This window comes from Lissotriton helveticus, chromosome 5_1 (assembly GCF_964261635.1).
Source record: "Lissotriton helveticus chromosome 5_1, aLisHel1.1, whole genome shotgun sequence".
NCBI classification, from domain to species: domain Eukaryota; kingdom Metazoa; phylum Chordata; class Amphibia; order Caudata; family Salamandridae; genus Lissotriton; species Lissotriton helveticus.
Window position 1 is genome coordinate 2,025,036,486 of NC_136065.1, and position 72,089 is coordinate 2,025,108,574.

Below are 72,089 nucleotides of genomic sequence, written 5' to 3' on the forward strand. Positions count from 1 at the left end.
AAAGAAAACAGATAGTATGAAGAGAGAGTGTCAAACATGTAGTGGAGCTCAAACATTAGCTGAAAAGTAAACGGCAATAATACATAGAAATTATGGAGCAGAGATTGGAACACTAGCAGGAAACATAAATGACAAGCATTGAAAATGCTATCGGTCTCGCCCTCGTTTAAGTTAAAGCAATCCTGTTTGTAATTAGGTGGCTTTTTAGCTTTGCTTTTATTAGTGTTTTTCAAACTTTCATGTACATAACATGCATATGTATGCATATATGTATATGTATGCATGCATTTATATTTGTATTTATGCAGATTTATATATATATGTATATGTATATATATACATAAATGATGTATATGTATATATATACATAAATGCATATATATATATATATTCACTGAAAAAACCATAGGTTTCACACCAGTTATAGTCAGCTGGAAATTTTACTGACCTAAAACCATTGAAATTCCCACGTTATAGATAGTTGGACTCACTATAACTCGCGCGCCCGCAATGCACTGCTGATGATGTCACATATTACATCATTCATGACATGGTTAGTGACATCACTGATGACATCACTGATGACATCTCAAATGACATCACTGATGACATCTCAAATGACATCACTTAAGACATCTCAATTGACATCACTGATGACATCATCCAGTGTCTGCGTGTTTCTGTAAAGTTAAAATGTTTTACATATTGAAGAGTGAGTGTATGTATGAGTGTCTGGATGAAGGATTTAGTAGGTGCGTGACTGACTGTATGAGTGAGTGATTAAATGTGTCTTAGTGAATGCATGGGTTAGTGACTAAACTGTCTGAATGTGTACATCATTATGTTTGTTGTTGTGTAAGCTGCTGCATGTGAGAGTTGTCATATTTAAATGACTATATACAACAGCCTGTGATTTTATAAGTGACTGTATCTATCAATATGTACTTGTATCAGTGATTGTAAAAGACAGTAAGTATGTGTTAGTTTATGTTTAAATAAACAAGGTTTTGTGTGTATAACTGTATAGTTGTGGAAATGGGAGTGTGATTGATTCTTTACATGACTGACTAGGTGTATGAGTAACTCCATGGATGAGTGGCAGTGTGTGAGTCTCTGTATAGGTGTTTGAGTGCATATGTTGGTCTTGTATTGATGAGTGACTATGTATGAAAGATTGTATGGGTGAATGCGTGGATGTGTGTGTAGACCTAGAAATCAGTGTGGTAAGTGGTTTTACTGTGTCAATGGTTTCAGGAATGGTAGTTTGTATTTAACACTAGGTGTATCATGTGTTAGATTAGAGTGTGAGGAGGTGTATTGTATTATCACATGGATGATGTCATCAGTGCTGTCATCAGTGATGTCATCAGTGATGTCATTTGAGATGTCATCAGTGATGTCATCAGTGATGTCACTAACCATGTCATGAATGATGTAATATGTGACATCATCAGCAGTGCATTGCGGGCGTGCGAGTTATAGTGAGTCCAACTAACTATAACGTGGGAATTTCAATGGTTTTATGTCAGTAAAATTTCCAGCTAACTATAACTGGTGTGAAACCTATGGTTTTTTCAGTGAATTTCATAGGTTTTTTAAATGCTAATTCCTAACTATAACTGGTGTGAAACCTATGTTTTTTTCAGTGAATTTTATAGGTTTTTTAAATGCTAATTCCTAACTATAACTGGTGTGAAACCTATGGTTTTTTCAGTGAATATCATAGGTTTTGTAAATGCTAATTCCGAACTATATATAGGGCCTCAAACCTATGTTTTTTCAGTGAATTTCAAAGGTTTTTTAATAGCAAATCTCTATAGCTATGAAATATAATATTTCTTATAATGAATTTGATATTGTATATTTATATAATACTATTTTTTATGTATATTTTTCCCTTTTTTTTTTTTTTTTTTTTTTGCCCTGGTGCGCTTCCGGTGCGCGTACCGGTATGCGCAGTTGCGGCGCGCCCCGGTGCGCGTACCGGTGAGCATCCCGTTAGCACTATTGCCGTGAACGAAAATATCGTCGTGACGTATCGCGTAGCCGCGTGATGCGTCTTATGACGCACGACGTAAGCGCACCCGGAAGCGCCCAAGCGCATACGATCATGCAACGTAAGCGCCCCCGGGCGCGACCCGACGTGCTTACGCTACACTCCCCCGGGCGCGTAGCGTAAGCGCGTCGGGTCATGTGACCTGAAAATAACACTTTTCATTGGTTCAGAACAGTTTTGGTTTCTAAATGATGAAAGCCCGGGTCATGTGACCTGAAAATAACACTTTTCATTGGTTCAGAACAGTTTTGTTTTCCAAATGATGAAAGCCCCCACCTTTTTTCCTCATTCTCACTTTGTTCTTTGAGTGAGGAAGACCTGCTTCTATTCATTGAGAAATGGCTACAGTAACAGCAGCAGCAGGAGCATCTGCACCACCACCACAAGGACCACCACACACCACATTGGTGGTGAAGAAGAAGAGGAGGAGGAGGAGGAGAGGCAGTTCCTGCCTGAAGACAATCCCCCATATAAACCTAAGGAGCACTTTGTGTGGGAGTTTTTTAAAATCCCAAGGGGTGCAAAGAAAGTAAATGCTGTAAAGGTGACCTGTCTCATCTGTGGCGCTGTATTTTCCAGGGGGAACCCTGCAAAAAAAATATTCATTTGGGAACCATACAATGCTTCGCCACATGCAACGCAAGCACCCCAACAACTATGCTGCGGCAGAGGTCAGAGAACTGACCAGAAACCCTCCCCAATCTTCTCCGAGCACCTCCAAACAACCCACTCCTTCGGGTCCAGAGACAAGGGAGATGGTCCCAAACATCCAGCGCCAGTTTGGAGATTACAAAATTGTTTGTATATTTTGCGGGACCACAATTTCTTATGGTGAGCAAAGCATCAAACTGTGCTGGAGACAACCACAACTGCCGAAAGAAGCCTTAATTTTTTCCTGATTTTTTTTGCTCCAGTTGAGCCGTTTACAATTCCCTGTTTTTTGTTTGTCCCCATAAAAACTACAAAAAAATATAAAATTGTTCATAAAAGCCCAAAAAAGTTAAAAATGTTCAAAAAAAAATAAAAAAATATAAAACAACAAAAAGAATAAAAAAACAGTTCTTTTTAGAACTACCTCCAATTTATAAAAAAAATGCTACATTTTTTAAAAACTCTGTCATTCTTTTTTCTCCAGGGTACGCGTACCGGTACGCGCACCGGGGCGCGCACCTAAAGAAAAAGAAAAAAAATAATGAAGGACTGAGCATGAGGGAAGGGGACAGAGAGAGTGATGTTAAGAGAAAGAGAGCTAGAGGGAGCAACACAAAGGGACTGTGTAATAGATAGTAAGACAGAGAGAAGGTGTAAGAGGGTGTAAGTGAGAAAAGGAAAATGAATAAGGGAGCGAAAGAAGGGAAGAGAGAGGAAGAAGACTAAAGCAGAGGTACTGGGAGGATGTGAGTGGGTGTTGAAAGTAAAGGGAAGGACAGTAAAGGATGGGGAATGAGGGGTAGTGACGGAACCGGAGTAAAGGAACAGCGGTGAGGGAGGGTGAGAAAAGAGAAGTGAGTGTAAGTAAAGAGGGGTGAAAGAGGGTGGATAAAAGTGAATAAGGGTAAGATATGGGAGTGACAGAGAGAAAGGAGAGAGAGAGTAAAGGAAGGAGTGACTGAAAGGGACTGAGTGAAGCAGCAAAGAAAGGTAAGTGAGGGAGTGTGGGTGAGTTATAGGGAGTGAGCATGACGAAAGAGTAGTGACAGAGTGAGGGGACAGAGACAGTGAGAGTAAGAGAGACAGAGTGAGGGAACTGGAGTGAGGAACTGTGAGGACAGACTGACTGAGAGAAGGAGTGAGAGGAGTGGAGTAAGTGAGTAAGGGAAAGGGAATGAGTGAGGGAGCAAAGGAAGGGAACAGAGGGTAAGGGAAGTAAAGCAGGGTGACAGAAAGAAGTTGAATGTGGTAGGAGAGTAAGGGAAAGAGGAGTAAACATGGAGGATAAGAATAAGTGAGGGAAGCAGAGTAAGGAAACAGGAGTGAGGTAGGGTGAGAGAATAGTAGTGAGGTTAAAGCAAAGGATGATGACAAACTACATTTTTTTGTCACACTTACCATATAAATAATGTAAATTTAATTCCATGTTTTTACTACACTTTGTATCTGTGAAAGAGAGAAGAAAACATAAGTTATAATTAGTAAAATATATATTTTAAAATAGAAGAGACAGGTCAAGAGGTTAAAAATCATAAAAGTGTACTAAGAAATAAAGTAAGAGTGAAGGACACAGAAAGGGAAATAAACTAATGTAGAAGGACAAAAAATGGGAAAAAGAAATAGGAGAGCAAATTACTAAGAGTAAGGCAGATACATTCAGTGACAGAGAGGAAGAGAAGAAGAGAGAAATGAACTGAAGGTAAGAAAGATACTAAAAGAATGTGAGTTAGCAAAACTAAATCAGGAAAGAGGAGTAAGTAAAAAGGGAATGACTGAGAGGGAAAGGAGTCTGATTGAGAATGCATTTACAAGAATGAGGAATGGAAGATGACTGAGAGTGAGTGAGGGGGAGTCACAGAGTGAAGGGATGAAGGGAGTGGGGATAATATAGAAAGATTGAGGGAAAAGGAGTGAGGAAGTTAGTAGACAGAGGAACTAAGGGAAGGACTGAGTGAAGTGGATTACAATGAGTGAGGAAAGGAAAATGAATAAGGGAGCAAAAGAAGGAAAGAGAGGGGAAGAGGACCAAAGCAGTGGAACAGAGAAAATGTGATTCGGTGATGAAAGTAAAGAGAATGACACTAAAAAATAGGAAATGAGGGGTAGTAATGGAACCAGAGTAAAAGAAATGGGATGAAGAACGATGAGAGCGGAGCAGTGAAGTTGTTGTAACAGAAATTATGGAAGGTAGATAAACACAAGTGAGCATAACACAAGGAGAGTGAGGGACTGAGGACATAGAGGTAGTGAGTGAAAAACAGAGAGAAGAGGACAAAAGAAAAGAGCAAAGAAAGATAAGTGAGGGAGAGTGGGTGAGTTATAGTGACAGAGTGCAACAAAAGACATGAGTGAGTAAAGAAGAATTACTAAAAGAGCAAAGGAGGAAAAGATGGAAAAGGGAAATAAAGCGGAGAGACTGAAAGCTGAAAAGTGATGCAAGGGAGAGAGGGGATGCAGACAGTTGAAATGGGAATGAGGGGTTGTGAAAGAAGTGGAGTAAAGGAACGGGGGTGAAAGAGAGTGAGAGAAAGACATTGTGAGTGAGTAAAGAGAGCTGAAAGAGGGTGGAAAAAGGAAAGTGAGTGTGAGACAATGGGAATACAATTTAAATTACACAATACAAACTATAGAATAACTTGTACAACATGTAAGATAGTTTATTTTTGCTGTTCTCAGAATATATTGAATTTCACTAAAAACAGTGAGTTCAAACTACTCATCATATGACAGCGGGGGAAAAAACACAATCTAAAAGATTGTGTTTAAAAAAAACATTTAAACTTAAAAATCACATATGTACACTAATCTTTGATTCACTTACTTTTCTTTTAAGCCAAATAGTACATCATGAAGATCCTTTTCGTTGGAAAATACTCTGCTGTTCTCTAAAACTTCCATTTCATCGACTTTCTATAAGAAAAGCTCCAAGAACATCTGAAATATTTTTCAATGTTTTCATTTCCTCCTTGTGTTCAGCCATGACTCTTTGCTCAATCCTTCACTTTTCCTTAAGGCCAAATAGTCTCAGATGTATCAGTATGTTTTCAAATTACTCAAAACAAACTCTGAAATTACAGTTTTCCCGACGTTCTGAAAGAAAAGCTCATAGAACATTTTCACAATGTTTAAATATTCATATTTCCATCTCTGGCTCACTCATATTCAACATTTCCCATAATACTGATATCACTTACTAAGAGATCCACTTACAGTACCTATATGACAAATCGAATTTTTATATTATCTTGATCACTTTTACTCAGAACATAATTTTAAACAGCAAACTAACTTTTATTAACTGCTCCCGTCTTCATAGGCCAATTACCTTTACTTAAATTTTGGTTCTAAAAACACTAGGTATGAATTTTGTAAGTCAAAAGGCAAACGTTGTTTGAAAGTCAAATGAGTATCATTACACAGCTTCCACCCTTTTTGACATTTTAAATAGCATGTGTAATGCCCTGATGTTGTCGAAGGACCGTCATGATAAATAATAGCTACAGTTGCAAAGGTTCTTCCTGAAATTGATAACTGAGAAGCCACGAAATTTTTAATAGAAGTTGTCAATTTAGTTCCATCAGGTCTACATCGTTGGAACATTAAAATGACATACTGACCATAATTTTGTATAAATAATGTGGACAGCATTGCACACTTACATTGGTACACACCATATTGTGATCAGCTGCTTTAACTAGATTATTAAAAGACACTGATTTGCAGTCTGGTAAAGTCAAATATATAAATCTTTCAGTGTCTATTCTAGTACTACTTGATAAACTACAATTGTCACAGTCATGCTGCCATTGATAAGAAAGGCCAAAAAGATTTTCTACATCTACACCTTCATCTTCCAATACACCAAACATATAAATTAAAAATTCCTGACAATCCTGCTGAATATTCTGTGAAAATTGATTTTGACCAGAACATATGTCTAAAAGATTTCGAATTTCTGAAACACTTTCTATTTTTGCTCTATCACTGCTACATTTCTCAAACACAGAATTCAATAAACAGCAGAATCTTTGATCCCGATTTTCAACAATCTGTTCTTGTAAAGTTTGAAGAAAAAAAACATTAACCACTACATTTGCATAGCAGTTGACACCAGAACTGTTTTCAAACTGAAATCCAACAACATCTTCAACAGAATCCTTTTTCTTTCTGCTTACAATTACAGTTTCATCTACTTTTTGTCTTTTTGCTACTACCTCACTGCAATTATTCTCATTTCTTCTTTTTCGGCCTACTACACGTTTTTCAAACAGGATATTGAGGCAAATGGGGAGCATACTCTCTTCTTAACCTATTGTATTTTTTAACCCAATATAGATCAGCACAAATCTTTGTCTCATCACACTCAATCAAGTACAATCCTGATAAAGTTCTGACTCATGATAATGCCACATATGCCATACCCTCTTTAAACACAGAACTTCCAATGTTCACCAAAGCACTATCTACACTTAAACCTTGAGATTTATGAATTGTCACCGCATATGCCAAACAAACAGGAAACTGTTTTCGGCGAACATATAAGTCTTTTACAAGCAAAAATTTAGCAGAACAACGATTGATTTGTTGTACTTCCTCAATGCCATCAAATTAAATTTTTAAAAATTCAATTCCATCTCTATTTCTGTAATTCAGAAATTCAACAACATGACCCATTGCTCCATTTACTAGACCTCTATCAACATTTAAATTCCTTCTCAAAATGATACGACAATTTAAACACTCTTTCAGAGTCTTTTCAAAACCAGCAGTTTTAGATATACTCTTCTCTAATGAATCCAATTTTGATTTCAAATTTTCTGACAAAATAATTGTTGCTCCCATATGCTCTATTTTATCTATAGCTTCCAGTTTCACAATCTCTTCATTTTCTAACTTTAACATTTTGTTGTTGAAGATGGAACATTCTTGCAGAGTTGGCATCAAACATATCCCAGATTTGTTCTCAGTAATTTTCTTAAAAATATTCTCTGGAAGAATGTTTTCATTTGGATACAAATTTGAAATTAATCGTGCATGTAATGCTTCTTTCCCATGCTCACTTACTTTTCCGATTCTTACATCTTGTAGAATATTTTTATAATCTTCATCCTTTGCCTGTCGCATATTTTGAAGTAGTTCTGCATATTTGAAATTTAACCATATATTAACGTTTCCAATGCTTCCTAGGCACTTCTTGGTATCTTCATGCGTGAGCATTTTAAACACTGGTTGTCCTTTCACTGGAGTCAACTGCAGTAGATCTCCAAAAACAATAATGTGTTTCCCTCCAAATAACACATCATACTCTGTTCTAAGGATTTCTTGCATTCTCAAATGCACAAAAGCAAGCATTAGATTTGAGACCATGCTTACTTCATCAATGATAAGAAGTTTCATTTTCTTCAGGACTCTGGAAACTTCAGAAGACGCATCTCCAGAAAGCTTGTGGTATTGCAATTTATTATCATGCTCAACTGGTAGCATCAGTAAACGATGTAAAGTAATCCCTTTAATGTTATGTGCTGCCAGCCCAGTTGGAGCGGTAACAACACAAGACAGCGGTGATTCAGTCCTTTTCTGCAGATAAGTTGCAATTGCTTTAATTAGAAAACTTTTTCCAGTTCCCGCTTCTCCACTCACGTACAGTCGGACAGGCTTAAATGATGTACATGAGCACTCTTTTTTCTCATGACTGAATCCATGTTCAACCTGTTCTGTGGCTTCGTCATATATCTGTTTCTGCTCAACGTTTAGTTGTTTCACCAAATCTTCTAAGTTAACTACATCCTCTTGAGCTTGTTCCATAGCTCTTTCCACCTCATCCATGGCAGTGGCAGCTTCATTTTGAATAATTGGTCCTCCAAGTGGATCCTGACTCAATGAAGCAGAACTCTGACTGTCTTGAGAACTGTCTCTAGCAATCTCTACAGCAATTGTGGCTTCTTGCTCTATTTCTTCGTTCAACATTTGCAGATAATTTGGAAAAACAGGACATTCTATGGTATCCTTGGTTGCATTAAAAGAATCTTCGTAACAGAGAAAATCTCCAAGTAGTTCCTCTTCTGTACGCCATGGCTTAAAGAGTTGCAAAAGAGCTAAATAGTAAAATTCCCTTTTGTCTGAAAATTCGCAACTCAATTTTCGATGATTAATCAAATGGCCTTTTCTCTGCTTCACTAGACATCCTTCACACCCAATGACAGCATATATTCCATTATTGATATCTTCTGTGATGTTCCTCTTATAACTATAGTTTTGCAGAACTTCATACAAACAACTGTTCTCAAGATGACTACTTCTATTTGGATAGTATGTATCCAACATGTTTGTCTTCAAAATATCTGTACTGTCTGGTTCTTTCTCCGCCAAATACTCAATTTCTTGTACAGATTTCAAAACTCGGTTTCGTGTTGCAGGAAGACCTAGACTCGCCCAAATAATTGTTCGAGATTTGGCATAGAGACTTGCTGATGATAACCGATCAGAACATTCATATGCTCCAATTTCTCGATGCGACAACATCTTCAGACTGAAACTGTATAATTTTTTACTTATACTCTTTTCATGTGAAATGTCCTCCCACATTTCCTTCAGTTCTGTCTTTTCTTTTTTTGTTATGTAAGACGTCACATATCGAGCCACAGCAATAGAGTTGTCAGCAACGAACTGAATATCCATGTTAGCATTCCACATGGACAAAATCACTGGGTTGTAGTCGTTGATGTACTTGAACTCTTCGTTTCATTTTAAATTGTATGTATTTTTTGGTGATTTCCTCGTCAGAGTATGTCGCAGAGAAGACATCAAATTATTTACTCTTCCTTTAGAAATCACTGGTCGTGGAAACCCGAAACGACATTTTGTGTAGAACTTGTCCTTGATCTGAATTTTCGACGACAGTACTTTCCACAACGATGGGATTGAAAGCGTAAAACTTTTTGCCTTAAACTGTTTTCTTCGGTAGTTTTCGGAACAGCACATGTTGAATACTCTTCAATGAAACTCATCACTGTGTCATCCGAATCTGTTTCAAATTTGGGTGCATCTTTAATCCATAACAACATATGTATGTGAGGAGCACCTCTCGCTTGATACTCTTTTCTCCAAAAGAAATCCAAAACCTCTCCAAGGGGAGGATTTTTTTGTTGGTAATAAGACATCATAGCTTCAAATCTATGATTGAAATATCTGCATACATTCACTGGATCCAAAGAACACAGTTCTCCAGGTGTTTTGAATTCTAAATTTTGTATGTTTGCGTTTGCCTCTTGTAGAAATTGAAGTAAGTCGTCCCATGCATACTCAGCACAGCTAAGAGTGAGGAACCATGTAGGAGTTCCTAAGTTTCTTAGCATACATTTCAATTCCCCATGACGACGGAACCAATACTCGTTTGTACCACGCTGACATGCCATGAGATTGATTAGCTGAGATTCCAAAATACTGTCTTGCAGATTGACTTTGTCCATAAAGTCCCTCGCCGAAACATTTTGCAGATGTGGTCCACTTTTCAGTATATGGTTCACTGCATAAGAAAGCCCAGACAAGTCACTTTCATACAGTAGATGAAACAAATACGGAATGCATTGACGAAACCTTGGATCTTCAGCATATAATCTTAAAGTCCGGTATTCAGATGCAGGAATTTGAAGTGGTCGATCGTCATATCGTCCACCTTGACCTGTTGGAAATAACTGTGGAAAACAACGAGCTTCCAAACTTTCTTCCCATACACTAATGGGACTTCCTTTTGCTGCTTTCATTTGAAACAAGTCAATTGCATTCCCCATTACTTCTTTGGAATGCAAAGGATGAACAGTATAATGTTCATATATTTTTTCACTTCTAGACACATCAACTTTTTCAATTTGGCCGGCTGAACATTCACTGTCTTCTGCAACTGTTTCCTCTGCTCCAACACATACATGTTTGTAGTACTCATTGTTTTTGACCAAATACAACGTTGCCTTTTTGACTTTCCTAACATCCACTAAATCTTGCCAGATTTTCTTACTCTTTGTCGGAACCCCATTAACTAGAATAACCAGAGGTTCCTCTTCCACTTTTTCTACACCAATTGTATCAATATTTTTCTTGAAATCTAGAGGCAAATAAACAACTCTTCCTTTTAATCCTCTCTGTAAATCTGAAGGAGGCAATTTCCCTATCTTAGGCTCCATGCGAACAATAGCCTGAACAGGATGCACACATTGAATTAGAATAGACTCATAGGTATTTAAATCCATCAATTCAGAAGGAATGTCTACCAACTCCAGATTATTATGAACAGCTCTAGCAGGCATTCTGTTTTCATTTAATTTATTATAACAATATTTACAAATACGTTGATCGGAACCCAAATCAAAACAATTTTCTACCAACAAATAAGTTGCAAAATCCTTCCACTCATTATTATTTACCTTTTCGCTTTTTATATATAAATCAACTAATCTAGTCTGCTGCTTATAATGAGTTCGTCGACAACACACACAACTAAAATTTGGCCTTTCACTTGATTTCACCTTAAACTTGGAAATTTCCTGGTCAAACTTTTCTGTACTTGAAATCTGTACATTGTCTTCCACATTACCTTCTATTACTGTGTCAATTTGTACACTGTCCTCTTTTTCACCAAAGTAACTTAACTCAATTTCTTCACAAATGTTCTTCACATCTAATTCAGTTCCATGCAAGAGAGCACTGTTTAACTGTTGAAGCTTAAGTACTGGACTTTTTGCATAATTCAACCTTCTCACTAATTTCCTCATTTTAGTATGATGCACTGCTAACATCCTAAAATGATGAAAAACACTCTGACATACTTTTCTAGAAAGACAAGCCAGTGAATGCCCATGCAAACCTGTGTTTTCTCTCACTCTGCAAGGATCTAAGTCTTGCAACATCTTCATTTTCTGTTTTAGACTTTTCTTACTATATGTACGTAAGAAATTATGAAGCAAATCGATTGAATCCTGTCGCACACTACAAATACTACTACACTTCCAAGTGTACACAGGACCCTTAGTACGTCTCCCTAAAACTTCATCAGCTAACACCTCCTCTGCATCTCTTGACACAAGTTTCTCTTTTTCAATCGGACAACCGTCTTTCACCTCATATGCTCGACCACTGGTGTCAACTGCATGCACCAAAACATTCTCCTGGAAGTAACTCTCCTCATTAAAAAATGGCTCACAACTTGAACTATGCATCCATTCTCCAGATTTTTTTTTACAAAAATGAGTCAGATTAATTATTCTTTTGCATCTACTGTTTGATTAGAAAACATCAATTGCCTTGTTAAGTATCCTAATTCTATTGATTACTAAAATACATAATTTTTTCTTAACTTCAAAAGCCTGATCAACAATCTTCTCTACACTTTTCTTTTTCTTGTAAAAAGCAGCTCTCTGTTTACCTTTCTTAATATTTTTTAACAAATGTAAAACTACCCTATTACGAAACATTCGTCTACGAATGTCCCTAAATTGGTTTTGCCTTCTATTCCTATACATACTGTTCTTTCCTGCTCCAGTATTAACATTTTTGGGGGGCCTCTCCTTCTTTTTCAAATTTGCTCTCTCCTTCTGTATATTCACATTTCCATTAACATTTTTTTTTATCTACATATGTTCCGAAAAAAAGACTAAGTTGTCTTACCAGGAGCTTTTTTGTGTTTTTTGAAGTATTTGTTGTAGGGGAGTGCTTTTATTCCGTTGCTGTTTTTGATTTTTTCCGCTTGGCATCTTTCCTTCTCCTCTGCCTTGAGGGCATATTTCCTTACTATAGAAATCTTGATTTCAATCTGTGGTAAAGAAAAAAATAACACATTATAGACCACTATTACCAAACAACAAAGCAATGACAATAAGCAAACGATATAAACACTAGTTTACAACATATCTAAGTTTATACCACAGCAACTATGTAACTAGGAGTAAGACAGAGAAAAAGAGCTAGAGGAAGTAACACAAAGAGACAGAGAGAGTCAGACAAAGAAACAGGTAGAGGGAGTAAAACATAGAGAAGGAGTAAGACAGAGAGAGTGTATAATATGTTGTAAGACAGAGAAAGGATGTAATAGGGAGAGGGAGTAAGTCAAAGAAAGGGAGTAAGTCAGAAAAAGGGTGTAACAGGGTGGAAGACAGGGAAAGGGTGTAAGAGGATGTAAGACACAGAGAGGGTTTTAGAATGGGAGAGGATGTAAAAGAGACTAAAACAGAGAGAGGCTGTAAAAGGGAGAGAGAGAGAGTAAGTTTGAGAGTGGGTGTAAGAGGAAGTAAATCAGAGAGAGGATGTAACAAGGAGTAAGTCAGACAGAGGGTGTAACAGGAAGAGAGGAAGAGAATAAAAAAGTCAGAAAGAGGGAGAGAGGGTTAAAACAGACAAAAGGTGTAATAGGGAGTAAGTCAGGGAGAGAATGTTACAAAGAGAAAGGTTGTAAGACAGAGTAAATCAGGAAGAGGATGTAAGAGAGAGTATGACTTACAAATTGCTGTAAAAAAGAGAGGGAATAAATTAGAGACAGGGTGTAAGAGAAAGTAAGTCAAAGAGAGAGTGTAAGAGAGTGTAACACAGAGTCAGGATGTAAAAAGGAATAAGTCAGAGAGAGGGGGTTAGAAGGGGACAGGTGGAAAAATAGAGTAAGTCAGGAAGAGAATATAATAGAGACTAATGCATTCTTGATAATGCTTGGTAAAGAAATGTTGGTGCATAAAGGAATTGTATTTTGTAAATGAGTGAGGTTTCGGTAGTGTAATGAAATGCTTATACATATGACCTGTGCTCTGTTTTGTAAATGTTATTTTAAAAAATATTTTGGGCACATGAATTGGTTTTACATTATTGACAAGGATTAGATAGTATCTGCATGATTAAAAAACATATATTAGCACATTTCACAATCATGTCACCTGTGTTTCCTTAGATTAGTAAACACAACAATGATGGACAGAATGTGGATCAATGTCACACATTCACCCCAGTCCAAAGATCTGGGCCCAAATCCATTGTTTTTCCACTCCACACCACCCTGGGTTAGTCAATGGCGATATGCAAATCAGCGGTGACCCTGTGCCCCATGGGAACAGTCCAGTCCGAACTACAAAAGCCATGTCCTTCCCAGAACAGAAACAAGCATCCGAGGACTGGCCCGGTTTCGAGGTAACACCTCTCTTCAGCCCGGCTAGCTTGATTCCAGTGGTGTGGAGTGCCTGGGACTCACGTCTGAGCAACACCAGTACACTTAGAGCGGTAACTGCAAACACAACAATGATGGACAGAATGTGGATCAATGTCACACATTCACCCCAGTCCAAAGATCTGGGCCCAAATCCATCGTTTTTCCACTCCACACCACCCTGGGTTAGACAATGGCGATATGCAAATCAGCGCTGACCCTGTGCCCCATGGGAACAGTCCAGTCCGAACTACAAAAGCCATGTCCTTCCCAGAACAGAAACAAGCATCCGAGGACCGGCCCGGTTTCGAGGTAACACCTCTCTTCAGCCCGGCTAGCTTGATTCCAGTGGTGTGGAGAGCCTGGGACTCACGTCTCAGCATCCCCAGTACACTTAGAGCGGTAATTGCAAACACAACAATGATGGACAGAATGTGGATCAATGTCACACATTCACCCCAGTCCAAAGATCTGGGCCCAAATCCATTGTTTTTCCACTCCACACCACCCTGGGTTAGACAATGGCGATATGCAAATCAGCGCTGACCCTGTGCCATGGCTTTTGTAGTTCGGACTGGACTGTTCCCATGGGGCACAGGGTCAGCGCTGATTTGCATATCGCCATTGTCTAACCCAGGGTGGTGTGGAGTGGAAAAACGATGGATTTGGGCCCAGATCTTTGGACTGGGGTGAATGTGTGACATTGATCCACATTCTGTCCATCACTGTTGTGTTTGCAATTACCGCTCTAAGGGTACTGGGGATGCTCAGACGTGAGTCCCAGGCACTCCACACCACTGGAATCAAGCTAGCCGGGCTGATGAGAGGTGTTACCTCGAAACCGGGCCGGTCCTCGGATGCTTGTTTCCGTTCTGGGAAGGACATGGCTTTTGTAGTTCGGACTGGACTGTTCCCATGGGGCACAGGGTCAGCGCTGAATTTGCATATCGCCATTGTCTAACCCAGGGTGGTGTGGAGTGGAAAAACGATGGATTTGGGCCCAGATCTTTGGACTGGGGTGAATGTGTGACATTGATCCACATTCTGTCCATCACTGTTGTGTTTGCAATTACCGCTCTAAGTGTACTGGGGATGCTCAGACGTGAGTCCCAGGCACTCCACACCACTGGAATCAAGCTAGCCGGGCTGATGAGAGGTGTTACCTCGAAACCGGGCCGGTCCTCGGATGCTTGTTTCCGTTCTGGGAAGGACATGGCTTTTGTAGTTCGGACTGGACTGTTCCCATGGGGCACAGGGTCAGCGCTGATTTGCATATCGCCATTGTCTAACCCAGGGTGGTGTGGAGTGGAAAAACGATGGATTTGGGCCCAGATCTTTGGACTGGGGTGAATGTGTGACATTGATCCACATTCTGTCCATCACTGTTGTGTTTGCAATTACCGCTCTAAGTGTACTGGGGATGCTCAGACGTGAGTCCCAGGCACTCCACACCACTGGAATCAAGCTAGCCGGGCTGATGAGAGGTGTTACCTCGAAACCGGGCCGGTCCTCGGATGCTTGTTTCCGTTCTGGGAAGGACATGGCTTTTGTAGTTCGGACTGGACTGTTCCCATGGGGCACAGGGTCAGCGCTGATTTGCATATCGCCATTGTCTAACCCAGGGTGGTGTGGAGTGGAAAAACGATGGATTTGGGCCCAGATCTTTGGACTGGGGTGAATGTGTGACATTGATCCATCACTGTTGTGTTTGCAATTACCGCTCTAAGTGTACTGGGGATGCTCAGACGTGAGTCCCAGGCACTCCACACCACTGGAATCAAGCTAGCCGGGCTGATGAGAGGTGTTACCTCGAAACCGGGCCGGTCCTCGGATGCTTGTTTCCGTTCTGGGAAGGACATGGCTTTTGTAGTTCGGACTGGACTGTTCCCATGGGGCACAGGGTCAGCGCTGATTTGCATATCGCCATTGTCTAACCCAGGGTGGTGTGGAGTGGAAAAACGATGGATTTGGGCCCAGATCTTTGGACTGGGGTGAATGTGTGACATTGATCCACATTCTGTCCATCACTGTTGTGTTTGCAATTACCGCTCTAAGTGTACTGGGGATGCTCAGACGTGAGTCCCAGGCACTCCACACCACTGGAATCAAGCTAGCCGGGCTGATGAGAGGTGTTACCTCGAAACCGGGCCGGTCCTCGGATGCTTGTTTCCGTTCTGGGAAGGACATGGCTTTTGTAGTTTGGACTGGACTGTTCCCATGGGGCACAGGGTCAGCGCTGATTTGCATATCGCCATTGTCTAACCCAGGGTGGTGTGGAGTGGAAAAACGATGGATTTGGGCCCAGATCTTTGGACTGGGGTGAATGTGTGACATTGATCCACATTCTGTCCATCACTGTTGTGTTTGCAATTACCGCTCTAAGTGTACTGGGGATGCTCAGACGTGAGTCCCAGGCACTCCACACCACTGGAATCAAGCTAGCCGGGCTGATGAGAGGTGTTACCTCGAAACCGGGCCGGTCCTCGGATGCTTGTTTCCGTTCTGGGAAGGACATGGCTTTTGTAGTTCGGACTGGACTGTTCCCATGGGGCACAGGGTCAGCGCTGAATTTGCATATCGCCATTGTCTAACCCAGGGTGGTGTGGAGTGGAAAAACGATGGATTTGGGCCCAGATCTTTGGACTGGGGTGAATGTGTGACATTGATCCACATTCTGTCCATCACTGTTGTGTTTGCAATTACCGCTCTAAGTGTACTGGGGATGCTCAGACGTGAGTCCCAGGCACTCCACACCACTGGAATCAAGCTAGCCAGGCTGATGAGAGGTGTTACCTCGAAACCGGGCCGGTCCTCGGATGCTTGTTTCCGTTCTGGGAAGGACATGGCTTTTGTAGTTCGGACTGGACTGTTCCCATGGGGCACAGGGTCAGCGCTGATTTGCATATCGCCATTGTCTAACCCAGGGTGGTGTGGAGTGGAAAAACGATGGATTTGGGCCCAGATCTTTGGAATGGGGTGAATGTGTGACATTGATCCACATTCTGTCCATCACTGTTGTGTTTGCAATTACCGCTCTAAGTGTACTGGGGATGCTCAGACGTGAGTCCCAGGCACTCCACACCACTGGAATCAAGCTAGCCGGGCTGATGAGAGGTGTTACCTCGAAACCGGGCCGGTCCTCGGATGCTTGTTTCCGTTCTGGGAAGGACATGGCTTTTGTAGTTCGGACTGGACTGTTCCCATGGGGCACAGGGTCAGCGCTGATTTGCATATCGCTATTGTCTAACCCAGGGTGGTGTGGAGTGGAAAAACGATGGATTTGGGCCCAGATCTTTGGACTGGGGTGAATGTGTGACATTGATCCATCACTGTTGTGTTTGCAATTACCGCTCTAAGTGTACTGGGGATGCTCAGACGTGAGTCCCAGACACTCCACACCACTGGAATCAAGCTAGCCGGGCTGATGAGAGGTGTTACCTCGAAACCGGGCCGGTCCTCGGATGCTTGTTTCCGTTCTGGGAAGGACATGGCTTTTGTAGTTCGGACTGGACTGTTCCCATGGGGCACAGGGTCAGCGCTGATTTGCATATCGCCATTGTCTAACCCAGGGTGGTGTGGAGTGGAAAAACGATGGATTTGGGCCCAGATCTTTGGACTGGGGTGAATGTGTGACATTGATCCACATTCTGTCCATCACTGTTGTGTTTGCAATTACCGCTCTAAGTGTACTGGGGATGCTCAGACGTGAGTCCCAGGCACTCCACACCACTGGAATCAAGCTAGCCGGGCTGATGAGAGGTGTTACCTCGAAACCGGGCCGGTCCTCGGATGCTTGTTTCCGTTCTGGGAAAGACATGGCTTTTGTAGTTCGGACTGGACTGTTCCCATGGGGCACAGGGTCAGCGCTGATTTGCATATCGCCATTGTCTAACCCAGGGTGGTGTGGAGTGGAAAAATGATGGATTTGGGCCCAGATCTTTGGACTGGGGTGAATGTGTGACATTGATCCACATTCTGTCCATCACTGTTGTGTTTGCAATTACCGCTCTAAGTGTACTGGGGATGCTCAGACGTGAGTCCCAGGCACTCCACACCACTGGAATCAAGCTAGCCGGGCTGATGAGAGGTGTTACCTCGAAACCGGGCCGGTCCTCGGATGCTTGTTTCCGTTCTGGGAAGGACATGGCTTTTGTAGTTCGGACTGGACTGTTCCCATGGGGCACAGGGTCAGCGCTGATTTGCATATCGCCATTGTCTAACCCAGGGTGGTGTGGAGTGGAAAAACGATGGATTTGGGCCCAGATCTTTGGACTGGGGTGAATGTGTGACATTGATCCACATTCTGTCCATCACTGTTGTGTTTGCAATTACCGCTCTAAGTGTACTGGGGATGCTCAGACGTGAGTCCCAGGCACTCCACACCACTGGAATCAAGCTAGCCGGGCTGATGAGAGGTGTTACCTCGAAACCGGGCCGGTCCTCGGATGCTTGTTTCCGTTCTGGGAAGGACATGGCTTTTGTAGTTCGGACTGGACTGTTCCCATGGGGCACAGGGTCAGCGCTGATTTGCATATCGCCATTGTCTAACCCAGGGTTGTGTGGAGTGGAAAAACGATGGATTTGGGCCCAGATCTTTGGACTGGGGTGAATGTGTGACATTGATCCACATTCTGTCCATCACTGTTGTGTTTGCAATTACCGCTTCAAGTGTACTGGGGATGCTCAGACGTGAGTCCCAGGCACTCCACACCACTGGAATCAAGCTAGCCGGGCTGATGAGAGGTGTTACCTCGAAACCGGGCCGGTCCTCGGATGCTTGTTTCCGTTCTGGGAAGGACATGGCTTTTGTAGTTCGGACTGGACTGTTCCCATGGGGCACAGGGTCAGCGCTGAATTTGCATATCGCCATTGTCTAACCCAGGGTGGTGTGGAGTGGAAAAACGATGGATTTGGGCCCAGATCTTTGGACTGGGGTGAATGTGTGACATTGATCCACATTCTGTCCATCACTGTTGTGTTTGCAATTACCGCTCTAAGTGTACTGGGGATGCTCAGACGTGAGTCCCAGGCACTCCACACCACTGGAATCAAGCTAGCCGGGCTGATGAGAGGTGTTACCTCGAAACCGGGCCGGTCCTCGGATGCTTGTTTCCGTTCTGGGAAGGACATGGCTTTTGTAGTTCGGACTGGACTGTTCCCATGGGGCACAGGGTCAGCGCTGATTTGCATATCGCCATTGTCTAACCCAGGGTGGTGTGGAGTGGAAAAACGATGGATTTGGGCCCAGATCTTTGGACTGGGGTGAATGTGTGACATTGATCCACATTCTGTCCATCACTGTTGTGTTTGCAATTACCGCTCTAAGTGTACTGGGGATGCTCAGACGTGAGTCCCAGGCACTCCACACCACTGGAATCAAGCTAGCCGGGCTGATGAGAGGTGTTACCTCGAAACCGGGCCGGTCCTCGGATGCTTGTTTCCGTTCTGGGAAGGACATGGCTTTTGTAGTTCGGACTGGACTGTTCCCATGGGGCACAGGGTCAGCGCTGATTTGCATATCGCCATTGTCTAACCCAGGGTGGTGTGGAGTGGAAAAACGATGGATTTGGGCCCAGATCTTTGGACTGGGGTGAATGTGTGACATTGATCCATCACTGTTGTGTTTGCAATTACCGCTCTAAGTGTACTGGGGATGCTCAGACGTGAGTCCCAGGCACTCCACACCACTGGAATCAAGCTAGCCGGGCTGATGAGAGGTGTTACCTCGAAACCGGGCCGGTCCTCGGATGCTTGTTTCCGTTCTGGGAAGGACATGGCTTTTGTAGTTCGGACTGGACTGTTCCCATGGGGCACAGGGTCAGCGCTGATTTGCATATCGCCATTGTCTAACCCAGGGTGGTGTGGAGTGGAAAAACGATGGATTTGGGCCCAGATCTTTGGACTGGGGTGAATGTGTGACATTGATCCACATTCTGTCCATCACTGTTGTGTTTGCAATTACCGCTCTAAGTGTACTGGGGATGCTCAGACGTGAGTCCCAGGCACTCCACACCACTGGAATCAAGCTAGCCGGGCTGATGAGGTGTTACCTCGAAACCGGGCCGGTCCTCGGATGCTTGTTTCCGTTCTGGGAAGGACATGGCTTTTGTAGTTCGGGCTGGACTGTTCCCATGGGGCACAGGGTCAGCGCTGATTTGCATATCGCCATTGTCTAACCCAGGGTGGTGTGGAGTGGAAAAACGATGGATTTGGGCCCAGATCTTTGGACTGGGGTGAATGTGTGACATTGATCCACATTCTGTCCATCACTGTTGTGTTTGCAATTACCGCTCTAAGTGTACTGGGGATGCTCAGACGTGAGTCCCAGGCACTCCACACCACTGGAATCAAGCTAGCCGGGCTGATGAGAGGTGTTACCTCGAAACCGGGCCGGTCCTCGGATGCTTGTTTCCGTTCTGGGAAGGACATGGCTTTTGTAGTTCGGACTGGACTGTTCCCATGGGGCACAGGGTCAGCGCTGATTTGCATATCGCCATTGTCTAACCCAGGGTGGTGTGGAGTGGAAAAACGATGGATTTGGGCCCAGATCTTTGGACTGGGGTGAATGTGTGACATTGATCCACATTCTGTCCATCACTGTTGTGTTTGCAATTACCGCTCTAAGTGTACTGGGGATGCTCAGACGTGAGTCCCAGGCACTCCACACCACTGGAATCAAGCTAGCCGGGCTGATGAGAGGTGTTACCTCGAAACCGGGCCGGTCCTCGGAGGCTTGTTTCCGTTCTGGGAAGGACATGGCTTTTGTAGTTCGGACTGGACTGTTCCCATGGGGCACAGGGTCAGCGCTGATTTGCATATCGCCATTGTCTAACCCAGGGTGGTGTGGAGTGGAAAAACGATGGATTTGGGCCCAGATCTTTGGACTGGGGTGAATGTGTGACATTGATCCACATTCTGTCCATCACTGTTGTGTTTGCAATTACCGCTCTAAGTGTACTGGGGATGCTCAGACGTGAGTCCCAGGCACTCCACACCACTGGAATCAAGCTAGCCGGGTTGATGAGAGGTGTTACCTCGAAACCGGGCCGGTCCTCGGATGCTTGTTTCCGTTCTGGGAAGGACATGGCTTTTGTAGTTCGGACTGGACTGTTCCCATGGGGCACAGGGTCAGCGCTGATTTGCATATCGCCATTGTCTAACCCAGGGTGGTGTGGAGTGGAAAAACGATGGATTTGGGCCCAGATCTTTGGACTGGGGTGAATGTGTGACATTGATCCACATTCTGTCCATCACTGTTGTGTTTGCAATTACCGCTCCTTAGATTAGTAAGCAGATTGTGCAGATGGGGGAGAGGCTTCATGAAGTCCAGTCCACTGCCCTCTTAGACACTGGCCTCAACACCTCTGCTCCCCAGGACAGGCCTGACCTCATCTGCACTCACTATTTATTCCTTCTCAAAAATGTAAAAGCTATTCATTTGCCCCAAAATCGTGTTTCCAATAACATTTAAGAAACAGAGCGCTCGTCCTATGTACAAGCATTCGATTAGTAAGCAGATTGTGCAGATGAGGTGAGGCCTGTCCAGGGGTGCAGAGGAGGTAAGTCCTGTGTCGAAGAGTGCTGTGGACAGGACTCACCTCCTCTGACCCCTAGACAAGCCTCACCTCCTCTGTGCCCCCTGGACACGCCTCAATCTATTGGGTATAATAGATGGTAACAGGATGCAGATGAGGTGAGACCTGACCAGGAGTGCAGATGAGGTCAGGCCTGTCCTGTGGAGCAGAGGTGTTGAGGCCAGTGTCTAAGAGGGCAGTGGACTGGACTTCATGAAGCCTCTCCCCCACTGCACTCTTAGACACAGGCCTCACCTCCTTTACACCCCTAGACAGGCCTCTCTCCCACTACACTCTTGAACACAGACCTCATCTCCTCTGCACCCGTGGACAAGCCTCACCTCATCTGCAATCCTGAACAGGCCTCACCTCATTTGCACCCCTGGACAGGCCTCACCTCATTTGCACCCCTGGACAGGCCTCACCTCATCTACACCCCTGGACAGGCCTCACCTCATCTGCACCCTGTCACCATCAATTATACCCAATACATTGAGGCCTGTCCAGGGGGCACGGAGGAGGTGAGGCTTGTCCAAGGGTCAGAGGAGGTGAGTCCTCTCCACTGCACTCTTGGATACAGGCCTCACCTCCTCTGCACCCCTGGACATGCCTCACCTCATCTGCACAATCTACTTCCTAATCTGAGGAAACACAGGTGACATGATTGTGAAAGGTTCAAATATATCTATTTAATCTTGCAGACACTATTTATTCCTTCTCAAAAATGTAAAAGCTATTCATTTGCCCCAAAATCATTTTTCCAATAACATTTAAGAAACAGAGCGCTCGTCCTATGTACAAGCATTCGATTAGTAAGCAGATTGTGCAGATGAGGTGAGGCCTGTCCAGGGGTGCAGTGGAGGTAAGTCCTGTGTCGAAGAGTGCTGTGGACAGGACTCACCTCCTCTGACCCCTAGACAAGCCTCACCTCCTCTGTGCCCCCTGGACACGCCTCAATCTATTGGGTATAATAGATGGTAACAGGATGCAGATGAGGTGAGACCTGACCAGGAGTGCAGATGAGGTCAGGCCTGTCCTGTGGAGCAGAGGTGTTGAGGCCAGTGTCTAAGAGGGCAGTGGACTGGACTTCATGAAGCCTCTCCCCCACTGCACTCTTAGACACAGGCCTCACCTCCTTTACACCCCTAGACAGGCCTCTCTCCCACTACACTCTTGAACACAGACCTCATCTCCTCTGCACCCGTGGACAAGCCTCACCTCATCTGCAATCCTGAACAAGCCTCACCTCATCTGCAACCCTGAACAGGCCTCACCTCATCTGCACCCCTGGACAGGCCTCATCTCATCTACACCCCTGGACAGGCCTCACCTCATTTGCACCCTGTTACCATCAATTATACCCAAAACATTGAGGCTTGTCCAGGGGGCACGGAGGAGGTGAGGCTTGTCCAAGGGTCAGAGGAGGTGAGTCCTCTCCACTGCACTTTTGGACACAGGCCTCACCTCCTCTGCACCACTGGACATGCCTCACCTCATCTGCTCAATCTACTTCCTAATCTGAGGAAACACAGGTGACATCATTGTGAAAGGTTCAAATATATCTATTTAATCTTGCAGACACTATTTATTCCTTCTCAAAAATGTAAAACCTATTCATTTGCACCAAAATCATTTTTCGAATAACATTTAAGAAACAGAGTGCTCGTCCTATGTACAAGCATTCAATTTCACTACTGAAACATCACTATTTTAGAAAATACAATTCCTCTCTCTTGCAAATGTTGATACCAAGCATTATCAAAAAACATGACACAAACCAACAAGAAAGAATCTCAATCTGCTTCCTAATCAGAGGTAACACAGGTGACATCATTGTGAAAAGTTCAAATATATTTATTTAATCATGCAGACACTATTTATTCCTTCTCAAAAATGTAAAACCCATTCATTTGCCCCAAAATCGTTTTTTAAATAAGATTTAAGAAACAGAGGAGCGCAGGTGCTATGTACAAGCATTCCATTTCACTACTGAAACCTCACTATTTTACAAAATACAATTCCGCTCTCTTGCAAACATTGTTACCAAACATTATCAAAAACCATGACACAAACCAACAAGAAAAAAGCACAATCTGCTTCCTAATCTGAGGTAACACAGATGACATGATTGTGAAAGGTTCAAATATATTTATTCAATCATGCAGACACTATTTATTCCTTCTCAAAAATGTAAAAGCCATTCATTTGCCCCAAAATCGTTTTTTAAATAACATTTAAGAAACAGTGCGCAGGTCCTATGTACAAGCATTCAATTTCACTACTGAAACATCACTATTTTACAAAATACAATTCCTCTATCTTGTAAATGTTAATACCAAGCATTATCAAAAAACATGACACAAACCAACAAGAAAGAAGCTCAATCTGCTTCCTAATCTGAGTTAATACAGGTGACATCATTCTGAAAGGTTCAAATTTATTTCTTTAATCATGCAGACACTATTTATTCCTTCTCAAAAATGTAAAAGCCATTCATGTTCCCCAAAATTGTTTTACACATCACATTTAAGAAACACAGCACAGGTCCTATGTACAAGCATTCCATGTCACCACTGAAACTTCACAATTTTCAAAATACAATTTCTCTATGCAGCAAAATCTTTTTACCAAGCATTATCAAAAAACATGACACAAAGCAACATTAAAAAACCACACCAAAATGTGCTTCCAAATCTTCTCCATAGAGCATACAAGTCTTTATCTATATTAAATGAATCATTACTCACCTTTACAAATGCTTTGGGAGATTGAGAACAGTGTCAGACACACACACCAATATTTCTTTAGCAGAGCAAAAGGTATGCACTCCAGACACTGCAACCATGAATGGCACAGAAAACCTCTAATTCTACACACATATTCCTCATGTTAACCAATTAAAACTCTTCCCTCACTATTTCAAAACCAACACCCTTCCCCCCTCAGCCCTTTTTGCCTGTTACCATAGCAACTCCCTCCTCACTGACCTCTCAGGTTTAAAAATGTATTCTACAATGTTGCAAATGAACTCAGCAAAAATGTTTGACCTCTCAATACACCAGCTTATCCAGTGCAATGTTTCTTTAAATGACTTTTTCTTAACCATTCAAATTACTTCTTTCACAGAACAGAACCATGCACCCTAACTTTCAGTTTTCAACTATCTGAATCCACCAATCATTGCTTGTGATTCAAGAGCACTGAAACTCCACCGTTTTTTTTTGTTGCAAACTCCTACTGTTCCAACTGCCATTTTATTTCCACACTTCATCTGACTGCACCAGAACCTCCTCTCACCATGTATTCTGTCTGGATTATTGGACATAGCTACATCCACTGGGCTCAAAGATACGCAGCTATCAGGAATTTTCACAACCTTGATTTACCAAATGTGGACATCAAGTGGATTGGCCAGAGAGGATTGAGATGTCACCAATTGATACCATTGGTGAAAACCTTTTTGCATCTGCCACACCCTCACCTCATAATTCTGCACTGTGGTGGAAATGACTTAGGCACTTTGACTGGGGTAGGTCTGGAAATGCTTTTGAAGGACACCTTTGAGCAATTGATGGCACTTTTTCCACAAACTGCCTTGGTATATTCCAATATATGCCAAAGACAGAAATGGATGTGGTCCAACCAATTTTGTCCACAATTTGAGAAAGCACGGAAACATGTGAATAAATCTGTTTCTGCTTACATGAGAGACTATGGAATGGGTTCAATATACAACAATAACTTGTGTTACAACATGCAAGATATCTACAGAGGAGATGGTGTGCACTTCTCAGATGAGGGGAATAGAATATTCCTCCTGAATTTAAGACTGTGCATTGGAACCTTCTTGTAGGTACCTAAATCAGCCACAGAACCCAAAAGCTCGTTTCAGGGCTACCCTACCTCTGATCACTCAAAATGATTATTTTACTCTAACTTTTTTCACTAATTTTCACCAAAGTACGCTTTAAACCGTGTTTAAAGTGAAAGCGCGCGTTATCAAAAGATGGCGGTGGACTTTCTACTGTCCTTACATGTACGTGCATGCTGTTTGACAAATGGCGCGAGCAGCATCTTTGTCCATCCCTGTGCGTGCATGTAAGGCTTTCGGAGAATCGATTACAAAAGGTACTCGCCATAGCGAGTGCAGAGCATGCGCTGCTTTCGCTAGGTGAGACCTAAACATGTGTGCTGAGAACTGCGTTTGTGCTTGGAGGGTGGGAGGAGGGCTCCTAACATGAAGCGGCAAGAGGGAAAGCCAAAGTTAAAAAGAAGCTACAACGGACGGGAAATGCTGCGTTTGTACTATTTTCACTTGCAACAATTATTAAAAAAATATACATACGCTCTCTGATGCCCCTCGGCGATGTCCGTGCTGTAGGAGATTAGAGCCTCCATCCGTCAGTAAACATCCCAGCGGGCGACTGAGCACCGTGAAAGTGTTCCGAGGCTGAGTGGGTGCCCGATCCTCCTTCAAGTAATTTCTCGAGGGCCAAAACATCAACAACCACACTAATGGACTGACATTAATTACATTTATGCACACAGTGTACTCTCAGTTCGAGTCATGCTATGAAAGTCTGCATTCATATCAGCTCCTTGTTCTGTGTATATGTTTTATTTATAGCACTGTGCACATCTGGTTCACCACTGTCACAATTCACTTGCACTGCGCTATGTTGAAAAATGATTTACTTGTATAATAGAAGTAAGAATACAGTGAATGAATGTAACTGTTTAAGTACATACTGGATGGTAAAAAGTATTTAGCTAAAGGAGTTTGTCCGAAGCATGGAAGGGGTTAATTCTTCCCCTGAGGGAACCATTGTTGTTCATATCATAAGCCAGTGCTAGCCATGTGCCACAGAAAGGACCACCCCTTGGAAGCCGTCAAGCATGCTCAGCTCTGGACTCCATATCAGCAATCAGAAGACAGCCTTATAAATTGGAAGCAGAGGCAGCCGCAGGCAGGCGACCGGGGCCCACCACTTCCGCCCCTCTCAGGTCTATTTATATTACATGGGTAACCTGCAGATGCTAAAAATAGGCAGAAAAGTGGAATATTCCAAGGGCTGGAAAGTTGGCACATTGCGAGCTGAATCTCCTCTGAGCACTTGGTGGGATCTGGTGCTCAACGAAGAGGCCTGGCTGGAAGCAGCAGGAAAGTCCACCCCAGCAATGCGCACCCCTCAGGCCTTGGTTAGTCTGTTAGTGTGAATGTTGGCGCGTTGAAGGCAATACGATATCATTTTGTATCAGACGACCTTTTTTTTTAAGCTCGTTATTTAGGTCTTTTAAGTTGTGCATTTTCACTATTTCGACTCCTCCAACCTCTCCCGCAAGTCATAAAAACAACTTTTTACGCTGAGAAACGAAGACTCTAGACAGACAACAGTGGGACCGGAAAACCGGCAATGAGGAAGCGGTGACCCAGGGGATGAGAAGACAGGTAATACGGAAGACAGGCGTCATTTTAGACCGGAATACTGGCAGCGGGTAGGTCCGGAAGACAGACTACACATGGAACAAGAAGACAGACAACTTGTAGTACCGGAATACAGGCAGAGGAGTTCTAAGCGCATCCTCAGAAATCTACGTTTCGGTGCACCTGACTGTACTCGGCTAGTGTGGATGCTATGCGTGCAGTGATTCCTGCAGTTAATAAACTCCTAACTTTGTCATTATAAATCTTTGTATATTCCCCAAAATTTTCACAGCAGTTATCTTTTCATTATTACTTTGCAGCACCCTGGCGTGAGTAAAAATGCGGTGTGCATAAAAGGCACATATCCCCTTTATTAAACAGAAAGCGTGGGCATGGTGCAAAAATGCAGTGTTCTAAGTGCAGCAGGACACTGGGTGAAAAATGCGGTGTGCATAAAAGGCGCCTGCCGCCTTTATCAAAGTGAAAGCAAGGCATGGTACAGGGACGAACATTAACAAAACAAGTATTTTAAAAAACAAATGGCCCCTGCGCGCGCCACTGTTTCCAAATGCCCGAGCAGGCTAGACACAAGCACGGGTGTGAAAGTTCATTAAAACAAGCGTGAGGTGTGGAAAAGTAAATTTTGCCATGTTCTGTGTCCCTACGTGTCATCCATCATATGTTATGTGTGCATGATTAATATGCATATGTTATTCCCCATGTTTGATTAAAGACGCAATTATAGTTGTGTCCACCTCTAGTATGCCAGTTTCCAGTTCTCGTGAATAATACGAATATCAGGCCTATGTAAAGCTACGTTGCCACGTTTCTCAGTGTGCACGTTATTTCATTATAAAGTCCCCGTTTCTAGGCCTCAAAAGGGCCCGGACACCAGATTCAGCTCCTGTCTCCTGAAGCCCTCGCTGAGGAGCGATACAGCCCCCACCTGTATCCTCGACCCTTCACTTACTTCCTGCCTCACAGTGCCCGGTTCAGGCTGGCTCTGCCTCTGAATCTGCCAAGAGTATGTTATGATTCCAGTTATCAGTTCAGTCCTCCTTCTCTGCATTCCTAAGCTACTGAATCGCATCAATAGTTTCCGTCATTGTCTAGCTTTTACGTCTCTATGTAAGAAAAATACTGCATTTAATGGTCATTTAATATTCTTCATCACGCACTACATGTAGAATAATACATGCTCCAGTCTTAGAGTCTGTTAGCCTTTCCCCTCCTGACTTCTAGTTTATATCAACATGTTCCCTAAACATCAGATACTAGATACTGCTTAGGTACATGTCGCCCTGACTCTCCAGACTTCAGTCTCTGCTCCTAGCACAGAGTTCATAGCCCCCAGCTTCTCCTAGTAACACGTCATTGCCAGTTTGCGCGCACCATCAGGTTAGAGGTCCCGGCTCCTTAGGTAGCCCCCTCCATGGGTTCCGCCCCATTCATGACATATTCTGTTACGTTTGCATCACATGTCTATGTATACGCCCTGTTACACCTCTTTTCACCCTTATCTTTCGCGACTGCTACGCGTCACGCCTCTTGCTCCACCCACTGCTACGCCTATTGCAATGTAATGCTATGTGTTTGCGCTATGTATATATGCTCAGGTACTGTTATTAAAAAAGTTATCCTTCCTTCCTTCCTATGCTTCCCTTGTCCCGATCCTGCCCCGGCAGCTGCCATTCTGTTCCCGTGCAGGTTGTCCTGTTCCTGTCCTTATGCTGTATTAAACCTGCAAAACTCCTACTACCTCGAATCTTGACTCTTATTTATTGAGCTATCTGTTATTCATTTATGCATTCAAAAACAGGGTATTATTTATTTATTTACCACATAATGGCGCCCGAATAGGGACTTGCCCTTTCCCCACGCGTCGGTGAAGCCACGCCGACCCCCTGACCCTCTGCAGTCGTGACGGAACTCTTCTGCGCACCGGCAGATATTTCTGCTTCAAGTATCCCTCAGGCCCACGGAGGAGACGGAGGAGGCGGTCCAGCATCCAGACGAGACGGTGGAGGAACGCGGCGAGTCCCGACCAGAGCCCAAGCCGAGAGTCCAAGGTCCGAGGTATCCGGAGGTCCACCCGTAACTGAAGTCCGAAGTTCGTCGTCCGTCGTCGTAGCAGTCCAGTCCAGTCCGAGGCCTTCCGTTCTTGCTGCCCGGTGAGTACCGTTACTGGGGTGGTATCTAGACAGGGTCAATCTAATTGTCTCTGGTCTGTGGGTTGGTGGTACACAGACTCACAAACGAAGTGTCCACTTCGGTGGATACGGGTCCTGACGTGTCTCTTGATGAGACCGGTAAGTTTCGTACTGTTTCAGCAGTGCATCTAGTTTCTGTTCTAGTCAGTTCTGTTCTCGAGAAAATTCATGTATTCTGTGTTCCGTATTCCAGGTGGTATTTCTGTTCGAACTGTTATTTTAAATGTTCTTCATGTATTTTAATGTCGTGGTATGAATGGGGAATAAGTATCGTGTTCATTGTGTATTGTATTGTGTCTAGATTACAGTTCAGTCATGCCCTTGTTTTCCAAGTTACGTCAGTTAAAAACTAGAAAGGGTCTGCTGGAAGCAGCAGTTCCCGTCCCGCCCAGGGACAGTCCAGGTCATTTTATGTATCAGAAGCATGGCATAAGTGCCATATTATATCTAGATTTATGGGTAGAGTACACCAAAGAGTTGGAAGAAAAGTATAGATGGCCCGTATCAGGTACGTGGGATGCCGAGTGCATCATGAGAGTAGAAGAGGCATTATGGAAAAAGAAAGCCAGACAGTCACAGAAAGATGCCATCGAGTTATGGCGCAAAGAAGCTCATAAAAGAACCGAAAAAGAAATCCGAAAGTCAGAATTAAGTAGAGAATCTCAAGAACGAGCACAAGAAAAAGAATTAATCGAGATAGGTGAACAAGTTAAAGCTGAACAGTCAGACAGACGGAGGAATGCCCTCATCAAGGGTATGTACCCTCTTCTTGCCGAGGGCTTGCCAAAAGCGACCCCGGAGGCATCCAGTAATTTCCCGCCACCATTAGTTCCGACCAAGCTACGTCACAAACCGACTGCAACTGATATTTTTATTTCGTCCTATTTGGACGACACAGTCCCAGAATATGTAAATCCTGTTCGCGCTCCGCCAGTCCCTGTAAATCAGGCACTTCCCGTTCCTCCAGACACCGGGGCACCCCTTGCAGTACCTGCTACGGCCCCCCTGGTCCAGCCTGCCATACCAGTTCAGCCCGCATTTCAATTTCCTGCCACACTAGTACGAAGAGGATCAGTCGACGATTCTAGTTTAGGGGCCGCAGGAGGAGGTCCTCCTCAGACCCCGCCGCCACACAAGCGTTTAACGACAGCCGAATTACATACACAAGCGTCACAGCGTACGCCCAGACATCAGACTGTAGCAGAAATAAGAAAAACCCTTAATGAATGCGGCTATGATCCAGTCCCAGGCGAGGATAATATGGTTTTATATTCATTCCGCGTAAGAAAGGTGGCCGAGTATCTAGTCACCCTACCGAATATGAAAGAAGACCTAGACAGAATATATCGATTCATCCGTACAGGGGATGATCCAGAAAGCATTAGCGAGGCCATGTCTCAAAGGAAAGCCGAGATCCAGCTCATGATATTAAAGTTTCTGATTAACTGTCTAATAAGAGAGCAAGATTACCCGTCTAAAGATCCGGCCGAAATGAAAATCCTGACAAGGTGGAGTGATAATATAGCCGAGGGTAAGCACAAGACCGTCGGTGCTATGGAGAGTATGTACAAGAAAATCCGTAAAGAAGTAATAAAGTTACACGAACAGCGAAAAGCAGCACAAGTAAGCGAGAAAGAAAGTAATTCTGATACTGAAGAGGTAGAGGACGAGAATCCCGCCAGAATAGCGTATGTAGGAAAATCTAGATTTCCAGATCGCCATTTACGCCTAGAACACAAGTCTACTTTCCATCACCCAGCACCAGAACAAGGTTCTCTAGAACAAGTGTTTCAAGCCACCGATCACATTCTGAAATCACGAATCGGTTACAGTGAGTTAAGTACTATGCATGAACAAGAACTAGCCCGATCAGCAGTCCGATGGATTACTGATTCTACCACTTTTCCAGACGAAATAGTGGCACAAATGTTTCTGAAACTGCCCCCAGCCGAGCAACGACTGGTGGGTATGTATATGATCCAGCACCTCATTACATTGTATGAGGGTCAGCACTCTGATCCAGGTCCGTTACATGATATCCTGAACGAGTTACTCCAGTATAGATGGAAAGGTCTAGGTACCGATTTAATTAGTGTCATTCTAGAACAGCGCCACAAATATAGAAAGTTTTTGAACCCGCATTTTGTTCATGTCTCACCCCCAGAAAGTAAACCATTTTACATGGAGAGACAGAATCCGTTACGAGAAGTCCACCCAGTTAGAGGAACGGGTGGCGAACTAGAACGAGTGTTTGTTTACACTCCGATCACAAAGATGGAACTCTTAGAGATGAAAAAATTAATTCCCTGTCATGATAAAGATCCAGCAGGGTTCCACCGAGAATTAAAAGACATGCTCCGTATGGGAGAATACACGTATCCCGATATAATTAAAATGTTAAAGGTTCTGTTGCCCGCAGGGGTGTATGAAAAGCTCAAGGAAAAAGAATGGGAGGTGGGAGAGAAAAAGATCGATTGGGCAGTTCTAGAAGCTGAAGATAAGGCACGAGTACCAGGTACCGGTCTTGGAGATAAATGTAAAGAATTACCTGAATTATTGATTCAAGTTTTACCCAGATTGTTAACAACGAAAAAGGAAGACTGGGATGCAATCTCAGCCTGTAAACAGAAACAAGACGAAGACATTAGTGATTTTTATTCTAGATTTGAGAAATGTTTTAGCATCAACAGTGGCCTCAAGACCAGTAGTGAGTCATACGCTCACCTTTTTGTTACTAAATTAGTCGAGAATTCAAGTCCACAAATTAAAAATCGAGTTCTGAAAGTCGAAAGTACCTGGCAAGCTAATACCCCGTCCCAGATGTTACAGATGCTCCAATACCACCAGAATAGAATCAGAGAAGAACAGGACCACGAAAGGAAACGTATGAAAGACACGAAAATGAAAGTACTAGTTGCACAATCTGTTCCTCAAGACAGTCAGAAGAGGGGTCCGAATCAAGCCAGTCATCCTGCAGCTCCCGTTAAAGGGAACTGCAATTATTGTAAACAGCCAGGTCATTTTATAAACGAGTGTGCAGTTCTGAAACACAACATAGCTACCGGTAAGACTAAAGAAAGACCACGTCCGCCTAGACAAGAACAAGTTTCACAGACTCCTCAGCCACAGAATACACAACAGACAGTTACAGCACCGCAGCCCATCGCTGCAACACAGCATGTTACACAGCAAATGTATCAGTATGCACAGTCCGAGTATCCAGAGTACCAGCAGTATTCATGAAACAGCCTAGAGAGGGAGGTAGGCTTGCCTCTCATCGAGATACCTGTAGATCAAGAAGGTCCCTATGTTCACAGTCAAGTATTAGGGAAAGACAGAAAGTTTTTGATTGATACAGGGGCAAGTAGGACCACAATTAGCCACGCCGAAGTTCCAGGGGCTCCGCTCTCAGGCTCAAGAAATGTTTCCCTTGGATTTTCAGGAAAACCCATCGTAAATGAAATATCAAAGCCAGTTACTCTAAAAGTAGGTCCATTGTCCCGTACTACTGATCTGTTACTTACTAAGTCATGTCCAGAAAATCTATTAGGCATTAAAACACTGAAAGAGTTAGGTGCAGTTATATGCTGTTCCCCAGAGGGAATACGTCTGTTCCTACGTGACTTCAAGGGTCACTATGTATTACGAGATTTTGATCCGAGATTGTCTAATGTTCCGCAGCATCTATGGGCGCAAGGTCCAACTGATGTTGGTTATATGCAAATCACACCCCATCGTGTGACTCTCAAGCCAGGTGTAGTGTTACCACGAATCAGACAGTACAGATTGCCACCTGAGGCTGTAGCAGCCTTATCCAAAATTATTGACGAGCTCATCGCTCAAGGAGTAGTTGTAGAAACTGACTCCAATGTATGCAATTCTCCGATCATTCCAGTCATGAAACGTACTGATCCAAATGCACCCCCAGTATATCGATTAGTGATTGACCTACGAGAACTTAATAAATGTATTATTCCTCAGTACCCAGTTGTCCCAGATATCTCTTCCCTTTTGACAGCCATTGATTCCGAAGCCACGTTCTTTACTGTAATCGACCTCAAGAACGCATTTTTTAGTGTTCCAATTCATCCAGACAGCCAGTTTCTTTTCGGATTCTGTTTAAATGGAAGGAGCTATATGTTCACACGAGCTCCTCAAGGTTTCACGGAAAGTCCTAGTATTTACAGTCAAGCACTTAAGAGACAACTAGATAATGTTCACATGCCAACTGACACTGCCCTGCTCCAGTATGTCGATGATCTACTGATCACAGCCCGTTCTGAACGTGACTGCGAGCGAGCGTCACTGACGGTTCTGTATTTCCTAGCCGAGATGGGGCACAAGGTGTCCCCTTCGAAGCTTCAATTCTGTGTCCAGCAAGTGGTATACTTAGGACACTTACTGTCCAAGAGGGGTAGGCAGTTGACACCTGACCGTATCCAGTTAATAGCGAGTCTTCCTCAGCCCAAGACCCAGAAGGAGGTACGTGCTTTTATCGGCCTTACTTCTTATTGCAGACAATGGATTCCTCAGTATGCATTTCTAGCCAAGCCACTGATACAGTTAACGACACAGGAGGCAGCCGCACCGACTGTCCTCCCTTGGACATCTGAACATACACTTAGCTTCAATGAGTTAAAGAAAGTTTTATGCCAAGCTCCAGTTCTAGCCACACCGAACTACAGTAAGCCTTTTACACTTTTCGTCACAGAACGTGAAGGTACAGCATTATCTGTTCTCACACAAGATCAAGCAGGACAATACAAGCCATGTGCTTATTTTTCGAGCACATTAGATCCTGTAGCCCAGGCTCTGCCTGCGTGCCTCAAGTCAGTTGCAGCCACAGCACTAGCTATCAGACAAAGTGATTCCATAGTATTAGGACACTCCCTGACAGTACAAGTTCCACACTCCGTGGAAGTTCTTTTAAACCGAACACAGACTCAGCACTTGACAATTGCACGTTTAACAGGTTATGAATTGACACTGTTCCAGCCACACATAGAAATCAGACGCTGCAACATCCTGAACCCTGCTACACTGTTACCATCAGTTACTTCAAGTTCGGACACACACGACTGTGTGGAAGTAGTTAATATTACGACAAAGCCAAGACAAGATCTGACAGATATTCCGTTACCAGATCCCGACCTGACACTTTATGTGGATGGTTCATGTATGAGAACAAGTACAGGAGAACTAGTCGCCGCGTATGCAGTGACTACTGACACCGAAGTTATTGAGACACACCGTATTGACACTCTGTCCGCTCAAGCGGCAGAACTAGTTGCTCTGACTCAAGCCTGCATACACGCCAAGAACCTGAAAGTTAATGTTTACACAGATTCACGCTACGCATTTGGAGTCGTACACGACTTTGGAGTGCTCTGGCAGGAGAGAGGTTTCATGACTTCTCATGGAACCAAGATTCAGCATGGTCTCCTTATTCAAGCTCTGTTAGATGCCATACACTTACCAACATCCATTGCTATCATGAAATGCAAAGCACATACGAAAGTTACTGACACTATTTCCCAGGGTAACGATCTAGCAGATCGCACAGCCAAGCTTACAGCTCAGACTCCAGACATTCCAGTTAACATGACACACACTCCAGATCCGACTACATGTATGACAGTTAAGGACCCTACTCAAGATGTCATAGATATCCAGTTACATGCTACTCCCGATGAAATCAAGAAATGGTCCGAACAAGGAGGGGTCCAGACAGATCAAGGATGGGTGACGAAGGGTAGAGCCACATGGTTTCTCCCCGACTCTATGGTTCAAGTTATTATCAATACCGCACATAGTCCAGCACACTTAGGAGAAAAAGCTATGTTAGACAGTATCCAGAACATTTGGTTCAACAAGCATTTACGAGCTGCAGCCAAGCAGAAAGTCCGTACCTGTATGATATGTTGTCAGTTTAATCCAGGTAAAAGTGTCCCGGTGGAACAAGGGGGATTCCAGCCTCCTGACCACCCTTTTGAAGTCCTCCAGATGGATTATATTCAGATGGAGCGATGTCGAGGTTTCACGTATGTTCTTGTAGTTGTGTGCGCTTTGTCCAGGTGGACAGAAGCATATCCAGTCCCAGATTACACAGCCGCGACCACTGCCAGGCAGTTGGTTCGTGAATTCTTCCCCCGTTATGGACTCCCTAGGGTCGTATATTCTGATAACGGCCAGCCATTCTCCTCAGAGTTAATGAAGCACGTTTCCCTTTTGTTAGGATACCAGTGGAAGTTCCATTGTGTACGCCATCCAGAAGCAGCAGGTCTCGTAGAGAGACATAACCAGACCCTGAAAATCCGCATCGCCAAAGTATGTAAAGAGAAAGGTGTGGACTGGCTAGTAGCTCTGCCAGTCGCTTTATTCTATATGCGCATGGTCGCACATTCCAGATCAGGTCTATCCCCGTACGAGGTCGTTTTCGGCCGCCCCCCTAACATGTGGGGTACTCCTAGACCCCGAAGTATTACCGATGTTTCAAGTAATATGCTGACAGATTACCTAGCTTCCTTGATGTCTGCCCTCAACTCTTGTCGTTCACAGGTTGCCGCCGCATTTCCAGACAATACCGAGGTGGCACCGCATGAAATCGTTCCCGGATCCATGGTCTTAATTCGCAATTTTGATCGCTCAAGTCCGCTGGAGCCACGCTGGAAGGAGCCCCGACAGGTCCTCCTCGCCACCCGTACAGCCGTGAAGTTGGAGGGTCGCAAAGGCTGGGTGCACCTTTCGCACGTGAAAAAGTTTTATGGACTGAAACCCGTCTCAAAGAACATTTCCCAGGATTTGAAGGATTGCCAAAGTACTATTTTTAAGGACTGTCCCGCAAAGAACAATGATACTGCACCCCCCCCCGTTAGAGAAAACTCCGCAACAGGAGTATAAGTTGAAACTCCGGTCTAGTAAACTAAGTCAGCCAGTTTGATTGTCTAAGTCCTCCCCTAGGTGAAACGGTTAGACTGTTTCTGACATGTATAAAATAGACCCCCATAGTGAGAGAGTTAGTCAAAACTCAATCCGATGTATCGTTTTTCTAAGTTTCGTTTTATTTCTCAGCATTATGATTTCCTGCACCAGTTATGCATTTTACCTGTATCTTCCAGTTCCTCATGTAAATAAGTCTTCTAATGTTACAGTAGAGCACACGTTTAGTGATCTGCCTCCTCATGAACTCTCTTACCGCCTCGCTATGCGTAATAATACTTTTATCCGCATGTTACATCATTCACACCAGACCAGCAATGCCACTAATTGTTGGGTATGTGGTCGACTCCCCCCTTTCCAGATACCGAAGGGAGTTCTGCCACTCTTTCCTTATCCTTTTTCACATAATGGTTCGTGTGGAGCATGGTCCACGTTAACGTCATCCTCAACAGATATGTCTTTTCTTAACAGTACATGTTTTCCAGACAAGCAAGGTCTTCCCCACAGAACCGGGTTAGATCTAGAAAATGAAGTTTACAATTTAGGTAACTATTCTTCGAATTTCATGGTCCTGAATGTTCAGTCTGATACTACTCCAGACTTACCTGCTATTTCAGTACTACCAGTCAAAGGCGAATTATGTGTCCGAAATAATGGTTCCGTACATGTAGGACATAGTGATTGTACTACTATTGTCAAGTATAGTGACAGTAGGAAATCTATTTTCAAAACTTCACGTCATTCATATTTTATTTGTGGTCAAACCGCATATGTTCGTCTGCCCCTCGATTGGGAGGGTACCTGTTACATTGCCTTCCTACTGCCACCGGTTTTCCTAGCCCCATCTGATTATCATAGAAACACACATCTAGTACACATTAGACATAGAAGGGAGATCGAGTCCCCAATTGTCGATTATACTGAAACTGCTCTAGAACAATATACAGATTTCAATAGAGGTTTCTTCTTCTTTATAGGCCCTATCCAGAATAGTAAGCTAATCCGCAGGTTAACCAGAACACTTGAAGCTGTAGTAAATGAGACTGCCTCTGCTCTAGGTAACTTAACCGAAGAGCAATCTGCTATGAGATTTGTAGTTTTGCAAAATCGTCTCGTCCTTGACGTCATACTGGCCGATAGGGGCGGGGCCTGTAGAGTCATCGGATCTAGTTGCTGCATTTTCATTCCAAATAACGCGCCGTCTGTTTATTCAGCTATAACCAGACTTCATAAAATTGCCCATCTGTTACACCAAAATCCAGGCACCTGGACATGGTCCGGTTGGTTCTGGAGTATAGTTTCCGCCTGGGGATGGAAAGTCTTGTCCTTTCTAGGTATCGCAGTAGCGATTATATTCAGCTGCTGCCTCTGTATACAATGTGGCCCTGCGATTTGCGGCATTTGTGCTACATCATGTATTCCTAGTCCCAAGCCCCGTTCTAAATCCCGTTCCAAGAAAATTCGAGACGAGCAAATGATACTGTATGAAATGATAGATGGTATCATGAATATTGATGTTTCCTGATGGAAACGTAGTGACAAGGAGGGAATGTGGAAAAGTAAATTTTGCCATGTTCTGTGTCCCTACGTGTCATCCATCATATGTTATGTGTGCATGATTAATATGCATATGTTATTCCCCATGTTTGATTAAAGACGCAATTATAGTTGTGTCCACCTCTAGTATGCCAGTTTCCAGTTCTCGTGAATAATACGAATATCAGGCCTATGTAAAGCTACGTTGCCACGTTTCTCAGTGTGCACGTTATTTCATTATAAAGTCCCCGTTTCTAGGCCTCAAAAGGGCCCGGACACCAGATTCAGCTCCTGTCTCCTGAAGCCCTCGCTGAGGAGCGATACAGCCCCCACCTGTATCCTCGACCCTTCACTTACTTCCTGCCTCACAGTGCCCGGTTCAGGCTGGCTCTGCCTCTGAATCTGCCAAGAGTATGTTATGATTCCAGTTATCAGTTCAGTCCTCCTTCTCTGCATTCCTAAGCTACTGAATCGCATCAATAGTTTCCGTCATTGTCTAGCTTTTACGTCTCTATGTAAGAAAAATACTGCATTTAATGGTCATTTAATATTCTTCATCACGCACTACATGTAGAATAATACATGCTCCAGTCTTAGAGTCTGTTAGCCTTTCCCCTCCTGACTTCTAGTTTATATCAACATGTTCCCTAAACATCAGATACTAGATACTGCTTAGGTACATGTCGCCCTGACTCTCCAGACTTCAGTCTCTGCTCCTAGCACAGAGTTCATAGCCCCCAGCTTCTCCTAGTAACACGTCATTGCCAGTTTGCGCGCACCATCAGGTTAGAGGTCCCGGCTCCTTAGGTAGCCCCCTCCATGGGCTCCGCCCCATTCATGACATATTCTGTTACGTTTGCATCACATGTCTATGTATACGCCCTGTTACACCTCTTTTCACCCTTATCTTTCGCGACTGCTACGCGTCACGCCTCTTGCTCCACCCACTGCTACGCCTATTGCAATGTAATGCTATGTGTTTGCGCTATGTATATATGCTCAGGTACTGTTATTAAAAAAGTTATCCTTCCTTCCTTCCTATGCTTCCCTTGTCCCGATCCTGCCCCGGCAGCTGCCATTCTGTTCCCGTGCAGGTTGTCCTGTTCCTGTCCTTATGCTGTATTAAACCTGCAAAACTCCTACTACCTCGAATCTTGACTCTTATTTATTGAGCTATCTGTTATTCATTTATGCATTCAAAAACAGGGTATTATTTATTTATTTACCACAGAGGGACAAGCACTCGTGCTTGTGCTGCCATCCTCCTCAAAGGTTGACTAGTCACCTTGCAGTTGCCTATTGCTGTATTTTGGTAGTTAAAGTTGTACTAATAAGGTGCGAGTTTGCCAAGACACTGTTACCGTGTAAAATGTAAAAATAATGAAGTAATACTATTAAAAAATGTGCTGTATTATGCCGAGTAATTTGGTTTTTCTTGCCACAAAATGTAGTAATCCTGCCACATAATTTCGTTTTTTCAGGCTGCTTAATTTCAGTGGCCCTGGCCATTCTTAAGAATAAAATATACGATTGGTGGAGGGTCTAAGGGGAAAAAATATATTTAAAGACCAGAGAAACATTACACCCCCATTCACAATATAGCTAAATGACAAAGAATGTCACTGGTCTATCTTACAACATGGGCGAGAAAACATAGCAAGCTCAGTATCTACCCGAAGTGTGTTTGCAAAAAGGAAGAAATGAATCCCATCAACCCACCCAATGGCAGAGCTTCATCATCTGGGATTATTGAAGAGATGGTCCGGCTAAGGGGCCACACACCTGTTGGTATCATGTGCTGCTCCAAACAAAAGGAATCACCAGTGATGAATCATACCAAAGAATTTATGTTTTGAAAATTGCAGTGTTGAAAGAAAAAAAGTGTGAAACTTAATCAAAAAGTGCAGTATAAAAATGGCTACCGTGATATAAGGGAAACGTTTTATTGGGGAGATATCATCATGTCAATGTTAAAAACGGAGTGTTTGCACAGTTTGAAATTATAACTGTCATCTAAAGGTTGTGTTTGTCGTTTAGCCATTCGTTAAGAATAGCAGAAAAGAGGACTCTGCTTCTGGCAGAGGCTCTGTGCATTCATTTAGGCTGTCGGTGAAGCTTCTGCCAACAGTTGATATAAGAGCAAGATCTATGCACCACCTAAGGGCGCATGGGCCTAGCTGAGTAGTATACGGGAGTGATGGGAAGATAACCCCAGAGAAAACGAAAAATTGATACAAATAGAATGGAAGGAAGAGCAATATGAAAGTGGACCAAATTCAGTAAATAGATTGGGCCCGAATCTACCTGCAGGATCTAAACTTAAAAAGTAACTTGCTTCAATAGTGTTACATCTGTAGATCAGTATAGAGGTGCAATGTAAGACTCCTGTACATCTGTCAATACTAGAATCTCAGTGTCAGAGATACTGATGCCTGAAGGAAGTCACAGTAAGGGTGGTTTAAGTGAATTTGTAATAACTCAAGAGTGGGACAGTGGTCCATGTTGCTGGCCAGGATTTATGTGATACATTTCTAAGTGCATGGTTGAGATTAAGCAGACTGGCACTGTGAGAGGTCTATGGTTGTTATACTTATTCATCAGCGTAGTGGTTTGTTATGAGAGCCCTGTCAACGTGCCACACAAAATGTGACCTCCAGCCATGGTGTTTATTTATATATATTTTTTATTTATTTATTTATTTATAGAGTTTTATATAGCGCGAACGTGACCCACAAGGGTATCGGAGCGCTTTACAATAAAAGAACATAAATGGTTGAGGTGGTATACACACATTCAGGTTTGTCAATTTGTACAATAGAAATATAAAATATATACATAACAAACATAGAGGACCAAGATTATGCAGGTCGTTGAACACTAACTTTTAACGATTCAAAGATGATATATAAAATGTAGGCAATGGCAAAAGGATCTTAAAGATGACTCCGTGACATGCAATAATTAACACTTAGGACATGAATTTGTTCATTAGTAGTCTTTTTACTTCCTTTTTGAATGCAGTCTAGGAAGTGATACCACGCATTAGTGGAGGTAAAGAGAACCAAATCTTTGGTGCAATCCCTGAGAAAGCTCTACAGCCAGTTCTCTTCTTATGGAAGGATTGGGGTTTCAGAAGGAAAGTGCTCGCACTTCGTAGTTGTCTGCAACCTCCAGACTTTTCCAGCTTTAGAGCCAAGTAACCAGGTGTATTGTTGTGGATTGCTTTGTGCGTCATGCGCGCCATTTTAAGATGTATTCTTGCCTCGTAAGGCAACCAATTCAGTGCTTTCAAGGTTGGTGAGATGTGACTGTTTCTTTTGGTTCCTGATGCCAGTCTAGCCGCAGCATTCAGTGCTGCTCTCAGCGGGCAACTTGTATTTGGGGAGACCACAGAGGGTGGTGCTTCCGTAGTCTAATCTTGGCAGTACTAGGGCTTGTACTGCAGTTATTAGATCTTCCTGAGGGAGGAACGGTTTGAGTTTCCTTAACATACTCATCTTGTGATTAGCTTTCTTGGTGGCAATAGAGATGTGCGACTGCATATTCAAATGTTTGTCAATGGAGATTCCTAGGGATTTTGCCGAGACAATGATGAGGGGGACATAGTCAAAGTGTGGGAAAACAGCCAATCTTTAATGAATACCAAGGCTGTTTGGTGCAAGGCGTCTCTAATCCCCAATATCTACATTTACCAAAATAAAGAGACAGGCGCTGGAAACTGGATGGCAAGAACACGTCAGGTCGGACTCAAGGAAATGTCTTCAGGAGGTGTTCTAACAATTTATCCACTGCCCTCCTTTTTATACCTTTTACAGTGACTTTATTGGTGGTCAAACATCCTAGGAATTCCTGCCTCCAGCCGGTTCCCACACAGACCCACCAGCTGTCGTTCCCCCTCCCAAATCTAACAGATGATTGCCATCTTGCAGCTGGACATTCCAACAGAACATAAAAGTGTGTGGGATCGGTCAGATCTAAAGGTTGTGCAAGTGATGAGATCAAGCACTTCTGTTCGTGCAACACGTCTTGCTGTGTGGGGGCAATAAAGTACATCCGCAAGGCTTGGTTTACAGCCTGGGACCAGATCAAGTGGCCAGGTGCAGTTGGGGGGTTATCAGAAGGCCTGGCTCATGTGCAGGGGATGAAAGGACAAATGTGTTTTAGGGTGGGAAGTGGCTCCGGGGCTTTGTCAGGCTGACAAGGTTTTATGACCTTAGCGCATTTGGTCATGCTGAATCAGGGCACCGGGGATGGTTGCAGGGTCAGGGTGAATCATAGGTGACTTGCAAAGCGGAAGGTGGCAGTGGCACCTAAAATGGATGCCGTTTACGTGCGGACAGTGGCTTCTTGTTAGGCAAGATGGAGCCGGTGATGTTCATGCTTGTTGATTACTTTTTAACAAAAGGAGGTTAGGTGTTTTAACCAGAGGTCTAACTTTGTAGTGTGGTTTGGAGGTGAGATGAGAATAAATTCAGTTTTTTTTGGTATTCAACATCAAATGGTTGTTAGTGAGCCAACATTGCGTGTTCAATAGAGTAGTGTTAAGGGCAATGAAGTCATCTGGCGAGGTGATTTTCAGATACAACTGGGTGTCATCCGCGTACAGGTGATAAAGAATGTTTGCTGATTTCATTGCATTCACCAAAGGCTCTATTAGGAGGTTGAAAAGAATGGGTGAAAGGGCAGAACCCCGAGGCACACCAAGTGTGACCATGGAAGGGTGCGAGAGTGAATTCTTCATCTTGATTCTTTGAGATCTGGTTTTCAAGAAGGAAGAGAACCATTGCAACACTGTGCCCGAGAGGCCCATCCTTCTTTCCAATAGGGACAGAAGGTTGTCATGCTTGACCGTCTCGAAGGTGGAGGACAGATCAAGAAGTATAACAATAGGCATGATTCATTGCAGTCAAGCATTATTAGTATATCATCCATAATGTGTGTGAGTGCAGATTCTATGCTGTATCCTCGGCGGAAGCAAGATTGGTGACTGTCTAGGAGTTGTAATTCTCAATGTGGTTGCATAATTGAATTTGTACACATTTCTCCAATAGTTTCGCCAAGGTGGGGATGTTGGTTAATGAGCGGTAGTTGTTAAGATCAGATGGAGAGGCATCAGCTTTCTTTAGTATAGGAGTGACCTGTCCTATTTTAAGACAGTCCGGAATGACACCTTGACTCAGGGAGGCGTTTACAATTTTAGCCCATAATGGTAGTATAGATGTTTTTAAAATCTTGAACAGGGCAGGAGGCAAGGGGTCCGAGAAATGATTGGAGGGTTTGATTGCTTGAAGAGTGTTGTCGATAGATTGTTGAGATATTGGCGAGAAGGTGTGCCAAGAGGCATTATTTTTAGTGACTTCCCTTGGGTTATTAAAATGTACTTTGTATAAAGCGCTCAATTTAGGATCTTGGATCATAGATTGCCGGAGGGCCATCTTTGATTGGATGTCTAGCTCGATGGTCCAAGTCTTTTCGTGGAAGAAATTGGCAAGCACGTCACAGGTAGGAGTGGCCAGGTCATTTAACTCACTATAGTTGTATTGCATGATTGTTGCTTGACGATTTCAAATAGTTTTTTTGGTCAGTTGATAGCTTGGTTCAACTGAGTACTGAAAAGGTAGGCCTTTGCCTTAAGAATCTTCCTATTGTAAGAATTCCTTAACCTGCTGTGGCGCTCAGGGTTTCAGTGTTAGGAGCCGATTTCCAAAGACGTTCTGCAGCTCGTAGATGTCTACGCTCCAAGTTCAGACCCTCATTGAACCAAGGCTTGGAAATCTTAGAGGAGGCATTGTTTTCCTGTAGGGGCGCTTTAGAGTCCAGAACTTTGAGTATCGTGTCATTGTAGAAGGTTGTAAGGTCATGTTCATCAGTTACGTCTGTCATGAGGGTCAGAGCGGAGTTGTAATGGTTTACCAAGGAGATGGGATTGATATTTTGTAAGTTCCGTTTCCATTGCCTTGATTTTGAGGGTTGGCCCCTTTTATGAATAGCTTCGATATTGATGGAGAAGAGGATGCAGTAATGATCAGACCAATCGCATGTAGTGATGGATTCAAGTAAGATGATGTTTGATTTTGCAATGATGAGGTCCAATGCTTCTCCCTTTTTATGCTTTGGGCTGTCACAGAATTGGGATAGCTCATGTGCTGACAGAAATTCTTTAAAACAGCCTACAATATGATCATTTGCATTGTTCAAATAGAGGTTCAAGTCACCTAAGAAAATATGAGGAACTAGCGAGTTGGCATTGGATGCCATGATCTCCATAATCTCATCAATACAAGTCAAATTATCACCTGGGGGGTGGTAAAATATGTGTAACTTGCTGGCGATGCGCTCAGCATCTGAGATATTAATGCATAGATAATCACAAGAAGATAGCTCAATGTATTCCGCTTATTTGACTGATATTGAATTATGATAAATGCAGGCTACCCCTCCCCCTAATTTCCTGATTCTATTGAATCGGATTAGATCATGGGAAGGAGGAACCAGTAAGTCTACTACTAAGTGTTAAATCTCTTAAAGTTGTTGAGAGCCATCACTGGTAGTGCTTGTGTAAGGGAACTTGTGGCAGATGGAAAGTAAAAGCAATAAATGTGTGAGTTTGCGAGCGTGGGTATGACTGTGAGACTAATAGGTGGAACATGCATGAGTGTGTAAAACTGTGTTTCACAGAATATGAAATGAGATGTTTGCAGCAGCATAAGAGACCCCAGAAAAGTTGTATCCCGGGTGCAGGAAGTGTTTTTTTCATTTCCTGCTTGAGGAACATAAATTGACTGATAAGTAATTTTTGACATTTTGTGATGGCAGTTTGTTTAAGAAAATATCAGTGGTGTAAACAAATGATGCGGCATATATAAAAATGAGTATTCATGAAGCCAATATCAGTTTTATTAATTCCTAAATGGCAAGGTTTGGTAGCAGAAAGTGTGTGGAATCACAAAGAGCAAAGGATGAACTTGTACATTTATTTTTAAACACTCACTCCCAAAGAATTTGATAATAATACAAAGTGTTGGACAATCCTTGTTTTATTAAAATAGCTCTTCGCAGGTGAAAGTCACTTCCTCATTTGGACAGTTTACACGACAAAGAAGACTGGAAAGGCTGTAGGGATATGTCAATTCTCAGAAAGGGGCATGGCCGATTTATAATTTATTATTGCTCTTTTTAAATCATGCTATATTTTTTTGTCAGTTTTTTAATAGGAAAATGGGTCAGTTAATGTATATAAATAACCCTTTGGAATTATTTTTAAAAATTGAAACATGCCATTTGCACTATTTGCTGACCAGCCCTTGAAAACTGATTGTAACAGCTTAAATTCTTTATATATTTCGTATGGTTTCTTTTATATCTGTGGATGATATATGCCACTTTTATGTATACAATCTTTTATGGATTTAAATATAAATTCAAATAAATATTTTTTGATTGATTGAATAAGACAAATGTAATAGTAACTCCTATTTGGCCACAACAGGGTGCATTTAAAACAAGCATTTGCATTGCAACAGATCTCGCATTTGCGAGAATTTAAGCTATTGGCATTGGAAAGTACAATGCCTTAAATGTATCTCTTTTGAACTGGGGTGGCAGAGTGGGCTCAAAAATGGTGATGTATTAAACCCAGATCTGTTGACTGGGTGTGAGTGTTTGATTGGTTAAGATGCTCCGTCGGTCACCACCCCCTTTGTACCGCTTTGTTCGCCATAAGCAGGGTATGCTCCGACGTGAGTCCCTTGCTCACTTTGCCACTGGATTCAAGTAAGCCTGGCTGAAGACGGCTGAAATGCCAGAAACCGGTCCTAGGAAGCTTGTTTCCAGTCCAGGGAAGGCATGGCTTGGCAGTTCGGGCTGGACTGTTCCCATGAGGCACAGGGTCATACTGATTTGCAAATGGCCATGTCTGAACTGGGGTGGCAGAGTGGGCTCAAGAACGGTGATGGATTAAACCCAGATCTGTTGACTGGGTGTGAGTGTTTGATTAGTTCAGATGCTCCGTCCGTCACCACCCCCTTTTGTACCGCTTTGTTTGCCATAAGTTGTCAGGGTATGCTCAGTCGTGAGTTCTTTGCTCACTTTGCCACTGGATTCAAGCAAGCCAGGCTGAAGACGGCTGACATGCCAGAAACCGGTCCTAGAAAGCTTGTTTCCAGTCCAGGTAAGGCATGGCTTGGCAGTTCGGTCTGGACTGTTCACATGAGGCACAGGGTCAGACTTATTTGCATATGGCCATGTCTGAACTGGGGTGGCAGAGTGGACTAAAGAACGGTGATGGATTAAACCCAGATCTGTTGACTGGGTGTGAGTGTTTGATTGGTTCAGATGCTCCGTCTATCACCACCCCCTTTTGTACCGCTACAGACTAAATAAGACATACCGTGTAACAACGGAAGGAAAAAGGCCAGTCCGCATCTAACATTACAAATGTAGACAAGGCAGTACTAAGGAGGGGCTAACAAGCCTATTAACGAATCAGAAGCCAGCATTTACGAAGGACAATGACAAATATGGGTAGAGTGGGCGGGGCTTGAAGTCCATTCTCCAAACAGGATTCTTCGCAGCGCAGGGCATGAGCTGCCCAGGCTCGACCCGAAAACTACGTCAATTTCCTAACGGGGGAGTTTAGGCTAATATTCTAGAAAATTACCTGCCAAGTTTAGAAGCCATTAACATTTGAGGTTGTATCTTTGCACCTCAAGGGACGATCACATCTTCAGGTTTTCTGTACAAATCGTGTTTTTACCTCAGCCTGAGGGAGGGCGTGGACGCAAAGGGACTGAATGGACTAATGGGGGACTGGGAGCTGTTGTTCATAGATGTATGCTGTAACTGCTACCAACTGGAAACACATGGCAGAAATCATTTTTCATTAATGTTTACAAATAAAACAAAATAAAAAGTTGTTAAAAATAGTATTATAACCTGATCCAGCTACAAATCTCATAAGTAGAAAGCCATTTTCCGAACAATAAAGCACTGGTTTACATCCATGTTCTTTACTGCAATATATCAGGACAGAGTTCGAACTCCTCCTGCATCCTACAGTAAAAACACTATATGCTCGCTTTCGCAACCTAGAGTCAGTCACCTCTCCCATCACACAGACTTCCTGACTATCACCTCTTCAGTGAAGGTCATGATGCCCTTCCTCAGAGCCTTCAGAGTGTGAATGCAGTCCGCACTCAGGCTCTCGACCTTAAACCCAGATAATCACTTTAATGACCCCCTACCTTCCAACTGCCTCGCTGCTGCCACTCAATCCATTGTTCCCAGATGGACTGCAATAATCAACGCCTCTCTCCAACAGGGATTGATTCCTGACTCTGAAAGCTGGCCAAGTCCTCCCCATTTTAAAAAAAATGTTGCTGGATCCTGCCTCCCCTGACAACTTTAGACCTATCTCCAATATCCCTCTGCTAGCCAAAGTGTTAGAGAAGTGTGTTCATCAGCAACTAAGCCAACATAGCAACAACTTCCACCTACTCGATGACTTCGAATCTGGATTCAGACCAAGACACAGCACTGAAATGACCATGCTCCACATCGTGGACGACGTCCTCCAAGCACTAGACCAAGACAAAACCTGCCTCCTAATCGTCCTTGACCTACCCTCGGCCTTCGACACGGTCAACCATGAAAAACTAATCGAATGCCTCAAACTCAAGATGGCCTTGGATGACTTTGTTCTAGAATGGTTCAGGTCCTTCCTCCACAACCAGTCACAGAGATTCCTAATTAACGGCAACCTATCAGCTCCCTCCCCGGTTGGAGTCCCTCAAAGATCAACACTGTCCCCCACCCTCTTTAATCTCTATTTAGAGCTGCTTATCGAAGTACTACGCACCGCTAACATCTCCTACCATATGTACGCAGACGACACCCAAATATACATCAAAATTTCATCACTCGAGGAGATCCTCTCCCTGAATGAGACCCTGAAACTGACCGTCCAATGGCTCGCCTCTAACCAATACAAACTCAATGCAAAGAAAACCGAATTTCTCCTAATCTCGCCTTACAAAAGCCAACCCAGAGAGTCAGATGTGGATCAAGGCTATTACAGCCTTAAACTGCCCACCGACTATCGTGGACTTGGCCAATCTCTGGGAATAATCCTTGACTGCAACCTGAACACGCGGGACCACTTTCACTCGATGGATAAATCAGCCAGGTTCCACTTGAGCTACCTTTGGAAGCTGAAACCCTTCATCAATGCCTGACCTAAAATTGGCAGTCCAAGCACTAGTCATCTCTAGGCTGAAATATGGCTGTTCCACCCTCTCGGGTTTACCCAAGATCTCCCTGGCACTTTTAAAAGCCTGCCTCAACGCGAATGCCAGACAACTTACCGGCACTAGGAAATTCAACCACATCTGAAAGCATTGAACTGGCTCCCCTTAGAAGCCAGAATACAGCTAAAACTGGCTTGCATTACACACAAAACTCTATTCGCGAACTCCCCTGCTTATCTTGCTCAGAAACTACTGGAAGCCAAAACTCCCATTCCGCTAGTGACCTCTTGCTCCAACCTGCCCATTTTCATAAGAAAAAAACCTACAATCGAGCTTTCTCAGGGGCCGCACCAAGAATTTGGGACTCTCTCCGCCATCGGAAAAATACCTTCTCTGGCACGCTTCAAAAAGGAGGCCAAAACTTTCCTCATGGGAACATTTCTCTCCTAGTCTCTGCCTTCAACCGCCACAGAGAGCCTGACTAAGCTAAGACCATCGCCTGGTCCTCAGATCACCTACTCACCCCACCAAGAAGCTGTGGGGTTTTATACTGTTTAACTGCATCTGTAGTCACACACATGTGTCCCTCTTTCCCCTATGTGCCCAGCTCCCCTGCCCCTTCCTATCGTTTCGTATACTTCTGTATGTCTATGCCTTTTTGTTCACATCTGTAAACTTTATTTTTGTAAACCTTGTAAAGAGCTCTGATAACCTCACGGGTCAAGTTCGCGCTCTATAAAACACTAAAAATAAATTAATTAAATAAATAAAAACTCAGCAAACCATGCTCTTTGATAAACCATTAAAGCATCACAGACCATTATACCCTCCACACACAAAGCAACTCTTCCCTGGGTGCCATACTGGTATCAGCCAACACTCCTGGCATGGCCGCTCTCACCTTTCTTCCTTCTTTTTTTCCTTTTTAAAGTGTCTTGGTATGTTTTGATCTTATTAAAAGGTTTCCATAATACCTCAGAATTACAAAAAACTGTGTCTCAATTACATTTTTCGTGATACATAATGAAATGGTTGCAAAGTTTATTTGGTATTTAGATTTTGCTGTATGCTTGAAAACATTTGACAAACTGCAACATTTCCTTTCATATTTCTGGTACTTCCGCAAAATTGTCTCCTGGTCACATTGAAAAAAGTCCTCATTTTGCAATCAAGGCAAACAACTTTAAACATAAATCTTCATTTTAAATAAGCAGCAATTTGTTAAAAGACATTGAATGGCACTTGACCTCAGTTACTGAACTCGTAGCAAGTGCAACAAGATAAAAACCAAATTAAAGGCCTCTAGTTATTTTGTTATTGTAGGAATGCCGCAGCTTCTACTGACAAGACTTAAAGATTATTTATATATATATATATGTATATGTATATATATGTATATGTATATATATATATATATATATTCACTGAAAAAACCATAGGTTATAGACCATATATAGTTAGGAATTAGCATTTACAAAACCTTGAAAATTCACTGAAAAAACCATAGGTTATAGACCATATATAGTTAGGAATTAGCATTTAGAAAAACTTATTTTACTCACACAAAACCATTGAAATTCCATATATAGTTAGTTGCACTAACTATATATCGCGCACCCGCAATCCACTGCCGATGATGTCACATATTACATCATTCATGACATGGTCAGTGACATCACTGATGACATCACTGATGACATCTCAAATGACATCACTGATGACATCTCAAATGACATCACTGATGACATCATCCAGTGACTGTGTGTTTCTGTAAAGTTTAAATATGTTTTACATATTGAAGAATGAGTAGATGTAGAAGTGTCTGGATGAAGGATTTAGTAGGTGCGTGACTGACTGTATGAGTGAGTGATTAAATGTGTCTCACTGAGTGCATGGGTTAGTGACTAAACTGTCTTAATTTGTGCATCATTATGTCTGTTGTTCTGTAAACTGCTGCATGTGTTGGTCAGTAGCTATATGAGTAACTATATGGGTTATTGATTGATTGCCCAAGTATTTGTATGGGAGACTGAGTGTGTGTGTGGCTGGCTGGGAGGTGTGTGACTCTGTGCAGATCAATGTGTACTTGTATCAATGATTGTATAAGAGAGTAAGTATGTGTTAGTATATGTTTCAAAATGTAAGGTGCTCTATGTTTAACTGTATAGATTAGAAAATGGAAGTGTGATTGATTATTTACAGGACTGACTAGGTGTGTGAGTAACTCCATGGATGAGTGACAGAGTGTGAGAGTCTGTATAGGTGTATGAGTGCATATGATAGTGTTGTAAAGATGAGTGATTGTATGTATGAATGATTGTATGGATAAATCAGTGAATGTGTGTGTAAACATAGGAATCACTGAGTGCGTATGTAGTAACTAGTATTGGTGTGTCAATGGTTTCAAAAATTATACTCTGTATTTAACACTGGGTGTAACAGAGGTTATATTAAAGTGTGAGGAGATGCATTGTATTGTCACATGAATGATATCTTCAGTGATGTGGTCATTGATGTCAAATGAGATGTCATCAGTGATGTCATCAGTGATGTCATTTGAGATGTCATCAGTGATGTCATTTGAGATGTTATCAGTGATGTCATTTGAGATGTCATCAGTGATGTCATTTGAGATGTCATCAGTGATGTCATCAGTGATGTCACTGACCATGTCATGAATGATGGAAAATGTGACATCATCAGCAGTGGATTGCGGGTGCGCGATATATAGTTAGTGCAACTAACTATATATGGAATTTCAATGGTTTTGTGTGAGTAAAATAAGGTTTTCTAAATGCTAATTCCTAACTATATATGGTCTATAACCTATGGTTTTTTCAGTGAATTTTCAAGGTTTTGTAAATGCTAATTCCTAACTATATATGGTCTATAACCTATGGTTTTTTCAGTGAATTTCATTGGTTTTTTAACAGCTAATATCTGTAGCTGTAAAATGTATTCTTCTTTAAATCCAAAAATATATTTTATATGTTTATTAATAACTTTTTTTTAAAATATTTTTTTTTCTTCGTTCCCGCTTCGCGAATCGGGAAGCTTCCCGTTAGCTGACCTTGATGCCGCGAAATAGACCGCGAGCCGGTAAACGTTTCTTTACCGCAACTGCCGCGTTAGAAAACAACATCATCACGCCTCCCGTCCGCATGACGTTTCGCGTTGTCGCGTGATACGTCATATGACGTGCTACGTTAGCGAACTGGTACGCTTACCGAGTCGCAAAGCACAGGTTTCTGGAAGCAAACCGGGAGGCCCTGCAAAGCGCGTAACGTAAACACAGCAGGTCATGTGACTTGGTAATAACACTTTTCATTGGTTCATTTCACTTTTGGTTTCCTAATGATGTAAGACTAGGTCATATAATATAAAATGAACACTTTTCATTGGTTGAGAACTATTGTTTTTCCCAAATGATGAAAATCCCTCCTTCTTTCCTCACTCTGACTTTCATCATTGTGAGAGAAAGACCCTTTGTTACCAGTGAGCAATGGCTTCTTTAGTAGCTTCAGCTGGTGCTTCCCCACCACCTCCACCACATCCAAGGAAGAGTGGACCACCTGCTGAAGTTATAATTCAGCAAGAAGAGGAAGAAGAGGAACAGGACGACGAGCACGAAGAGAGGCACTTTTTGCCTGAGGAGCCCAGGACGTCTCACCGGAAAGAAAACTTCATTTGGCAATTTTTTAAAATTCCCAAAGGTCAGAAAAAAGTAAATGCAAGATACGTAACTTGCCTTATATGTCAAGATAGACTGTCCAGAGGGACCGACAAAAAATACAGTTTCGGAAACTACACAATGCATCGCCATATGACTAGGTGGCATCCTAACAACTACAGTGCTGCACAGTTTCGTAACGACCTAGATAATCTCCCTATTATGGCCAGAAGATCTGTTGTACCGGAAGTAACTGGACCAGAGGGCAGGGAGATGGTGCCAAATATACAAACAAGATTTCGTGAAGTAAAACAAGTCTGCGTACATTGCAGTGGATTCATTTGCTACGGAGAAAGAAGCATCACTCTGATCAACAGAGCTATTGACTATCATATGCAAGTTTGTACGAAACGCCCCAAATAATAAATTCCTTTTTTTTGTTTTGTTGCTCCTGTTGAGCCCTTTACAATGAATCGTTTTCGTTGCCCCCTCCGAAAAAAAACAAAAAAAAATATAAAACTGTTCAGAAAAATTCAAAAAAAGTAAAAAAATGTTCAGAAAAATAATAAAAAAAAATATAAAACAACAAAAACAATTAAAAAAAAAGTTCTTTTCAGAACTACCTCCCCGTTATTAAAAAATTGGTACAATATTTGGAACTGTGCCAACCTCTATTTCTCTTAGTTCGCTTCCCAGTTCGCTCCCCGGTACGCGAACCGGAAGCGAACCCAAAATTTTTTTTTTTAAAAAAGAACAGTAAGTATAAGGGAAGGAAACAGACAGTTATGTTAAAAGAAAGACAGCTATAGGGGAGTAAACTAGAGATACTATTACCCGTAATCCACTGCTGATGATGTCACATATTACATCATTCATGACATGCTCAATGACATCATCAGCAGAGGATTGCGGGTAACAGTATCCCTAGTTTATTCCCTATAGCTGTGTTTCTTTTAACATAACTGTCTGTTTCCTTCCCTTATACTTACTGTTCTTTTTAAAAAATTTTTTTTAGATCAGTCAGAAACAGTGAAAGTAATGAAATATAAAAGACTACGTACAATATAAGCACTGTATGCAACAACTTTGACACTTACAGAAGCCTCACCTTCTCCATGCCTCCTACACAGTTCTACATGTACATCATAAATGCAAACAGAACAGAATTAATTATACATGTTAAATGGTTTATTTTTGCTGTTCTCAGAATGTATCAAATTTCACTAAAACAGTGACTTGAAGGTATTCATCATATAACAGCGGGGAAAAAAAACACAATCAAAATGATTGTGTTTAAAAAACCCATACAACATAACAAATCAGAATTCAGAACTCCTTAAAGTTAACTTACTTTCCATGACGGCCAAGGATGTCCTATGAACAGCTTACACTCTGTTGTGCTGTTATTACTTTCAACCCGCCACTTTCTGAAAGAAAACCTCCATCGTTTTCAAAAACATGTTACATACAATAAATGACTTCTCGCTCTCTACCACACGTTTCCACAAGGCCAAATCGTGTCTGAGCCATTTATAACTCTTAGAATTCTTTTAAACCAATCCCGTCATGTTGTATTTCCGCAACTTTCACAATTAAAATGTTGAAGATCATTTTCACAATCCTGGACTAGTAATATCTTCCCCTTCTTGCTCAATCATGTTCTACATTTCCTATCACACTGATACTGCTTACTATGAAGCAGACTTACACTACCTTTATGACTAGTACAATTATTTAATTCTCTACATCACTTTTAATCACAAAGCAATGTAAAACAGTAGACAGCATTGCAGACTTACATTCCCTCTACTCCATGTTTTGATTGGCTGCTTCAATTAACTTATAAAAAGAAACAGTTTTTCTGAACTCATTCAAAGTGCACGTATTTCTCCATGACGTCCAGTGTTATGATAAGAAGTTATGTCTCTATACTACACTTATCCTCAAGGCCAAATTGTGTAGGAGCCATTAGAACTTCTTGAAATTCCTCAGAGCACATCCCGAGATTCTTTCCCTAAAATTTTGGTTTTAAAAACACCAGGTAAGAGTTTTTAAGGTCATACGGCAATTTTTTTTTGAAAATTAAAACAGAATCATTGCAGAATGACCAGCCATTTCCACACTTTAAATAAGCTGTATAATGTCCTGATGTTATTGAAGGACCATCATGATATATAATTGCTACAGTTACAAAAGTCCTTCCTGATATTGACAACTGTGAAGCCACAACATTTTTAATTAAAGTTGTCAATTTTGTTCCATCAGGCCTACATCGTTGGAACATTAAAATGACATACTGGCCATATGTTCGTATAAATAATGTGGACATCATTTCAGATTTACATTGGCTACACTCCATGTTGTGATCAGCTGCTTTTACTAGCTTATTAAAAGAGACTGATTTACTGTCTGGCAAAGTTAAGTATATAAATCTTTCTGAGTCTACACTAGTAGTACTTGATACCCTACAGTTCTCGCAGTCATGCTGCCATTGATAAGAAAGCCCAAACAGGTGATCTACATCTACACCTTCATCATGCAATACATCAAGCATATACATTAAAAACTCCTGACAATCTTGCTGACTATTTTGAGAGAATTGTGTTTGGCCTGAACATCTGTCTAACAGATTTCGAATTTCAGACACACTTTCTATGTTTGTTCTATCAGTGCTACATTTCTCTAACACAGAATTTAACAAACTGCAAAATCTTTGATCAGAATTGACCACAATCTCTTCTTTTACATTTTCTAGAGAAAACAAAACATTAACCACTACATTAGCATAGCAGTTGACACCAGAACTGTTTTCAAATTGAAAACCAACAACATCTTCAACAGAATCCTTTTTGTTTCTGCTTATAATTTTAGGTTCATCAACTTTTCGTCTTTTTGCTACAACCTCCCCAGTATTGGTCACATTTCTTCGTTTCCGGCCTACCACACGTTTCTCAAACAAAGGATACTGAGGCAAATGTGGCGCATACTCTCTACTTAAACGCTCGAAAGCGCAACGATCACCACTTACTGGAACCCCTCTGAGGCGGAAAGCCGGAGGTTTTGCAACTTACTTCACATTTCTTCTTTTAAAACTGTCACCTTTATGATGTGTTTTTAAAAAATAAGTCGACATTAGCTCACCTGTGTGAAAGCGCTGCTGTTACGCGCTAAGACAAACCCTCCAGAACCAGGAAAACGCCCTCACCGCCAGCGCGGCAAAGGTGTAGCCACGCCCACTGCGAGGCCACGCCCACCGATCTAGTACTTAAACGCTCGAAAGCGCAACGATCACCACTTACTGGAACCCCTCTGAGGCGGAAAGCCGGAGGTTTTGCAATTTACTTCACATTTCTTCTTTTAAAACTGTCACCTTTATGATGTGTTTTTAAAAAATAAGTCGACATTAGCTCACCTCTGTGAAAGCGCTGCTGTTACGCGCTAAGACAAACCCTCCAGAACCAGGAAAACGCCCTCACCGCCAGCGCGGCAAAGGTGTAGCCACGCCCACTGCGAGGCCACGCCCACAACAACCTCTACAAATGTGCCGACCCCCCCAGCGCAGCGGACGAGCGCAGCGGGAGCGCCTAAGGCAAGCCCGTCTGCGCCCGTCCGCGGCAGACCGGGGCCTGGGGCCACAACCCCTGGTCATTTTCACACATATTTCACCCTCTCATTGCTGTCACTTAGGCCCACAGACAGCGCCGGACCCGCCCCACCCGCTTTTGTCCTAAAGCGTGCTGCCACTCACGGCATATTGAAGCCCGAATTCTCTCTCGGCAAGGCCCCTAAACCCAGGTCCTACGTACCTCATCCCATTCCAAATGAATCGGAGGCCACTTTCAAAAGCCTATATCTAAACACGAGATCCATGGTCAAACACCATCTGGACATCTTTCTCCTGCTCCAGGAGGAACAACCTGATTTTTTGTTTCTTTCTGAGACTTGGCTTACTGAGGGCTCCCTACCTGACATCTTAGCGGCAGTTCCCTCAAACTACTATATTCTACATGTCGACAGACCTGCCGGCAAAAAAGGCGGGGGAGTTGCGGCGATAGTTCGCAGCACCCATAAAGTCTCCTCTCTACCATCCTTTGATATATCTGGAACAGATAATCTGATCTTTAAAATGGACACCAATTCGGGATCATTACTTCTTATCCTTATATACCGCCCCCCCCAAAATATGCCCTCTTTTTCGGCCTCCCTAGCTGAACAACTTGCTCCTCTGATAATCTCCCACAGTAAAATTGTGCTGTTAGGAGATTTCAACCTTTGGCTGGACTGCGCTGAGTCCGACTCTCAGGCAGCAACGCTGAAAGAAACCCTTCTCGACATGAATCTTTCTCAACATATCCACCTCCCCACCCATGACAAAGGGCACAGCCTAGACCAAATTTGGTCCCAAAACATCTCTTTGGCTATTCAGTCTATCACGCCTTGTGTTTGGTCGGATCACTACCTGATCAATTTTACTATGACTACCGGGAGAAGTAGTAACCCCCTGCCCAAGCCAGGAGGGAAAACCAGAAGGTGGAAGAATGTCGATGTCCCTGCTTTTATTAGCTCATTAACTTCTTCCCTTCCCCCGTTTGATCGGGACATTGAAAATATGGAAGAAGCTTTCTCAGGGTGGCTACTTCAGGCAGCGGACACTTATGCCCCCTGTACCTACTTCCCTCGCTCTCGCCCCAATGACGCCCACAGGTGGTTTACACCTCTCCTGAAAACCCTCAAACTTGAAGTCCGTCAATTGGAACGTAAGTGGCGTACAGCCTATTTAGAACAAGACAGGGCTAACTATTGCAAGGCTCGCAAAAATTATCAAAAGCTCATCCTAAAACATAAAACCGATTATTTTTCGGAAAAAATTCTTAAGGCTCATAATCAATCCAAGGAACTGTTTAACATTGTGGAAGATCTTAGCACCAGTGACAGAACCTCCCTTCCGACAGCCCCTACTCAGGAACTTTGCAACTCATTAAACTCCTTTTTCTTTGACAAAATCTGCACTATTAAACAAAACATTCCTCCCACTCAGTCTCCCTTTTTATTTTCAGACACCTTTTACAACCCTGATACTTTGGACTCCTACCCCCCCATTGATAACGTCAACCTATCTAAACTCCTCTCTAAAATTAAATCCGGCTCCCCCGACGACATCTGCCCCCCTTACATCCTGAAAGAAGTGGGTACCAGCATCCCTGGGGGCCTACTTCCCATGCTGAATGCCTCACTTGCCCAGGGTAAAGTTCCCAACAACTTTAAGAAAGCCCTCCTTATTCCCCTCATAAAAAAGGCAGGAGCCAATCCTTCAGACCCACTCAATTACAGGCCTATTTCTTTGCTGCCATACTGCGCTAAACTTTTGGAATCTCATGTATGTGACAGCATCTCCACATTCCTTGAAAATTCGGATTATCTAGCACCTAATCAGGCCGGTTTCCGCCCTTGCCATTCTACTGAGGCGGTTATCCTCTCGGTGCAGAACACCCTGAGGCGGAATGCGGATGAAGGGATCCATCAGGCTCTGGTACTTCTGGATCTTTCTGCCGCCTTCGACACGGTCGACTATACCATCTTGGTCGACCGTGTCGAACAGGCAGGCCTCAGAGGCCCTGCGCTTAGCTGGATTCGCTCATTTATCACTGACCGAACTCAATCGGTCAGATTGGGCCCCTTCACTGCCCCCACCATACCCACCATCTGTGGAGTACCCCAAGGCTCCTCGTTGTCCCCCCTGCTTTTTAATTTATATCTACGCCCCCTTCTGTACTCCCTCAGGCACGCTAAGGTCACCATTTTCAACTACGCCGATGATTTGCAGCTCATCTTTCCTCTGAACACCAAGGACTCTGTGGTAGAATTCCAAAACACCATGTCCCACATTTTTAGTTGGATGAGCTGCAATCATCTGAAACTTAATCCAGGCAAGACCGAACTGGTCTTGCCTGGACAGAGCACCCTCAGCTGGAACCCCAGCTTCTGGCCCTCCTGTATGGGTGCCCCTCCATCTAAATCATCCTCGGTAAAGAGCCTTGGCATTTTTATCAGCGAGGATCTCTCCTTGAAAAAACAAGTCGGAGCTGTCGTCTCCTCCAGTTTCTTTCAGCTGAAGAAAATAAAAAAAATCGCTCGCTTCTTCTCCCAAGCTGCCCTCACTCAGATCGTCATTTCCCTGGTTTTGTCCAGATTGGACTTTTCCAACAGTCTGTACCTCGGGCTCCAAACTGGAGAGCTAAAACGCCTCCAGCTGGTCCAAAACCAGGCAGCCAGACTTCTCTTGAACATCCCTAGAAGGCAATCGGTCAGATCAGGCTTGAAACAGCTGCATTGGCTCCCGGTGGAGCAACGCGTGGTTTTTAAAGCTGGGTGTATCCTCTTCAAGTCTTTACACGACATTGGCCCCATTTTCATCAGAGACCTTTTTAAAAAATACACCCCTTCCCGCAACCTCCGGTCTGCTCATAAAGCCCTTCTGACTATTCCCTCATATAAGAAGAAGCGCCTCGGAGGCAGCTGCTTCGACCATCTTGCAGCTGCCTTCTGGAATTCTCTCCCTCTACACCTGAAACTAAGTGACAACATCCTCAGCTTCAGACATTCTCTGAAGACCTGGCTCTTCTCCCAGGCACATCACTAAGCTGCCTCTTCTCCATCAACCAATGGCCACGCCTGTTCCTTCCTACAGCGCCATGAAGCCTCCGGGCGTACGAGCGCTTAACAAATATCATATAACATTAACATTAACATTAACTTAACCTATTGTATTCCTTAACACAATCTAGATCCGCACAAATGTTTGTGACATCACACTCAATCAAGTACAATCCCGATAAAGTTCTAACTCGTGACAATGCCACATATGCCATACCCTTCTTGAACACAGAACTGCCAATATTCACCAATGCACAGTCTACACTTAAACCTTGTGATTCATGGATTGTCACCGCATATGCCAAGCAAACAGGAAACTGCTTACGACGAACATATAAGTCTTTTACAAGCAAAAATCTAGCAGAACAACGACCAATTAGCTGTACTTCCTCAATGCCATCAAATTTAATTTTTAAAAATTCAATTCCATCTCTATTTCTGTATTTCACAAAATCAACAACATTACCCATTGATCCATTTACCAGACCTCTTTCAACATGTAAATTCCTTCGCAAAATTATACGGCAGTTCAAGCACACATTCAGAGTCTTTTCAAAACCCGCAGTTTTAGAAACACTCTTCTCTAATTAATCCAATTTTGTTTTCAGATTCTCAGACAAAATAATTGTTGATCCCATATGCTCTACTCTGTCAATAGCTTCCAGTTTCACAATCTCTTGCTTTTCTAAATGCAACATTTTGTTATTGAATTTGGCACATTCTGCAAGAGTTGGCATCAAACATATTCCAGATTTTTTCTCAGTAACTTTCTGAAAAATATTCTCAGGCACAACATCTTCGTCTGGATATAAATTTGTCAGTAATCGTGCATGTAAAGCTTCTTTCCCATGCTCGGTCACTTTTCCAATTCTAACATCTTGTAGAATAGTCTTGTAAACTTCATCCTTTGCCTGACGCATATTTTCATGCAGTTCAGCATAATTGAAGTTTAACCATATATTAACGTTGCCAATGCTCCCTAAGCACTTTCTGGTATCTTCATGCGTGAGCATTTTGAACACAGGTTGCCCTTTCACTGGTATCAGCTGCAGAAGATCTCCGAAAACAATGATGTGTTTGCCACCAAATAACACATCATACTCTGTTTTGAGAACTTCTTGCATTCTCAAATGCACAAAGGCAAGCATGACATTGGAAACCATGCTTACTTCGTCAATGATAAGAAGTTTCATTTTCCTCAAGACTCTTGAAACTTCAAAACAAGCATCTCCAGATAGCTTGTGATATTCTAATTTGTTGTCATGCTCCACTGGCAGCATCGGTAAACGATGTAAAGTAATCCCTTTAATGTTATGTGCTGCCAGTCCAGTTGGAGCGGTGACAACACAAGACAGCGATGACTCTGTCCTTTCCTGCAAATAACATGAAATTGCTTTAATAAGGAAACTTTTTCCAGTTCCCGCTTCTCCACTCACGTACAGTCGGACAGGCTTCAACGACGTACATGAGCACTCTTTCTTGTCATGACTTAATCCATGATCAATTTGCATGGTAATCTCGTCATATATTTTCCTCTGCTCAACGTTGAGTTGTCTTTCCAACTCTTCTAAGTTAACCGCATCCTCCTGAGCATGTGCCATGGCTCTTTCCACTTCATTCATAGCAGTGGCAGCGTCATTTTCGATAAGAGGTCCTCCTAGTGGATCCTGACTCAATGAAGCAGAACTCTGACTGTCCTGAGAACTGTCTCTGGCAATCTCGGCTGCAATCGTTGCTTCCTGCTCAATTTCCACATTCAACATTTCTACATATTTGGGAAAAGCAGGACATTCTATGGTCTCCTTGGCAGCATTGAATGAGTCTTCATAACAAAGGAAATCTCCAAGCAGTTCCTCTTCTGCACGCCAAGGCTTAAAAAGTTGCAAAAGTGCTAAATAGAAAAACTCCTTTTTTTCAGGAGATTCGCCACTCAATTTTCGATGGTTTATCAAGTGGCATTTTCTTTGCTTGACCAGACATCCCTCACTTCCTATTACAGCATACACTCCTTTCTCAGTATCTTCTTAGATGTTCCTCTTGAATATGTAATTTTGCAGAACCTCATACAGACAAACATTCTCGAGGTGACTGCTTCGATTTGGATAATATGTATCCAACATGTTGCTCTTCAAAATGTCGGTACTGTTTGGCTCCTTTTCCGCCAAATACTCAATTTCCCGCACAGGTTTCAGAACTCGATTACGCGTTGCAGCAAGACCAACACTCGCCCAAACGATACTCCTGGACTTGGCATAGAGACTTGCTGAAGACAACCGGTCAGAACATTCGTAAGCTCCGATTTCTCGATGCGACAACATCTTCAGACTGAAACTGTACAACTTCTTGCTGAGGCTCTTTTCATGGGAAATGTCCTCCCACATATCCTTCAATTCTGTCTTCTCTTTTTTGGTGATGTAAGATGTCACATACCGAGCCACAGCCATACAGTTATCAGCCACAAACTGTATATCCATGTTAGCATTCCACATGGACAAAATCACCGGGTTGTAGTCGTTGATGTACTTAGACTCTTCGTTCCTCTTCAAATTGTATGTGTTTTTAGGTGATTTCTTCATCACATTATGTCGCAGCGAAGACATCAAACTGTTCACTCTTCCTTTAGAAATCACCGGTCGTGGAAAGCCGAAACGACATTTGGTGTAGAACTTGTCTTTGTTCCGGAATTTACGACGACAGTACTTTCCACATCGATGGCTTTGGAAACGTAGAACTTTTTCTCTTAGGCTTTTTTTCTCCTTTGCGTTTGGAACAGCACACATAGAATACTGTTCTATGAAACTCATCACTGAGTCTTCTGCATCCGTTCCAAATTTAGGTGCATCCTTGATCCACAGCAACATATGTATATGAGGAGCACCTCTTGCTTGGTACTCCTTCCTCCAGAAGAAATCCAACACCTCTCCAAGAGGTGGATTCTTCTTATTCATGATGAAAGACATCATACCTTCAAATCTATGATTGAAGTACCTACATACATTGACTGGATCCAAAGAGCACAGTTCTCCGGGTGTCTTGAATTCGATGTTTTCTACGTTAGCATTTGCCTCTCGTAGAAATTCAAGTAAGTCTTCCCAGCCATACTCAGCACAGCTCAAAGTGAGGAACCATGTGGGAGTTCCTAAGTTCCTCAGCATACATTTTAAATCACCATGACGACGGTACCAGTACTCATTAGTACCACGCTGACACGCCATGAGATTAATCAGGTGAGAATCCAAAATACTGTCTTGGACATTGACTTTATCCATAAAGTCACTTGCCGAGATGTTTTGCATGTGTATACCACTTTTCAAGATGTGGTTCACTGCATATGACAGTCCAGACAGATCGCTTTCAAACAGGAGATGAAACAAATAAGGAATGCATTGTCGAAACCTAGGATCTCCTGCATACAATCGCAAAGTCCGGTATTCAGAAGCAGGAATTTGATGAGGTCGCTCATCATATCTTCCTCCCTGACCTGTTGGAAAAAGCTGTGGGAAACACCGAGCGTCCAAACTTTCCTCCCAAACACTAATGGGACTCCCTTTCGCTTGTTTCATTTGAAACAACTCAATAGCATTCCCCATGACTTCCTTGGAATGCAAAGGATGAACACTATAATGTTCATATATTTCTTCACTAGTACAGGGTTCTACTTTCTCAATTTGACCAGCACACAAATCGCTATCCTCTTCCTCACTTACTTCCTCTTCTGCAACATATACATTTTTATAGTATTTATTATATTTTTTCAAATACAATGTTGCCCTTTTGACTTTCCTAACATCTACTAAATCTTGCCATATTTTCTTATTCTTTGTCGGAACCCCATTAACTAAGATAACAAGAGGTTCCTCTTCCACTTTTTCTACTCCAATTGTGTTAATGTTTTTCTTCAAATCTAGAGGCAAATAAACAACTCTTCCCTTTAATCCTCTCTGTAAATCTGATGGAGGCAATTTCCCTGTCTTTGGCTCCATTCTTACAATAGCCTGAAAGGGATGGATACTTTGAATCAAAATAGATTCATAAGTATTTAAATCCTTCAATTCAGAAGGAATCTCAACCAATTCCAGATTATTATGAACTGCTCTAGCAGGCATCTGGTTTTGATTTAATTTGTTACAACAATAAGTACACACACGTTGATCCAATCCCAAATCAAAACAATTTTCTACCATCAAGTATGTTGTAAAATCCTTCCATTCACTATTATTTTCCCTTTCACTTTTTGCATGTAAATCCACTAACTTAGTCTGATTCTTATAATAAGTGCGTCGACAACACACACAAGTGAAATTTGGCCTCTCACTTGATTTCACCTCAAACGTCGCAATTTCCCTCTGGAAATTATCTGTACTGGAAACCTGTACACTATCTTCCACATTACCTTCTTCTTCTTGGTCAATTTCAACATTCTCCTCTTTACTTCCAAAGTAACAAAACTCAATTTCTTCACATATATTCTTCACATCTATTTCAGAACCATGCAAAAGAGCAGCGCATAATTGTTTAAGCATAATTGCTGGACTCTTAGCATAATACAACATTCTAACTAATTTCCTCACTTTATTATGATGCACTGCTAGCATCCTGAAATGATGAAAAACACTCTGGCATACTCTCCTGGAAAGACAAGCCAGTGAATGACCATGCAAACCTATCACTTCTCTCACTCTGCAAGGATCTAATTCTTGCAACAACTTCATTTTCTGCTTCAAACTTTTCTTATTAAATGACCGTATAAAATCACAAAGCAAATTGATGGAATCCTGTCGTACACTGCAAATACTACTACACTTCCAGGTGTACACAGGACCCTTAGGACGTCTCCCTAAAACCTCATTACCTAACACCTCTTCTATCTCTGTTGTCACAAGTTTTTCTTTTTCAACTGGACAACCATCTTTCACTTCATAACCTCGACCACTGGTGTCAACTGCATGCACCAAATCATTATCCTGGAAATAACTCTCCTCATTAAAAAATGCCTCAGAGCTTGAACTATGCATCCATTCTCCAGAAAAAACTTCACAAAAATTACTACGATTAACTATTCTCTTCCATCTACTATTTCTTTTGAAATCATAAATTGCCTTGTTTAGCTTCCTAATTCTATTGATTGTCAAAATAAATAACTTACGTTTAATTTCAAATGCCTGATCAATAACTTTCTCAACTATTTTTTTTCTCTTATAAAAAACCACTTTCTGTTGACCTTTCTTAATATTTTTTAACAAATTGCCAATTATCCTGTTGCGGAACATTCGTTTACGAATGTCCCTAAACTGTTGTTTCCTTCTACTTTCATGCATAGAGTTATCTCTTACTCTAGCAGTAACATTTCTCATTGGCCTTTCCTTACCGTTTGAATTGCTTCTCCTTTTCTGGACTGAAACATTTTCTGTAGTAATATTTTTTTTACTAGAGATATTTCTTATGAATGTTTTTGTACTCTTACCCGGTGCTTTCTTGGTGCCTTGACAAATCTTTTTGTTAGAGGACTGCTGCTTTTTTTCATTCACCTGCTGTCTTTGACGTTTTGCAGCCTTTCTCACTCTTTCTTTGCTTGGCATCCTAAAATCTTGAAATAATCTGCAGTTGAATCTGTGGTAAAATATAATAAAAAATGATATTAACCACTATTACCCAACAGTAAATTAATAACAGTCATCAAAAACTTAGCACACTACTTAACATTTTTACATAGAAGAATTTTTTGTACATGGCAAATTTAGAATACAGAAATAGCAGAAAAGAAATGGAATTTATATTCATTTTACCTGTCCTGTTTTATATATGAATCTGATCTAATTTTATGACCATATTTTAATATTTTATTGAAGACACTACACATAACCTGTTTTTGAAGGTGTCTTTATTTTTAAATTAAACGGTTTACATATTTACTTTTTATTTATTATAAATTTATAAAATAAATGTTTATAGTTCCATAGGCTCAAGCAAGTCAGCTTCCCATCCTATGTCATACAATTCTGACAAATCTGCATCCTCATCACGTTCTTCTTCATCCTCAGGATTGAAATCATCCAAGGGATCAACATCCACTGATGTTTCAATTACGAGTTCAATGATGAGGTCGAAATCAACTGATTGCTGATTGTCGCTCATGTTGATGTTGTCTTTATCTTTAAAGAAAGATAACAACAATGAGATGTTGCACAGTAAGAGACAAATCTCAGAGATTATAATAGTAAAATTGTTTAACAAGAGTAACATTTTGCAGCTATTATTTAACCATGTCCAACGATGCTGAGGAGCAGAGGAGGTGAAGCCTATCTCCAATTTTTCACTGAACAGGACTCATCTCTTCTTAACCTTGGATAAACCTCACCGACTCTGTGTCCCCTGCACATAATTAAATGTAAAGGGGCAGATTTATATTAACTAGCACATCCCCAGGGATGCACCAGTTAACATGCACCGCTGCTCTGCCACCCACGGTGTGCCGCATTTACAATCAGATAGGACAAAGCTACATCAAAACCCTGCGCCTGCTTGAAGCAGGCATAGATCTTGACGCAGGTAGGCTGAAAGCTAAAGCAACAACTAAGTGTCGTGTGCAGAAGTTGCAAAAAAGGAAAAATGGCGTTTAAACCAGTAATGAGCCCATGCTAACTTAACACAGAGTAAAGATATCCAGGATCTACATCAGTTTGGGGTTCACGAACCTGGCAGGTACAAGGCACTGAGGCTTTGCACCGTGCATGTCTCATCCCAAATCATATGTTGTTTGTGAATGAAACAATTTCCCAGACCAAATGCTTTGGATTGGCTACTTCTAAAAAATTAAACACCCCTACTATCCCGGAGTTACAGGAATATGATGCTTGGAGTAATTTTACTCGTTGTCCATTAAAGATTTACAGGCCCTACTCCGTAATTCTTCCTTTAACATTTCCAGTATAAATCCAAAAGGTTGACTGCTTTGGCAACGTGCCTTATCCACGGTTTAATAACGCTGCCTTTTGCTTTATATAAGTTTTCAAATTGTATGAAATATATACCAATAGGTCGTTATTAACCTTTAGGTAGTGGTTTTCTTCATGAGGTCTGGTCGCTTCCATACACATACAGATTTTCAAAGATGATCAAGAAGTTTATCTGAATGGAGAGGAATGCACTGAGACGCCAGATCATTCACTAATGTGTAGGCACATACAGTTACACGGTTCATGCAACAAACACCGACCAAATATGGCTTGCGTGTTGCAAGGCACGCCAGTTCCTGCTATCATCCCCACGTTCAAGTTGTTGGAAAATGGTAGTTATTTGATGCTCAATAATGAAGATTGTTCTGGGTTAATTAAAAGTATTCCTTTTATCGTAACAGTAAGTGAACGGGTTATTTGCTGCAGAAATGTTCTATTTCCTCCCACACATGAACATAGGGAGTTTTCAATCTGGCCACAAATACCAACCTTGGGAGCACATTTCAACGGCATGGCAAGAATAAGAGCTCTTTTGTCTCAGAGAGAGGTGGCCTTGACTTCGGCCCGTGAAACTTTCGTGCTTCACATAGCGAACACCCGTACAGAGGTGCAGACCCTTTTAAATACAGATTCGCCTTTCCATTTCAGCAAGATGGTTCGGACTATCTCTAACGCGTCCTCTACAAAGGGCCTGGCGCACTTTTTTAAAGTTGTTACCAGTGGTCTCGTGACTTCATTTGAGAAAATCTTTGGAATCATCCCTGCTTTCTTTCATTCTATTTTTTCCACTGTGCTTGGTGGATTCCCATTTTTACTTGCATTACCAGCGGACGCTCTTGTGCTTTTTTACATTTTTAAATATGGATGTCCCTCCTGTGCAAGCTCCTGCCCTGCAGCTGCTCACGCTGTTCCGCAGTCGCATGCTTGAATATTATGGCACAATGCCGTTGGCGATATTAAGCACGGCATATGGATTATCTTTTCGATTCTCCTACTTCACCTGTGTCCAGCCTGTATTTCACTGCCTGACCTGTGATTTCGATTGGGCCATTGATTTGTGTCTCTGCGGACCGGTTTCTCCTGGCGTCGACTTTAATCAGCTGATGAGTCCTATCATTACTCACGAGTTGGTTTGTCCTGGCGAAAGGATTATGGCTGTGGCATTGATCCATGGACTAATTGGTCCCTGGAATTTACTGGCGGCAACACAGTCTTTCTTGGAACAGAGCTTTCTTGAAAACCCACCGAGCTGTCCTCTGATGGTGATAGAGGATCCGGTGCTGGGAGAACACGTATGTTCTTTTCCGCTTTTAAATTGGATGGCTGAACTCTTTTCGGATGAAGACGGTGACTTCCTATTAGAGGCTGTTGCAGCTTATTTTGCATACACAGTTATGTCATAGACCTTTTTCATGTTTGATATGCTGAGTACTAGCATTTCATTGACAATTCATTGACTTATTTGTCAAGTTTTTATTATTTAGCTTGCCTATTGGCTTAAGCCTCGATAAAGTACTTGGCTGTTTTATTTTTCTTTAGCATTAAATTTTCCTAGTTTTTAATGTTTTACCTTGCGGACCGTCCACATATAAAGTTGCAATCTGCTCTCATGAGACGGCACTTCTATTATCTTATTCAGTTCGTTTCCGGATCATGGGGAGGTGTCATGTAGATCCTATATATCTTTACACCGTGTTAAGTTAGCATGGACTCATTACCGGTTTAAACGCCATTTTTCCTTTTTTGCAACTTCTGCACACGACACTTAGTTGTTGCTTTAGCTTTCAACCTAATAGTTCATCGTGATTTACATGAGAATAATATGTTATTGCTCTACTATCTGCTTTACTTGTTAAACTATATCTGTACAGCGAGTGCTGAAGTTTCAAGAACAACACGATACAGAATTGTTATGAGGTCTGATCTCCACGACTTCATACTCATAACATAAGTGCAGCTTCTGCCAATTCTGGGCATGAGGCGGGTTTTATATTGCTTTGCCGAACACACATACACAACACTTGATGCGGTTCACATGAAGAGAGAGCTGGTGTATGCTGATGTGATTCCTTCAAATCTAAGACACTAAAGTATGGGCACGCCCTAAACCAACACAAAGAGACCTTCTTAGCAAATAATATAATATGTGTATTAGGGAGGGTGAGATATAAGCAGCCGCGGGCCGTGGAGGGAGTTACGGTGGGGCAGGGAGGCGGGGAGGGGGAGGGGCAGGGTGGAGCCCTCTCCACCCTGCCCCTCCCCCTCCCCGCCTCCCTGCCCCACCGTAACTCCCTCCACGGCCCGCGGCTGCTTATAAGTGTTGCTAACTCTTATTCATTTACAGCATGTTAACATACTGTCACCATTCGCTTTTTATGTACTAGTAACTATGCTGGTAATTTTGCTACTGATAATATGTGTACTTGTATTATCTAAGATACTACGCCTGAGAAGACGGCATTAGCAAATAAACATTTCAAATACACATGTGTTCTTCTTAACTCCATGTTCTGGTTTCTAAGAAATATATAACGACCGACTGTTCATGAGTTCCACGTATCCTGAGGTACTATAAGTTCATATTCTGGATTGTCTAAACATTGAGAGTTTGTTATATCCAATGTGACACTGTACCTAGCTTGCTAAGGGGTTTTTGATTACTAAGGTGAGTTTTGGGGCACCCTAATTCGCCGAGGTTCCAATCCTCTGTCCACAGTTCTGTGTGAGAACAGAAACCCTGCGACAGGGGCACCCCTGAGCCTTGCTGGAGCTTCATCACACTTGCGATACAACTCCAGCAATGCGCCACCTTTACGGCACAGATACGTCACGCATCTGTGCTGTTTTTGCCCCATGATGCGCCGCATTGTAAATGCAGCACACCATAGGTGACGGAACAGCGGCACAGAATGACTAACACATCCCTGGTGATGCGCCAGTCATCATAAATCTATCCCTATGCTTCTTATCTTGTTAGAGATGAACCGCCATATGTATCATCAAAGTTTTTTGCATTTCCTAAATAGCGAACTTTAAGGAATAAATAGCGATTCTTTACCATTCCTAGTTTGCGATGAGCTATTTGCTAATTACAAATTACCCATTCATTTCCATGCAGCAGGAGGCCCATAGGAATGAAGGTGCAATTTGCGATTAGCAATTACCTCATCGCAAATTACGAATTTTTCCGAGGGTGCAGGAGTGTCTCAAGAACACCCTGCTGCACCCCTGAAAAAGAAATTTGGGGGCATATGGCACACATAAATTTTGAAAACATTCCTTTACCTCAAAAACGATTTTCAACTCATAATTTGAAAACACTGCACATGGGGAAATGACTTAAAATGTCCTTAAGACACATAAAAGCGTTTTTTGATTGCCTTTGCAGCATGTTTCAGTCACCTTTAACATGCCTATGTAACGCAAACATTCAAAATCTAAATTTGCCATGCACAGGTGGGAGCATATTTACAAGCAATTTGCTCCACAGACAAACTTCTTACATTGAAATGGGAAAAATAACATCAGAGACTCTCAATTACCTTATAAAGAAGCAGACACCATTATGTCCTTCTCATCAATATTAAAACCATTGCTTTTTCTCAAAAACGATTTACAAGTCATAATTTGAAAACACTCCACAGCTCCTATGCACATAAAAACCCTGTCAGTACTAATACTTCACATTTTCTCCAATTACAATTTCTCAAAGAAACAAAATCTATTTGTAAAACACTTGAGACAAAGCAACATTTGAAAAACACAACTTTTTTCATAATTTTCTCCTTAAAGCACACTATTTTCTATCTAAATTAAAGAAATCTTTTCTCACCTTAGCAAATACTTTGAGTTTCAAAACAGTCTCAGAAACACACCAATTTGTCTTCAGCAGAGCAAAAGGTATGCACTCCAGAGTCTGCAGCTATCAAAAGCACAGAAATGCTGTAATTCCTCACACATATCTCTCATGTCACCCAATCAAAACTCTTCCCTCACTTTTTTTCAAAGCAAAACCCTTCCCCCCTCTGCCCCCTCTCTGCTTTTTCTGCATAGCAATCACCTCTTGCAAGACCTCTGGTGTTTCCAAGTTCACACAACAAAGTTGCAATTGAACTCTGAACTCTCAGTGCACCTGCATATCCAGTGCAATCTTTCATTTAATGATTTTTTCTTCGCCACTCAAAATACATCTTTCAACGAACTCATCCATGCACCCTAACTTTCTGTTTTCAGCAATCAAAATCCACCAATCACTCTTACTGCTTCATTAACACAGAAACTCCTCAGTTTTTTTCATTTTACACTCTCATTTTTTCAACTGCCATTTCATTGCCACACTTCATCTGACTGCAGGAGAACCTTCTCTCGCCATGTTTTCTGTCTGGATTGTTGGACATAGTTACATCTATTGGGCTCAGAGGTACGCTGAAAACAGGAATTTACCTAACCTCAATTTACAAGATGTGGAAATTAAGTGGTTTGGCCACAGAGGATTAAAATGTCACCAATTGATACCATTGGTGAAAACCTTTATGCATTTGCCAAAACCTGACCTATTAATTGTGCACTGTGGAGGTAATGATTTGGGCACTTTGACTGGGGTAGGTCTGGAAATGCTTTTAAAGGACACCTTTGAGCAATTGATGGCACTTTTTCCTCAGACTGCCTTGGTATATTCAAATATATGCCAAAGACAAAAATGGAGGTGGTCGAACCAATTTTGTCCACAAATTGAGAAATCGAGGAAGCATGTAAACAAATCTGTTTCAGCTTACATGAGAGACCATGGAATGGGCTCCCTGTACAACAATAACTTGCGTTACTACATGCAAGATATCTACAGAGGAGATGGAGTTCACTTCTCAGATGAGGGCAACAGAATTTTCACTCTGAATTTAAGACTGTGCATTGGTACCTACTTATAAGTACCTAAATGTACCATAAACCCAAAAGCTCTTCTCAGAGCTACCCTACATCTGATCACTCACAATTATTATTTTACTCTAACTTTTTTCACTAATTTTCAAGAAAGTACGCTCCCCAGAACGCTTCCCGGTTCGCGAACCGGGCGCACTCCACGCAAAAAAACTAAAAAAACGGTATATTTTTTTTTTGCCCTGCGAGACCCTTTTAAAGCCTCCACATCAAACCTAGGGGGTCAGGGACGATCTACTATGCCCCCTTATGGTCATTTGCCCCTTCGCTTTGGCCTCCTCTTGTCTCTCGACCCTACCGAGAGACAAGATGGCGGCCGCTACGGACTGTTTGGAATGTTTACAGACGCCGAAGAACCAATCAGCTTCGCAAACCTCCGTAACGCGAAAAGTACGCGAAGCGGAGCGCTGTTACAGATATATATCTTTTTTTGAACGTTAATTTCTCAAAATCCACTGGAGCACATATATTGAGACCTAGCAAAGGCACATCGGGCTACCAGTCCCTACAATTTTGCCAAGTTTCGTGCAAATCCATTCAGCCGTTCGATTATTATTATTTATTTTTTTTTTGCCCCGCTGGGCCCTTTTAAAACCTCCACATCAAACCTAGGGGGTCAGCGAGAATCTACTATGCCCCCTTATGGTCATTTGCCCCTTCGCTTTGGCCTCCTCTTGTCTCTTGATCCTACCGAGAGACAAGATGGCGGCCGCTACGGACTGTTTGGAATGTTTACAGACGCCGGAGAACCAATCAGCTTCGCTTCACAAAGCTCCGTTGCGCGAAAAGTACGCGAACCGGAGCGCTGCCCGGTCCGCTGTTACAGATATATATCTTTTTTTAAACGTTAATTTCTCAAAATCCACTGGAGCACATATATTGAGACCTACAAAAGGCACATCGGGCTACCAGTCCCTACAATTTTGCCAAGTTTCGTGCAAATCCATTCAGCCGTTCGGGCTAAAAGTGAGGCCAACCGCCCTATGGAAAACTCAATGTTAAAAACACGTTTTGGGACCCCCCTTTTTTCTCGACCCCCCCTGGACGAACCCCCCCCCAATTTTCAGGGGCTGCTCAGAAACAAAATGTGCCATTTTCCTGAAAATTTCAGCCAATTCCGTCCACAAACGCCAAAGTTATTAGACATAGAATTTTCAAAAATCCCATAGAGAAAAAATCCTAACTATATATACCTACTGGCGACCGCCAGTAGGTAATATGTATATATATTTATATATATATATATATATATATATATATATGTAAATATATATATATATATATATATATATATATATATATATATATATATATATATATATAAATATATACCGAAAAAGCTCTATGGAAAAGTTTAAACAAACTCAAGATAGCTTTTTCTGTAAATTATTGGCATAGAAAACTTTGGGCCTTCTGAACATGCAGGACCATATATATCTCAAAAAAGAAAATCCAACTATCCCTTTCTTATACAAGGTGCACAAATCAATCGACAAGCCTCTAGGCAGACCAATTATCTCGGCCTGTGATGGACCACTGGAAAATATGTCCATCTATATTGATTCGTTTTTAGAAGAACATGTGAAAAACTTGAATCATATGTACAAGGTTAATAATAATAATAATAATAATCATTTATTGAGCGCCTGGCTGCACAAAACTGTGTGTCCCCGCGCTGACTGCAAGTTCAACCCATCCAGAGGCCAGAGAACAGGTAGAGGAGCTAAGCTGTGGGAAATAGATGCGTTTTGAGTTTGGCTCTGAACCTGGTTTCCGATGGCTCCATCCGGAGCTGTATCGGTAGGGCATTCCAAAGCTTGGTGGCTAAGTAGCGGAAGGATTTTCCTCCCATTTTAGCTTTAGTGATGCGAGGGATTTTAAATAGCATCATGCCTGCTGATCTGAGGTCTCTAACCGGCCTATGGATGGTAAGAAGGCCTCTCAGATAGCTGGGACCTTTATTTTGAGCAATGCGATGTGCATAGCAGAGAGTTTTGAATATGATCCTCTCTTTAATGGGTAGCCAGTGAAGCTTGGCAAGTGCATTTTTAGTGGATGCT